Genomic DNA, 72089 nt, shown 5'->3' on the forward strand with positions numbered 1-72089 from the left:
CACATATTGCTTCAGTTGTCATCTAACCACCTTTTTATTTTGCTGATGGTTCATTTTAATTATGAAAACTAAATCAAATGTAATCAGCAGATTAAAAGATACTTCCGAGATAAATCAAAAGCACCAGCCTAGTCTAAATCTTTAAATCCTATAATATCATGTCATGTTGGGATCTTGCAGCAGCAAATGTTGCTATTTAACACTCAACAAAACAATTGCAGCGATTAATTAATCGGTGCCTTCTTAAAAGATTTAAAAACATTACCCTTGTGCGTTTCCATGCATAATTGAATTGGTTTGCTTAATGCTCGCTTGTATTTTTGGTTGTACGAATTATCTTAGACCAGTACTGAACAGTATATGTCTTAGTTACAGTAATTTACTTATCTTTAGATACACTCGTCGGACGATATGCTGTTGAGTCGAGATTTACTGAGCTGCTAAATCAATACCATCGCTAATAAACCAGATTAACAATGAACCATAATCACACAAAAAAAAGTTGATCCAAACGCCACGTGCATTTTACAAGACTTGAAAATAAAATCTAATTATGGCCCTGACACGGTAAAAAAAAAAAAAAAAAATTCAGCTGGCGCGATACAGTTCTAATTCATTTGACATTTATATGCAAATTAAAATGATTTCAATATATAATAATATAAGTAATATATGACTTTGCGTTGCACTGCCATCCATAAATGTAATTACCCCAGTACTCACATGGCTAGGAGATGTCACCTCAGATATATATTATAAGCTCGAAAGCAAGATCTTCTGATTTTAGCAATTGCTTCAGAACTTGGTCACTTTGCAACTTCAAACAGCACGGGAGGGTGTTTAGATTCCTCCAGGTTGTTATGTAGCCTATAAATAGGTAACTTTTTTGATGGAACCAGCTAACAAATGAGAAGAGAAAGCGTAATTTTGCGCAGGAGCCCCCCTTTCTTTTGCATGGATCAGACACCCTCCCTTACCATCAGAAATAAAGTTGCGATGTTTGTGTAAAGGAATCGTAATCTTAATTTTACAACTGAGAGAAACAAAAAAACAAACAAACACACACACACATCAACACAGTATCAGAGGGCACTGGGAAATAGACATCAGAAGCAAGAAAGAAGTGTGGTATCTGCTTGGGTTAACGGTAACAAGCACTGCAATTTACACAGCAATACATAGATTCTCCTTCCTAGCACCGTCCAGAGCGTTCTTCTGGTGAGAACTCTAAACTGCATATAGTGACAGAAACCGTGTGATCTCCTCAAGGTATCAACAGAGGACGACAGCGGTTTATGTTTGAAATGTCTAATAGACCGAAGCGTTAACCCAGTCAGTGTAGAGTGCAACCCGGCAGAACTGAAAGACACATTTGTAATTCAAAGTGGGTTTTATTATTGTTATTATTATTGATGTAATATATACAAGAATGTTCAAGCAAAAGTATACTTAAAAAAAAAAAAAAAAAAAAAAGTATACTTGGACCAAGTAGTATAAAAATAGCTTACTAAAAGTATACTATTTACAACTTTTTTTTTTTTTTTTTTTTTTGTAAGGGAAATCTCGGACTTTTTGCCTACCAGTAATTAATTAATATTGGTAAAATAGCATATGCTTAAAATGTGTGTTTTTGTCTTGGCCGGAACTTATGTAGAAATGAATGCGAATAATAGGGAACGCCAGTATTATTTATTTATTTATTTATGTATTTATTATATTTTAAAGATAAATTTAAGACTTCAGTTTCCAAATTACTTATTAAATTATTATAAGTGAAATACAACATACACAGTTAGAAAACCGATACTATGTGTATTTGTATACAAGTAGGTAACGTTTAAAAACAACAACAACAACAAACAAAAAAACATATTTCGTGGTTCTGTATTCGTACAGGGATTGACGGCATGTTTCTAAATGTTTCACTAAGAATCTACTGTATATGGGAAAGATTGCCTGATAACTTTGTACAGTACGCGTAGAATGTTGTTGAAATGCAAAGCTATTGACAGGTGCCTGTTATCCGAGTCACAGATATCTTTTGACAGGTGTTTGTTACTGGAAATATATTGTGACAGGTACCTGCTGTTTGGGTTACAAAGGTGTTGACTTGTCCCGGCTGGTACCTGTCACGCGAGTTGATGTTATTGACATATAGTGACTGTCAGGTAAATTGCTCTGGCCAAAGAATATGTAAATGCTGTAATGCATTTTAAAATTCATATAGATGCATTCTATGCATCACAAACCTGCAGGGAATATATAAGTGATAAATTGGATACGGTATAACAAACTAACACAACGAGATTCCTCTTTTAATTTTCAGAAATGTGTGTTTAAAAAAACAAACAAAAAAAAAGGCATATTAATAACTTCTTATGATTGCATACAAAAAGAGTCATTTAAATCCTATATAGAAAGACAAAGTCATGCATTTGTCTGTAAATGATTACTACTACGACAACTACGACTACTACTACTACTAATGACAATACATACATACATACATACGTACATACATAGATACATACATATTTAATGCAGTTCTAGGTCGACCCGGTAACGAGAATTAATTCAAGCAGATAGCCCAACTGAAACCAACGCCAGTGGTTGTATATTATAATTTGTGTATTAAAGTGAGTTCTGTCTGGAATTAGCTTGTTTATTTTGTTTTAAAATACACGTAGTGCTTACTTTGGAAACAGATTTTAAATGTTTCATTTTGTCTTCTGTTAATTCTGTCCTTCTGTTTTCTAAAAGTCGGTTTTATGAAAGGAAAGTGTGACATGGTTTGTTCTCTTTTAGAATTGCTTTCATGATGAATGATGACCAGAAGCGTTTTTTGAAGAATAATGGACGTCACTCAAAAGTTTAATCTCCGGCTAAAGAAAGCTCGTGTTTTCATTAGCACTATTTTGTTTAACAAAGTAACCTGAATTAAAATAAACTCCTACAGTAATCTATGGCAATCAACAGTATTAAAGCGGGACACACTGCCACAATAAGGCCATCTATCTGTCAGAGTCACATTGTGTCCAATTTCTGTAAAGCCCTGCATGTCAATTAGGGACATATTCAAAATCTGTTACACTTCCATTTCGACTGCATTGAAAGCATCTCGTTTTTTCCTTAAAGGATGATCCACCGCATCTGCAATCTTTGATGTTCTCAGAAGTTTCCTTTTGATTAATGTTCAGCAGGCTGTTTCTCTGTGTCATATTCATATCTAATCTCATGCCCCATAAACTAATAACAAAAGGCTCACATTATTTCACCTGCTAGACTGCAAGTGAAAACTGCTGTTTGTGACACATTCTTGATTTATTAAGTTTTAAAAAGTTCCTACATGTGGTTTTTCATTGAAATGTTTTATTTCGTGTTTGATGACTTTGTTTCTTGCATATCTTATCTGACAGAACCAGAACTCTTTAAAACGTGTTTGCCCGATATTTCTTATCAAGTTGTAATAGCATGCCCACCCAACTACCTTTTAGATGGTGTAAGTACTCAAAAACCATATTCCATCAATCCAACTATGTATTTGCAGACACTATCACAATAATTGCATACACTCTAAAAACGTCTTGCTATTATAAATCTACAGTAGTTAATGATTAAATTTTCACTGGAATCATTTGATCCACAGAGCAAACATTATAGTTTTTAAGAAATGTGTCCAAAAAGTCTTATTTTACGTTGAATGATTATACCTTTCTGGTATTAAATACTGTTGCAACTCCATAAACAGGAAACAGAATGAAAGAAAATACCTGCACAAATAAAAAGATTAATGGGGGACAGGTGGTCAGGTAAGGTTATCCAGAAATCAATAAGGTTTAGTGCTTATTTTTGAGAATTGCAAATGTCTTGAACTAAGTGACGTTTTTTGTTTGTTTGTTTGTTTGAATTACCTGTGTAAAAAAAAAAAAAAAAAGAAAAAAAATTACAAGGTTCTAAACTAAATTGAGAAAGGAAATCAAAAATAAGAAATATATTATACATTCTACAAAAAACCTCATTTAACTAAGAATTGTGTATTTTAATGATGAATATTCATTTATTAAGAGTTCTTTGTTATTGGCAAAATTTAAATGCACACATCTTCCCATATGAGACATTTCCAACCTGGCTCATACCTCACTGTAGGTTAACATTTAGTTAATAGGTTAGCAATGGATGGGTAAACCAGGTACATTAAGAGAGCTGCATGATGCTAAAAAAGACTGACCTTGAAAACAGAGGTGGTTTGCAATAACATTGCAGTAGCCTAATATTTTATTATACCAGCAAGCACAGTATGCATTGACAAGCTGAAATGAAGTGGCTAAAAGCTATTCTGTCTTCAGTGCTTGGATTAAATAATATATCAACTTAGTGGATAAATATGATAGGAAAAAGCAATGTGGGATGGTAATAACACTAACACTAATACTATTACTACTAATAATAATAATATAAAAAAATTATAACTTTTAGTTGTTACATTTTCAGAAAGAAACAGTACAGTGGCACAATAGATTTCTAAAAATGTTTACCATAAAAATGAATTTCCATATTTTTATACAGTATCTTATAATTGATATTTAACCATGTAAAAAATGCACTGATTGTCACCTCTTGCCTTCACTGAAGTATAATAGATCCTTAAAACTTGCACTATAAATAAACATGGCCAATTCATAGCTGTTTAGGAATGCCATCGAAAATAACTAAATCATTTTTGTTAAAATAAGTTTGAGTTTTGCCAAGCCTTATTTAAACTGTGTTTAATTATTAACCACCAAGTCACTCTTGTAAAATAGTTTTTTTTTTTTTGCCTGATACAATAAAAAATGTTTATTGCTTTTATCTTCTTTAATATTGGCAAACTTTTTTTTTCTTGAATTAGGTACATAAAGCTGTACTGTTTTTTACACAATTGAATCCCACTGTAGATCACAGACTTACTGTACTTTCTGCATTTTTATATACAGTAATTAAGTATTAGAAGTGAAACCTTAGATTAATAAAATTAACAACAACAAGAATCAATTTCATCTCATCTTTATATGTTCTCTTTCACAACCCGGTTCTCCGTTCATTTCTAGTTGCACCATTTTTGACGGTTCTCAACTTGATAGATTCCAATATGAAACACCCGAAAAATAAGTTAGTCATAGAAATGTATTAGGGATTGGCAAGTAATGATGAAATTATGTATAAACCAGAACAACACACATATAACCTAATGAAGGAAGATACAGTTTAACATAGTTCACTGTTGCAGAAAACAGCAGATTGAAGATAAGACAATGGCAGGGTTTCTATGCAGTTTAGAAACTCCATATCATGCACACTCCTCATGCTATAGGAAGTACGTAGTCAAAAGCTGCACAAATTGACCAAAAACAAAGGTTTGTTTGCATGGAAACAAGTTCAAAAGCTGTATCTTATGTTCACAAGACCAGCAGTGAAGAATTTTTCTACTATAACTAAAGGCCATACCCAGCAATCTGCTGGAAGTAGTCCTGGCAAGCTTCTTTGTCCAAATAGAAAAAATAAATAAACATACAGTACGAGGGGTTTAGAGACCTCTTCATTCAGTATTTTTTTTTCAGTGACACCATTTATTTAATTTTGAAATTATTGCCATTCGACAAAATTATTTAATAGCTTTAGAACGAATTTGTCTTATAAGCAACGTTATAAAAAAAAATACTGAAGCTATTTTTATTTTAATTCAATTCTCATTTAAACAATAACAACATCATTGCAAGTGTTCTCTGTGTGTCACAGCACTTCACTGGACTCTCTTGTTTTCACCTGTGTCCACCACACACCTGTTTCTGCTGCCTCTGATTAATGATTACTATGGATTCATTTTCCCTGCAGGTGTGAGCGGCAGTGTGTGCGTCAATCGTGCAAGAACATCGGGATGAAAAGTGTTTCTGTGTTGTTATATTATTTTATTAGTTAGTTGTGTATTTTAAATATATGTATTTCTGCTATGTCGTTCATTTCATTTCATGTAAGTAATCATTAACTTTGTTGTACGTAAGGAGCAGTTTGCTGTTGGGAGGCCATACAACAGGTAGAAGTTAACTGTAATGTAGTTATTCTAGTGAGCATCTTACCATGAAATCAAGGACCACTATTCCATGCATCCTTGAAGTAGAGCTGATTAGTGTCCGACTGTATCAACTGGACCTACTGTACTGCTTATACGAGTATAATTGTTAGAAACATGTGGCCTACCTTTGATGTAAAGCCTGCACACATGAATATTTAAAAACAAGACTAGCTCAAGGAGAGAATATGTACTTGTACAATTATGAACATATTGGCCATCTTCATTAGGAGACAGGTTTTCTATTATGGTCATTATTTTAATTCAAGTTATGTTTGGCTGGGTATAAATCAGTTTCTAGCTACAGGCCCCTTCCTGACCTGACCTCTTCTTATTCAGCAGAATGGATGGCATTACCAATTTTAGGTTCTCTAATTGAGTAATAATTTAACTCCTTCCTAAGGCAATTTGTCCTTGTATCTTCCATAATGTTTAGCTGAAATCTTTAACTTTCATATTAACAAATACATCAGGTCAAGAGTTCAAGGACTGCAAGCATCTATGTATGGGTTATGTTGACACTTGTACAGCGTAAACACACCTTGTACACAGAGCTTTGCTGTCCTATAACCCAATATTATACTACAACTTCTATGTTTCTTTGTCTGAAATAATCATTGTAGTCCACTGAAAGAGTTAACTGTTTGAGAGCAGGGCTCATCCATAAACAGTGGTTTTAAAACCGGTGTCATAAATTAGTATCATTCCAGCCTTGCTTTATTTGCCGTTTCATTATTGAGTAGTAATAGAACAGCTGACCTCCACAGAAAACAATGGCAGAGCAGTGCCCAGTTATTGTATAATAAACAGACTGCTATAGGAATCTCCAGGTTATTACTCTAACAAGGTACCATAAATACAGCTTTGAAGGGTATGATTCAAATATGAATGTTTTCATACAAATATTTAACTAATATGCATCAATTTATATTTTAAAAAGGGACTGTATGACTTAACATTACCACTGTATAATTATACTAGAAGCAGATGATGTAAATGCTTCAGTGAAAAAAATGCCAAACTTATATTTTGTACCACTTAAACGCTATAATCTATTATTAGCGTGTGGCAGAGCAGAGCTCTGCCCTATATAGATTGGCAGGGATGGGGTTAAATTCCCCTACCTGCCTGGGTTTATTGTGTTCAGGTGGCTGGGGTTGATTGGAGTAATTAACGATCAATCAGCACCCAGCCACCTGACATAAAAGGAGGCCTCAGCATCCTGTTAGGGAGAGGATTGAGCTGAGGAAGCAAGTGGATGCAAGTGGATGCAAGTGGATGCAAGTGGATGCAAGTGGATGCAAGTGGATGGTTGTGCTTGCTAATTTTTTTGGTTTGCTGTTTTGTGAATCGTCTGGTCCAGTGAAGGCATCACCCAGCCTGGAAATCTTTATTTTGTAAGTTTTGCTTTGTTATATGTGTTTGAATATCTTTGTTTTGGTCTTTGTGCCCTTTTATTTTGTGTTTATTTATAATAAAAGTATTTTTTTTTTTTAATTGCAGTTTGTCTCTGGGCCTCTACAGGTCATAGCAATTTATATGTTCATTCTAAATTACTGGGTTGGCCTCACTGACAATGATGGAGTTTGCATGTGTTATTTTTTTTAGCTCGAGACATTTTGCTTTATTACAGCAGCTTAGATTCACTCGGGTACCAGTTCTCTGTGCATGGAAACCACATTTTCACAAAATTTCACTAGTAATCTTCAAAAACAGCACAAGTACTTTACGCATAGCTAATTTACATATCAACCCCCCACCTTTCCCATTCATTTGCATGATATCAGGTGAAAAGTCCGGTTTACTCGAGTAAAATAAATTAAGTGAAAGGAAACCCAAAAAAGCATTTTACACAAGACATTTTTCTTGAGCAAATATCTCAAGCTAAAAAAAAACATGCATGGAAACTCCACCAATGGCTTGGTTTACATGTAGTCCCACCTTTTTGTCATTATTTTGGTAATACCTTTCAGTCAATTTGGATTTACGTGAAGTTGTCTTTCAGGGAGAGAAATTCTTCTTAAATTTAAAATACCTAATTAATATTAAAATGTGAGGGAATATTTAAACATTTCGGCCAAGTGTTACAACTTGGCCTTGTATGACAAATGATATGGTGCAGGTTTATTAAACTGGGTTTACAAGAAAGCTATAGGTTGTGTTGAAGAACTACAAATGCTGCCTGCCTCAGTTGGCCAGCAACAACATAAAATAAAAAAGCAAGGGAAACCAAATAAAAACCCAGAGTTATAAAAATACCCCAAAAATAACAACATTCCTTAAATGTGGTTTGTACTATCAAAGTATTATTTGCTAAACATTTTTTGACTGCTATATGATTATGTATATCCATATATGCATATATAAATTATACATGGTTTCCTACATAAGGGTAGCTTCAGCAAGTCAGATCCTTATAGTTGTCTACAAACAGGGCTAAAATCCAGCACTTTGGATAATGATATAAAAACTGTAACGGGCACAATTTAGTTTTTGCTATGTACAGTGGTCCATATGCGTAAAACTTACTATCTCTTATTGTGCCAGTAATAGTTTAACATGACAGTATTTCATCAGGTGATGCATAAACACTATTTACCGCTAAAATACATAACTCATCATAACTTTAGAATAACATGCTGTTAGAGTCCAATTTTCTCATTAGCATATACAGTGCCTTGCAAAAGTATTCAGACCCCTGACCAATTCTCTCATATTACTGAATTACAAATGCTACATTGAAATTTCGTTCTGTTCGATATTTTATTTTAAAACACTTAAACTCAAAATCAATTGTTGTAAGGTGACATTGGTTTTATGTTGGGGAAATATTTTTAAGAAATAAAAAAACTGAAATATCTTGCTTGCATAAGTATTCAACCCCCACATATTAATATTTGGTAGAGCCACCTTTCTCTGCAATAACAGCTTTAAGTCTTTTGGGGTAAGTATGTACCAGCTTTGCACAGTGTCAGAGTGATTTTGGCCCATTCTTCTTGGCAGATATGCTCCAGGTTGATTGAATGACGCTTGTGGACCGCAATTTTCAAATAGTGCCACAGATTCTCAATGGGATTGAGATCAGGACTTTGACTGGGCCACTGTAGGACATTCAACTTTTTGTTCTTGAGCCACTCCAATGTTGCTTTGGCCTTGTGCTTGGGATCATTGTCCTGCTGAAAGGTGAATTTCCTCCCAAGCTTCAGTTTTTTAGCGGAATGAAGCAGATTCTCTTGCAGCATTTTCTTGTATTTTGCGCCATCCATTCTTCCTTCAATTGTAACAAGATGCCCAGTCCCTGCAGATGAGAAGCATCCCCACAGCATGATGCTGCCACCACCATACTTCACTGTAGGGATGGTGTGTCTTGAGGCATGGGCAGTGTTAGGTTTGCGCCACACATAGCGCTTTGAGTTTTGGCCAAAAAACTCTATCTTGGTCTCATCTGACCACAAAACCTTTTCCCACATCGCAGCTGAGTCACTCATGCTTTCTGGCAAACTCCAGACGTGCTTTCTGATGGTACTTTTTGAGTAATGGCTTCTTTTTTGCCACCCTCAGTTTACAGGCCAGTGTTATGCAGAGCTCTTGATATGGTTGACTGGTGCACCATTACTCCACTCCCAGCCACTGAACTCTGTAGCTCCTTCAAAGGGATTGTTGGCCTCTCTGTGGCTTCTCTCACAAGTCTCCTTCTTGTTTGAGCGCTGAGTTTTGAGGGACAGCCTTTTCTTGGCAGTGTCTGGGTGGTGTGATGCAGCTTCCACTTCCTGATCCAACTGTGCTCACTGGGATATCCAAACACCTGGATATTATTTTGTACCCTTTCCCTAATCTATGCATTTGTATTACTTTATCTCTAACTTCTGTAGAATGCTCTTTGATCTTCGTTTTCCTTCAGATTCACAGCCTTACCAATGATCCTTCAACAGTGGGGTTTTTATCCAAAAAATGTTAAGGTAAGGTAATTGTGTCCTTGTTTGGGCAATTTCTTTCATCGGTGCAAACTGGGAGCTTCCACAGCACAGGGGTTGAATACTTATGCAAGCAAGCTATTTCAGTTTTTTATTTTTCTTAAATATTTCCCAACATTGGTTTTGTCACCTTAAAATAATTGATTCTGAGTTTCAGTGTTTTAAAAAAAAATTTGAACAGAACAAAATTTCAATGTACCATTTGTTATTCAGTAATATGAGAGACTTGGTCAGGGGTCTGAATACTTTTGCAAGGCACTGTGTGTGTGTGTGTGTGTGTGTGTGTGTGTGCAAGGGACTGTTACTACTTTTGAGGGTATTTCCTTTCATATTAACTTTAGTACTGTATTATTTTTACTGCTCTGTCTTTTATTATTCAGATGAACTTTTCATTTATAATAAATGTTCTCACTTAGAAAAGTCTATAAAGATACAACACTTCTATCTTGGTGTGTTAATTATTTCCCTTTCAATGGAAATGTTTAAGGGAATCCTGTACCTGAAGGAGAGAGTTGCCTTTTAAAGGAAAATAAATAAAAAAATAAAAAAAACTATTAAATTAATAAATGCAAAAATAGATGGGAGATCTTTGTATACCATCATTATTACTTTCTGCACACAAAGCCTATTTTCATTGTACTATGGCCTGTTATTTAGTTATATCAGATGTATTTCATCTGCTTTTTTGTGCTGTAAATGTGTTATGCACTCCAAACACCTTTTGAAAGCAATGCATATATTGTGTATAGACATCTAGGTGTATAACAATGCAATTGAATGTGCAATGCTATTTTCTGGGACACATTTGCAATGAAGCAGTTTGGAACATGATTATGGATGGCTAGAGGACAATTGTTCTAGAGCAGCTTGGCGTAAAGGTAAAGAAGCGAACTATAACGGGCAATAACTATATATTACCCATAACATCTCAGAGGTATTCTAACTAACCAACTGGAGAGTTTTAAAGGAATTCCTTAACTGACCCACATGGAAAGAAAGCACAGACTAATCAAACTAGACTGGCTAAGAAAAGAATATTAATGTACATGAAGAAAATGGTTCCCTAATGTCCAAATAGCCAATTTCTTTAACTATAAGTACGTGTTTTGAAAATAATAGCATACTTTACCAGCATGTAAAGTAGCTTGAGAAATACATTTTTCACATTATTGAAAAATGTTGAGCGCTGTTTAAGTGACAAACTGTTTAATCACTCATATTTGATTCAAATCAATAAGGGATTGTCAGAAATAAAAGAAACAGGAGGCAGGAGATGTATATCACAGCCCACAGTCCAAACTTTCTCATTACTTCTATTCTATTGTATGATAGCTTTACACTCCGGAGAGAGATGCCTACTTCATTACACTTCCCCAAAATGGTGCAGCAAATATCCCATGCTAAAATCATACCCCTCTTTATACCCCTGTATTTCTAATGCCTAGTGTCCCACCCTCTTAAATGCCATCAAGAGTCCAGACCCACAACAGCCAATCCTAACATGTGCATCACTTGTGACTGACACAAAAGTAACTAAAAAAAAAAAAGGAAACATTTTTAAGGGGCCTCTCCCACATTGGACAAAAAAAAGGCAATATTAACCACCAGCTGAACGTGTGAGCACTGCACCTCTTTCTGTTTTAAAGTTTGTGAAAAATTGTGTGTAAAATGCATGTGTGTCATTTTTAACTAGTTGTCTGCCTCCTCCCCATTGATGGCATTGCTAATGAGATGAATACTGTACCTCTTACTATCCTTAACCTGGGCTAACAAAATAAATATATATTGAAAAGATTCCCTGTAGTCTGATTGGCTGAGCTAGAGGGATCTAACCCATAGTATATGGTGTTAGAATGTTTGTAACTGCATCACAAAAGCAAAACAAACAATTTCACGCCATCAGTTTTACTTATGACACCCTATCATTTAAGTACATTCCAACTTTTGTAAAAACATGTAAACTGAAGAATGGTTAAGTCAAAACTTCCTGAAAAATAACATGAGCACCTTGGAGATGTCTACAAATGTTGTAAAAGTAAGTATTATAAAGTATAGGATGCCTAATGACTTTTTATGACCCTCTTAAACATGAATAGGGCCATGTATGAATAGGCACACTAATATATACGTCAGACCTAGAAGAAACACAGCACTGCAAGGTGATATGATGAATGAAAGAGAATCCACAGCAGACTGAGGTATGAATGAAAGGGATTCCACAGCAGACTGGGGTATGAATGAAAGGGAATCCACAGCAGACTGGGGTATGAATGAAAGTGATGATGCGCTGATTTATTAAATTAACAAAATAAAAGGTTTGAGCACAAAAACACTTTGTAAAATAAAACGGCACAGTAGCCAAAATAGACAAACAAAACAAACAGACACTAACAAGTAAGGCATGCACACTAAACACACCCTCTTCATACAAACACCCCTTTTACTCTGAGCGTGAAGTGATTGTGCCATCCTCGTGTCTAAATACATATATACATTTTATAACACTCGTGCTACATAACCCCGTATTATATCCTGTGCACCAATACATATACACCAACATTAAAATACCACACGCAATATATAAACATAAAATACACACAGGGGCGGGGCACACTGCCACAGGAACACAAATCCAGGAATATTCAAAACATTTGGCGGTTTTCAGTAGTTGTCAGAAAGGTTCTGCCTCATTCAAAAATCCTTATTTAAAAACAAAAAAATGATCATCTCGACATGTTCCGGGGCGAGTCTTGTGCACAAATGATTGACTGCAAGACGAGCAGCGGAAAAAACACGTTCTGAGGGCACAGATGATCCTGGGATGCACAAATACGTCTTCACAAGTTTTGAGAGACTGGGAAAGCGCTGTGTATTAGCCTTCCACCATTCCAATGGATAGCACTCTAACGAAGTGCAAGCCTCCTAAAAAAAAAAACTCTGTTGAATCTGGGGGGTAGTTTTCCCCATAAAGAATGGTCATGGTACTCCTTACACTCTCTGTCTGTTTGCACTGTAACTTTGATGCTGGCTCAGTCGTTTCAGTTGCTGTACAAAGTGCAGCCTCTCTATCAGAGAGCAATTGCAAAAGTTTAGATTTTGCAGCCATTTGCACATCCAGCAAAAGAAAACATAGGCGCTTTGTAGCGTGGATCCAACGTCGATGCTATGAGTGCAGGTTCGGTGACAATAGAAGAGTCATTCGGTGTCATTTGATTTTCAAGAGAGTGAAGAACTGCAGACTTGAAATCCACAATACTTCTACTTTTGTGAGATGCGTCACTTTTGAGATGAGGCTGGTGCAAATGGGAAACACACTTGATATTGAAACAGACCGTTCTGCAGATAAAACTGTTGTAACATATTTTAAAGCTGAGAGAACGGGTAGAATATCTTCAACAAGTTACCATTGATCATCGCGTATCAAGGGTTCGAGCATCTGCCAGTTTCATAAATATGCAATCCAGCAGCACTTCTGTTATTGCCCATCTTTGTTCACTAAGTCTTTCAAACATATTGTGAATTGGATTCCAGCAAGTTTTACAGTGTTGCTTTACCTGAAGCTGCATTTGTTTTTTCTCCAGTGCTTGAATGGCAACAGTGCTGTAGTGGAAGTGTGCAACTAGCTGTCTTGCTGCAGCAATAGCACAAACAACACTACCGTTAGAAAAGCCGTCATTTATGGAAAGCTGTAGTCTATGTGGAAAACAATTAACAGACTCCCATGCCACATACCTTGGCATATTGGCAAAACAATGTTGCTTGCATTATCATGAATGCATGGAACAGCATGGCCAACAAGACCCCATTCCTCAACTGCAGTATTCAGCCTTTCAGAAAGATTTTTTTTCCGATGTGTGTTGTTCAGGCATGTTTTCTATCTGTTTCTAAGTACAACAGACTGAAGCTCCCAGTTTTCAATGTAATGACACGTAATTTTGATGTAGCTTTCAGTGTTTAGTGCAGTCCAGCAGTCTGTGGTAAGTGACACTTTATCAGGGGCCTGCAGTTTGTCACAAAGCGTACTTGCACAATCTTCATTAGAGGTTCTCCATGTGTGCAGTTATAGGTTGCTTCAAAGGCACACAGTATTCTGGCTCCACAAAACCTATAATTTGATAAATCCTGCACCGTCAAACAAAACTTATTGGCAGCATGTCTTCAGTTGCCATGGTGCACAAAAGCTCACTTAATTTCTCAGCCCGGATTGTGCTGCATCTATATGAATTTTCAAACATGAAATTTGCTTCATGTCAACATTATTTCCAGTTGAAACACATGGGTGCTTAAGTGTCAAATGATTTATCATTGTTCCAGTGCTGCTTGAAGTTCCAGTTCAGCATTACATAATTTACAACACATGTTTCTTTTACTTTTTTTAATTGATTCCACATGCAACTCCTTTTTCGAATGACCCATGTTAGCTTGTAGTTTGATTCTCCTTCTCACAAACACTGATGCAATCAACTATAGTTATTTTCTCACTGTCAATACACAGCACACAAACTACACTGAACAAAAATATAAACGCAACATGTAAAGTGTTGGTCCCAGGTTTCATGAGCTGAAATAAAAGATCCCAGAAATTTTCCATACGCACAAAAAGCTTATTTCTCTCAAATTTTGTGCATAAATTTATTTACATCCCTGTTAGTGAGCATTTCTCCTTTGCCAAGATAATCCATCCACCTGACAGGTGTGGCATATCAAAAAGTTAATTAAACAGCATGATCATTACACAGGTGCACCTTGTGCTGGGGACAATAAAAGGGCACCCTAAAATGTGCAGTTTTGTCACACAACACAATGCCACAGATGTCTCAAGTTTTGAGGGAGCGTGCAATTGGCATGCTGACTGCAGGAATGTCCACCAGAACTGTGCCAGATTGTTCATTTTTCTACCATAAGCCGCCTCCAACGTTGTTTTAGAGAATTTGGCAGTACGTCCAACCGGCCTCACAACCGCGGACCACGAGTAACCACGCCAGCCCAGGACCTCCACATCCGGCTTTCTCACCTGTGGGATTGTCTAAGACCAGCCACCCAGACAGCTGATGAAACTGTGGGTTTGCACAACCGAAGAATTTCTGCACAAACTGTCAGAAACCATCTCAGGGAAGCTCATCTGCGTGCTCGTTGTCCTCACCAGGGTCTTGACCTGACTGCAGTCTGGCATCGTAACCGACTTCAGTGGGCTAATGCTCACCTTCAATGGCTGCTGGCACGCTGGAGAAGTGTGCTCTTCACGGATGAATCCTGGTTTCAACTGTACCGGGCAGATGACAGACAGCGTGTATGGCGTCGTGTGGGCGTGCGGTTTGCTGATGTCAACATTGTAAACAGAGTGCCCCATGGTGGCGGTAGGTTTACGGACAACAAACACAATTGCATTTTATCGATGGCAGTTTGAATGCACAGAGATACCGTGACAAGATCCTGAGGCCCATTCATCCACCGCCATCATCTCATGTTTCAGCATGATAATGCACAGCCCCACGTGGTAAGGATCTGTACACAATTCCTGGAAACTGAAAATGTCCCAGTTCTTCCATGGCCTGCATACTCACCAGACATGTCACCCATTGAGCATGTTTGGGATGCTCTGGATCGACGTGTACGACAGCGTGTTCCAGTTCCCACCAATATCCAGCAACTTCGCACAGCCATTGAAGAGGAGTGGGACAACATTCCACAGGCCACAATCAACAGCATGATCAACTCTATGTGAAGGAGATGTGTCATGCTGCATGAGGCAAATAGTGGTCACACCAGATACTGACTGGTTTTCTGATCCACGTCCCTACCCTTTTTAAGGTATCTGTGACCAACAGATGCATATCTGTATTCCCAGTCATGTGAAATCCATAGATTAGGGCCTAATTAATTTATTTCAATTGACTGATTTCCTTATATGAACTGTAACTCAGTAAAGTCTTTGAAATTGTTGCATGTTGCGTTTATATTTTTGTTCAGTGTAGTATTTGTCACATTTGTGACATGTAGTTATGTAGTTGTTTTTTTACTGTAGTTTAGATGAATTAAATATATACTAAATGTTTTTGAAAATGTTATAATTTAAATGATTAACCATTCAAATTATTACATCCCTAATGTCTAAAGCTCTTGTTTGTTTCAATATTCACCCTTCTTTGACCAAGATCAAGAAACTGATTGTGATGAGTCAAAGGGGTTTCGGTCTGCAATTCAGCCTCCCAACAGTAGAAGGCATCAAACCAACTCGGGACTTCCCTTACCAAGGTCTCTTGACCATGACAAAAGTCATCTTTGGTGAGGGGCGGAAGTACGAGTATGTAAATTCTAGCCACTGGAGTCAAGTGAAGTTAAGGATAACTGTCAGTCTGGGATTGGTGATCCACTGACTACCGGGGCGGGGTTTGCATACTAAAGGGAACGTGCTACTGTGTTCGGGGTTGGTCCTGAGGAATAGAGGCGGGGAAAAAAAAGGCTGGAGGGAAGTACGTGCGGGGTTGGACTGTGTTATTTACTTTTAATTACAGACGGAGGCCTTACTAACTTTGCTCTTTTCTGTTTTTATTCCTTTTTGTTTCATTTTGGATTGAGTAGATCACGAAGAGGACTAAGAGGTTTCCGTTCCTTTATTTTTGATTACTCCAGTACTCCCTCCCTCACATCCGTTTTTTTTTCTTTTCCGTGTAATATTAAATAATTTTTTTTTTTTTTTTACACTTAAATCCCTGTCTGGAAAATCAATTTTTACTCACACGCCTCACACTGATAGATGACATTTTAAAAGAATTTAGACCTGGAGCCCTACATAAGAGAGAAACTATGCCAGCTACAAGAAGAACTGGACGACGAGACTAAAATAATTCAAAGTTTTACTCAACCCCAATATCTTTTAGCGTGGGGCTAGTAACTTTGAATATAGGGAATATCCTGACTCCATCTAAAATGTGCAACGACATGGAACTGCTGTTTGAGTTAATAGCAGAGAAAGTAGGGCGTAAGACTCTGAAAACAATACCCCTGTAAATATAAAGGTGTACAACATCTTAAAAGTTTACAGCATTAATACTTGACTATGTTGATGATCAAGAATGGACTGTTATGCTCACAGAATCTATAAAAGGTAATAGACCCTTAAATTAAGTCCTAAAGTATCTGATAGCTCAAATGTTTGCTGAAATGCAAGAATTTACTGTAGGTGTATTCATATAATTGTTTTGTATGCTTATGTGTCGGATCTCTGTTTTATCACATTGACAGTGGTTCATGAGCCAATATAACATTGGTTTTTCAAGAGACTGTGTCGTCTTTAATGGATACCCATGAATGGCTGTGTAAGAAGTTTATACAATTTGTAACAGACCCTACAATTACATTTAAAACCTTAAACAAAATGGATCAAACATCTTTTTATGTGACTCTCCCTAGCAATGCATCATGGGATGTTTTCCTTAAAAACAGTATATCTATAAACCAATTAGTCTACCATAAAATGGGAAGTTGGCCAAGCCAAAATTCAGTACCCTCATACCCGAGTGTAGCAGGGCAGATTCCTGCCTGTAAATACAGTGTTGGGTTATGTGTTTGTGGTGCTTGGCAGGGATGTGGTTAATTTCTATCCCTGCTAAATAAATGTGTAAATGTGGGTTTTGTGGTTGTGTTTGCAAAGCCATGTGTTTAATTGATTACCTGTTTAATTGTTTTATTAATTGAATTAATGACACCTGCCTGTAATCAGCAGGTAGGTATTTAAACAGAATCGAGATGTTGTACAGTGCTGTCTGTGTAAAGCCGAGGTCTCAGTGTGAAGGCCAAAATCTTGTGTGAGATAAGAAAAAAAAGTACTGTGTGAACCTTAGTGTGCAATACAACTGGTGATCTGTGTGTGTAAAATGTTTTTATAACCGGTAAATGGCTTAGCCACCCAGTTTATAGTTTAGGGTTTTGAAGAAATTGTAAACTCGGTTGCTTTTCTGAAAGGAGAATCCGCCCATAACCAGTATGTCATCAGCAAGTGCATAAAAGCTCTGTGTACTATTCATTCTTGTCACTTCTTTTTGTTTCAGCTGCTCAGTCAAGCGCTGGGAGGTCGAAACCGGAGTTGACCGCTTAGACCCTGGAGGAAGGGAGGGCTGCCCCTAAAAAAATGACCGCTTAGAGCCTGCTAAAAAAAATTAAAAATATGTGAGTAGGGGGGTTTTCCTTACCTGAGTGCTGAGCAGTTCGTATTTAATAGTTCTGTGGGGTGTGTGGTCGGGTTGAGAGGAGGGCACTCTCCCTCGGTACAGTCATGTTCTGGGGGACAGGCTGTGTCTCAGCTACTGATTTTCATTAAATTCAATATTTGGGGGTTAGGTAGCAGAGTGCCAATGTCGAGAGCGTTAAATATTTTTCATTATTCATTCATGGTTTGTTGGCTTCGTCATTTCGGGGAGAGATGGCTACAGCCATGTCTTATCTGCGGCATTGGGATGCATGTATCTGTTCGTGTACTGTATTTCCAGCCGGCCTCTTGCAGGTAGGTTAATTATTTATTATTCTTCACTCATGGTTTGGCGGTCTCGTCCTCATCATTTGGGGGGAGGTGGCTCATAGCCACATCCTATCTGTGGCACTGGTATGCATGTATCTGTTCATGTATTTCCAGCCGGCCTCGCGCAGGTAGCCATCGAGCACCCGCGGACGAGACCTCCGGCCAAATATATTTTTCACTTGGGCCCTTAGTGACCCCACAGTCATCGGGCCCTGAGCAGCCTTCACAGTCATAAATCATCTGCAATTGCAATTGCTATCATCATCATTCATTCATTGCCATTCATTTAAGCAGATTCTCCGTGCTGAATTGTAAACTTGGTTGCTTTTCTGGAAGAAGAATCCGCCCATAACCAATACGTCATCAGCAAATGTATAAACCTCTGTGTACTATTGATTCTTGAAATAGTTAACCCCTTTGAGGCCCTATGTCGAACCAGGTCCGACATTACAATTTTCCCTTTCCAGCCCGATGTCAGAGCCTGTCTGACATCATCAAAAAGACGTCAAGCACAGGTCTCTAGTCATTTTTTTCTCAGGAAAAAGCAGAGAAAACCTTTCAATGGCTAAGTGAGACTGATAGGAGCTGAGAGAATCCAAAAAAAGGGCCATATCTGAGCAATACACATAGCCCCTGCACCACAGAGATAACATGGACACAAACAAAGAAGATGCTGCTTCCGCAATCAGCAGTCAAAGAATATCACAGACATTTGCAGAGCTTTTTGAGATGTTATAGTCATAAAATAATGACTTGGATCACATTATTGAGGAGTTTGGTGATAAAATGAGTGATCAGGAGAGGATTTATCAGTATACATGACTATGAAGAGGTATGTGAAATACAGTGAACAAGTGGTGGGGCTTGGCTGGAGATGCAATACTGAGTGTCCTTTGCTATGCAGTAACTTTTAAACCTGTTTTACTCTGAAAAAAAATATTTTAAACAGTGCATGGAAAATAAACAGCGTATGTGAAAATAAATTGGACCTGACACTCCTGACAAGCACTGAATAAATAGACCGCTAAAGGTTAAACCTCATTTAAAATCAGCCATTAAAAATATTGTAAGGGATGTAGTGGGAAATGTCCTAACGTGTCATAATAACCCTAACTTTGAAAACAGACAGGATCTGGTTTGTTGGTGATGTCAAGAAGTTTTAAGAGAAAACGTAGTAACCCCCCAGGAGCATGGTATCAAAAGAACAAAAAGGCTAGATGCTCAATATATAGATCATTTAGCATCAGAACATGGAGAAGGGCTACCAAACGAAAGACTTGCAAAAAATAACTCATAAAAAGAAAACTAGAAACATCTTTTGGATAATGACGCTGGTTCACCATTTGTTTATCGTCCATTACACCAAAACAAGTATTGATAAAAGCTGTCTCTGTGGAAATTCCTCCACTGTTGGTCCTTTCTGTTACAGCACGCCTAAGTCTAGTAAGCTGCCATTCTTTTACTGAAAGAAGCCAAATGTTCAAACTTTTAGGACCCCTGCACTTTGATATTTTTTTCAACAAAAACTTATGCTAAATGGGCTTAATATGAAAATTAAAATGATTTGGGGCACCAACAGATTTTGTTTAATGTCTGACACCGCAGATCAATACAAACTTAAAACTTTAAAAGCCTCTGTTTTTGTCAAAAATGTCAAAGTAGCCCTGTAGCAGGGTGATTGCCCTGCACATGAGGGAATTAGTGTTGGTGTAATTTATATGTGGAAATGGGTTTGTTTTGTGTGCTTTTTGGAGTTATGTTTGATTAAATGATTGTTTACAGGTGGGCGCTTGATTGAGACTTGCTGTCTGCTAGGTTTGGTTGAGAGGAAGGGCAGCGAGTGATTGGCTGTGCCAGTCCTCAATCATCAGGTGGGCGGGTCTCGACTGCGTGTCCGCCCGCATAAAAACATCCAGTGAGGATTCGTTCTGAGTGACTGCAACGCCATGCTACACAGAGGGGCGCTACACACTCTCAGGAGGAGAACGTCCGCTCTGCAGGAACTACAGCTTGTGAAGGCAATGCCCAGCCAAGGTCGTATGAAGAAGCAGGAGTCATCGTAAGAATACCGGCTCATAAGTAGGTTAGTTTAGGGGATACTGAACCCAAATAATATATAGCAAGGGCTACATAGTGTAGCAGGTTCCTGGAGCGGGATGCCTCGTTCAGCAAGGCTAGGGCTCGCCCTGTGTGGCACCTTTTATTTGTAGTTTTTGTACTGTTTTATTTTGCCTTTTGTACAGTCTACTATATGTGTCCTCTGTGCGTTACCATTGCTGGTTACGTCACATGACCCATTTACTTTCTGTTTTGTGTGTTAATAAATCCTGCATGCCTGAGCAGAATTTCAACTCCAACTCCAACTCCCATGTCTCTCTGTCAGCGTTTACCCACACACGTGACATGAGTACCCTGTCACCAGCCCCTAAGATAACAATAGGACACGCTCAAGTCCTGAAGACCGCCAATGCCAAATATCGTATTGAAAGAGTATCGTTGAAAATTACTAGCCGACAGTCATGCATTCTCATGAGATGTAAATACAAAAATATAAAACAATAACAATGGGCCTGCATTTTAAATAATAATACAAATACAAAATACAGGGACGGGTGTACCCTGTCACATATCTCTCCTCCTTGTGCATAGCACACATGGCCTAAACGGCCACCTCTTCCCTTAAAGTCCCAAAAGCCTCGGTCAGGGTCCAGAGGCAGAGGCAGAGGCAACTGTGGCAGCGACAATGCTTACCAATGCAATGTGCAAGGCACTCCAGCAGCAGAAAAACTGCTTCTGGTGGACACCACAAATCCCTGGGCAGTGACGTGCAGACACCCCTAGGCCATGGCAAAGAGGCACCCCCAGGCAATGGCAAACAGGCAATAAGTAGTCTCCCTCTGGTAGTGGAGGTGGGAGCTGCAGGTAGTCCTCCCATGGCGGCGGAGGTGAGAGCAGCAAGTGGTTTCCCTCTGGTAGTGGAGGTGGGAGCTGCAGATAGTCTCCCTCTGGTAGTGGCGGCTGGAGCAGCAGGTAGTCTCCCTCTGGTAGTGGCGGCTGGAGCAGCAGGTAGTCTCCCTCTGGCAGTGGCGGTGGGAGATACAGGTAGTCCCCCTCTGGCAGTGGAGGCGAGAGCAGCAGGCAGTCTCCCCCTGGTGGTGGAGACGAGACCAACGGGTAGTCTCCTTCTATCACTGGGGACAGGTGCAGATCTCCCTCGTTCGAGGGGAACTGATGTGGCTCTCCTTCAGTCACTTGGGACAGATGCAGCTCTCCTTCGATCTCTGGAGACAGAGTTGTGTTTCATTGTGTGGGTATGGAGAAAAGAGGAAAAACCACAGTAAAACTAACATACCCAGGATGAATACTACAACACTTCATAGTATCAAAAAAATGAACAGATCTTCGTTATTAAGTGAATATATAATCCCTTTTAACGGGCTAAAAAATAACAAAAATCACCTGAAATAAAGTAAGGGAATTGAATTAAGGTAAATACAAAATGGCTGACAACAAACGCAAAAGCCAGAACCTCTAGCTTTCCTTTCAGTTTATCTGCAAATGAGCTTCCTATATCCTACTACACAGGAGGTCAGGTAACCAGGTGTGGGATTGTGAGCTAGAATTACAAAAAGACATCAAGAATGGCTACACAGCCACCTTGTGTGTAGCAGATGTCACATGGTGCTATAAGAAGAAAACACAATGATGTCTGCAGGTGGTTGTCAGGAGCCCCTGTGTTTGCTGCTTATGGTACACCGTTTGTTTAGAGTTTGTGTATAAAAAAATTGAAATAGTTTTAGGAAAATACTCAAAGTCCAGCAGGATTCTCCATTTCCATCTTCTTTAAGATATATCCCCAACCAGTGTTCTCCAGGGTATTTTTGAGGATCAGTGTTTACAATAATCACTCCAGGCAGTTTTCTTCTCCCTTTAGGGAGATCACAAGCTAGTCCCGTAAAAAAATACCAGTAAAAGGGTTTCTGGTCAGTAGGGCTGTAAGTTGTTGGGTGTTCATTTTTAAAGTAAGTAAGATGATCAAATAATCAAAGAGAACAGATCTTTGTTGTGAAACCTCAATTACATTCTCGAAAACCAAATAAAGTATCATATTAACAGTGTCAAGTATTTTTATTTTTTACAATTGTGTTTATTCACAAAAAATACCAAGCTCTGTAAATCATAACTAAATTAAAGGGGAAAAGGTAGAAAGAAGAGACAAAGAGAAAAGAGACAGTAGTAGGGACTGAGATAGGCTTGTTGCACTTAGCACCCAGGCTGTGTGGAGAGATCAGGGGAGAGGGGAAATCTGAGCTCCTTAAAGTGGGATAGGAAAGGCTGCCAGGCAGAGTAAAATGTGTCACTGGATCCACGGATTTTGAATTTAATTTTCTCCAGCTGGAGCATCTGCATGAGATCCCTAATCCAGTGGACATACAGAGGAGGGGTTGCTTGGTTCCAACAGCATACAATTTGGTGTCTAGCTATTAAAGTTGCAAAGGCCAGAGTGTCAGACTGCATCCTAGACAGATCCTAGACAGTTCCTTCGGGTGCAACTCCAAAGAGTGCAAAAATTGATGAGGGATCAATGGGTGTGTCTAACACTTGAGAAAAAGTTTTAAAAATGGACGACCAGAAAGGCGTCAGCTCTTGTTTAATAAGTTCTAAAAGTGGGTTAATGTTAGCACTAAAAAGATTATTATATGAATAAGTCACAGTTATCCCAAGGTAGGTAAACTTATCTTGGGTGATTTTAAGAGGACTATTATTAATGTTGTAATGTCTAGCAGACAAGATAATTGGTTTTGTGTAAATTAATTTTATAGCCTGAGAATTTTCCAAATAATTCTAGGGTTGATAGTGCTTGTGGGAGAGAGGAAGCAGGATCAGAAATGTACAAAAGAAGGTCATCGCCATACAACAAGTGTGTCCACGCCTGCCTCTCTCTGATTACACTCTGTATGCCATGGTTGCTGTGAAGTTCAATAGACAGAGGTTAAATAGCGATGGCAAATAAAAGTGGAAAGAGAGGGCACCCCTTCCTGGTTTCCCGATGGAGAGGAAAATATTCTGAATGTGTGTTATTGGTACGTATTGAGGCAAGAAGAGATGCATACAGTTAATAATATTTGGACCAAAACCAAATTTCTGCAAGGTCATAAAAAGATAATCCCACTCAACATGATTGAAAGATTTCTCTGTGTCAAGAGAGAGATGGATCTCAGGCACAAGTGAGTCTGAGGGGGAATATACAATATTAAAAAGACTCCTAAGGCTAATGTACGACTGTCTACCCTGAACAAAGCATGTTTGGTCTGGAAAGCTTATAATAATATAGTCTTTATTTTTATATAGCACCTTTCATAGTGGATCACCATCACAAAGCACTTTACTGAGGTAGGCTGTGAATTGTGCATTATATGCAGAGTCACTTACAATAGGACATTGATTTAACATCTCATCCACAGGAGGGAGCAGAAGGAGGTTGAGTGACTTGCTCAGGGTCACACAGTGAGGCAGGCAGTGGTAGGGGTGGGGGTGGGATTTGAACCAGTGACCTTCTAGTTACAAGCCTTGGACTTCAACCACTGACCCACACTGCCTCCTGAGGCATTAGCAAGTGCTTTAACATCTGCATTAAAGAGGGAAATGGGATGATAAGAGCTAATGGTGGTCCTTATTTTTCTTTAGAAATAGGCACATTGAAGCTTTATACAGTAAAGGAGGTAAAACTGAATTAGAGAAAGTTTCAGCAAACATAGAGCTTAATAAGGGAGAATTTTGAAAACTGATTTTTTTTTTATAAAACTCTATGGGAAACCCGTCCTGGCCCAGTGATTAACCACTTTGCATCGCCCCTATTGCAGAAGAAATTTCATCATTGATGAGTGGTTCTTCCAAGCTAGCCTTAATTGTGGATCAACACTGGGGATGTTAATTTTTTTTTAAAAAAGCATTAATTAGAGTATCAACCTTGGGAGGATCAGAAGTATAAAAAGAAGAGTAATTTTTTTTAAACTGATTGTTGATCTTGTAAGAGGTTTGATTTCTTCTCAAATATAATTAATCTTCTTCAGAAAAAAAAACTAACATATGTGTTGCAATGTTGTGTTTCAATTGGTTTGATTATGGTTTGTACATAGGACCAAAACAGCTTATCAAGCAGAAACAATTTGTGCAAATTCAAAAGTGTTATCATCTGTCCCAAGGCCACAGCTGCACCCTGAGTTATGAGAAGGCTGTCACTCCCTACAAGGCCAGGGCAATACATAGGCAAAAATACTTCCAATCTGTTGATCGACAACAAGTGTGCCTGATTCAGTACGAATTTTGTGGACTCAGGGAGCTGATGGGCCAAAAGTTTACACGCTTTGTCATTAAGTTCATAGACATTGTAGTATGATTTAGTCAGGACCTGCTCAGTCTGTTTTGTAGAAAGGAACCTGAAAATATTGTAGCTATGGGGTAATTAACAATCCCTACCAAACTAGTATTGTCTTAATTTCTACCATCAGCCTTTGGAAGTTTGCATAAAAGAATGCTATTTAAATCAAGATAATCTTCACCATTGCCCACTCTATAATATTCTAGGGGTATTGTATTAGAAAGGGCCGACAGTGGAGGAATTTCCACATGGAGACTTTTGTCAGTACTTGTTTTGGTGTAAGGGATGGTAAACAAATCCAGTTCGGATTTCACACATTATTGGGACATGTGGTGAACCAGCGTCATGATTTAAGATGTTTCTAGTTTTCTTTTTGGTTTTTTTTTTTTGACGACTCTTTGTTTTATTAGTCCTTCTCCGTGATCTGATGCTAAATGATCTAGATGTTGAGCATCTAGCTTTTTTGTTCTTATGCTGGTGTGCTCCTGGGGGGTTGCTACGTTTTCTCCTAAGACCTCTTGACATCATCATCAAACCAGATCCTGCCTGACTGTTTTCATAATTAGAGTTACCTCAGGGTCTGAGTTATTGGTGATACTGGACGCGATAGGTCTTTGGTCTCATCGTCTAGCTCTTCTTGTAGTTGTCGTAGTTTCTCTCTTGTGTAAGGCTTCGGTCTTAATTCTTTTAAAATGCCATCCACCAGTTTCTTGATCTTGGTCAAAGAAGGGGATAGTGAAACAAGCAAGAGCTTTTAGCCACGGTAAATACATTTTTTCTAGTATTTTTTCAAAGCGGTTGTTGAAATAAGACAGCTATGTCTCTGCTGGCTAGGATGGTCCACACCACACCCCTCAATCTTTGTTCAGATCACAGTCTATGATCACTTCCACAAGAGAAACCAGGAGACCCTTGGCAATCTTTAGGATTCTGTCAAAAACTCAGTTGGTCACATCTGTCTCTAGCAATGAGTCAGGGATCATATTTTCAAAGGCTTTTGTGACGTATTTCATGGCATCAGTATCACAAGCCATCACGACATCAGCCGCCTCAGGAACGGCATCAGCAGCCTCAAGAACGGTGTTCTCTGAGAAGCATCTAAAGTTTTCAGAAGACATTGTGGCTAACTCTTTCAATCTAATGTTTACCTATTTTATTAGGTCTGGCCCTTTATGGGACAGTAGAACTTAACATTGATTAACATTGCATCAGAGTCCTTAATAAATACCCACGCTTACACAAACTATGTATATAAATTTACACAAAATCTCAGACTCACTGTTTGTTGCACATCAAATAAATTAAGTGTTGTGTGAAAAAAAGACCACTCATTTCAGAGCCACATTCAACAACAACTTGTCTTATTTGAAATCCAGCAATTTTTCAGTGGAAGTTTTCCACTGAAATGGATACAATTTCCTACAGTTACAACTTCAACTTAAAATTGAGCACAATGCTGGCATTCTGTGATTCTTTAAACATGTATTTTTTGTGACAACTGTAAGAGTTAAGCCACACTGGGTAAGGGCTTCTGCAATGAAATAATAATAATTCAACAGGAATTAACAAGTTCTGTATTTGGTCTTCAAAAATTTTTTGCATGCTGTATAAATGCAACAATTCTTGCTCACGACCAAAATTATACCCATCATTATTATTAAAAAAAACAACATTTAGAAGATAGAAGAGTGACAGGAGGAGCAGGCATTAAAAAACACACACAATATTCTATGTGGGATAAGGGCCTCATCCCTATAATGTAGCATTTTGCTTGCTATAAACGAACGATAGCATTTACTAATATCGTATATGATATATATATATATTATAATATATATATATAATAATATATATATATATATCTATATTTTTATAAATCGACGTTCGTCGTATATGGTCTGCAAGCAGCAGTCTGGTAACCAGAGTACAAGCGTCAGACCATGCTTTCGTATGACTGCATGGTAACCGGCCATGATTAGAAAATTGTATAACATGGTACATATTGTACCATGGACGCATTATGGGTTGCTAGATGTATTTCATATTAACTATGACACTGTCTGCACTGTAAATTAGTTATAAGCAAGTTTTGTATTGAGATATATATAATACGGATTGGAAAAAAATAACAACCGCAGATTGGTTAAACAGCATCACACAAGTGCGTATATATAGCATATAGTATGGCTTGCATACTGATAAGCCGCTTCACACTGAATAAATCACTATGCAGCACTGCATTCTAAATTCCATGACAAACTGCCATTTTATTTATTTATAGTTACAAAACCACAGCCAAAAATGAGTGGTATTTCACCAATTTTCTTTAATACATTTGGGGATGATACTCCACATAATTGGTACAACACCAACTTTCGGAGTGAAGACAGCTGACATCTGAAAAAAAAAAAAAAATAAATAAATAAAAAAAGTGCACCAGCAAGAGTAGATAACTCACCACATAACAGTAGATGAGGAACAGCTAAATGAAATAGAAGAAAACAAAGATTGAAAAAAACACACACAAAAAATTAATAAAATAAACTACAGCATGGGCTGATTAAAGTACTTAAAGAAAAAAAAATATGGACATTCATTTTATGGAAAAAAGTAAAAAAAAAAGTCAACATCATAAGATAATATTATGACAGTGCAAGAAGTTCAGCTGAGGACCAATATTCAGTCTCCAGTTTTATAATGCTGAGCTGGACTAAATACATATTTTAACATCTCTGCTGACAGTGAGTTTAAAACCAGTCATAATGTATTCCTGTCAGTCAGGAAAACTCTTAGAAAAGCAGGTAAAGACAAGGCCAAACACCACCCCCTGAATTACCAGCCTGCAGAGGTCTCTAGTCATTTTTTTCTCCAGAAAAAGCAGAGAAAACCTTTCAATGGCTGAATGAGACCAATAGGAGCCGAATGAAACCGAAAAAAGGGTTTATCTTGTAGCCCCATCCACTACAGAGATAACATGGACATAACAAAGGAGGTAGATGCTTCTGCATCCAGTGCTCAAAGAATGACAGACATTTACAGGGCTTTTATTTGATGTTATAGTAATGTTATACTTGGATCGCATTATTGAGGAGTTTCGTGATAAACCAAGTGATCAGGAGAGGCTTTATCAGTATGCATGTCTATAAAGAGGTATGTGAAAAATACAGCAAACAAGGGGTGGGGCTTGGCTCGAGATACAGTACTGAGTGTCCTTTTGCGATTCAATGCCTTTTAAACCTGTTTTACTCTGAAAAAAAAAAAAATTCAACTTCGCGTGTAAAATAAATGTCCTCCCCAGGACAACACTTTCTCTGCTCCCTGTTTAATATATATATATATATATATATATATATATATATATAATATGTACAAATTGACCATAGCTCAAATATAATTGGCTTGTGGCAGCCATGTTTTTTTATGTAACGACGTTTGAATATTTGACAAATTCAACATGGCCACCAAATTACGCTACAGATTTTTTTTCTTGAGAAACAAAATCTGAATGTAGGCCATGAGGGGAAAATGTGCAACAAGTTTCAGATCTCTGCTGTAAACACTTGAAAAACCAATATGGCTGCCACACTATGACTATGAACTTCATTTTCGCTGTGACACAACTTCCCATAGGTTTCTACCACCGTACCACTTTTTGTGACTTTTCATGCAACCGTGTTGATTTTAAAGACATTTTAAAATTTTGGCATAATAAAAAAAAAATAAAAAAAAATAATAATTCTAACAATTACAAAAGGGATCCAGCTGCTTCGTTGCTTGGATCCCTAAAAATGGAAACAGTAGGCTATAAACAGGGGCCACAGATTACTGTGCTGTGCATGTTATTTGTAATGTAGATGTGCACTCTACAGTAATAATATTGTGTGTGTCTGTAGTGGGCCCGATTTAAAAAAAAAAAAAAAAAAAACCAGTGAAAAGCTTTCACAGAAGTCACGTTTATACAGAATTCTGCATTTAGAGACAATTTAAAAAAATAAATAAATAACCAGTGTGTTTCTAAAACTTAGATGTACAAGATTAGCGAACCTCCTTTTTATCATCAGCTACCCAATTTGGTTTAAGAAAACTCGATATCCCATATGGCACTGTGCTGGTCACAAATGCATTATCTGCTGTTTACAGTTAAACAGCGACCATGAGCAAATTTAACAAAAAAAAGTTTAATGAAACTATAGGTAGTCAAATGCTAGTGATGGAAATAATGCAGTGTCACATAGTAGTACAACTGTTGATACAGTAGTATGCAAAATAAAAGCCTGTTCAGTACATGCGGCTGTAAAATAAGTGCATTATTAAATGTGAAAATAAAACGTTTATGGTAAGCTTGCCTTCTATTCTGTTTTGCATGTTAAACTTATTTCCAGGTATCTGTGGTTTTGTGTCTTGTGTAAAACACTTTTTTGGGTTTCCATTCGCTCAATTTATTTTAAATAAACCAGGCCTTTCACCCCGAAGTCATGCAAATAAATGGGAAAGGTGGGGGTTGATATGTAAATTAGCTATGCTTAAGTAATCATGCTGTTTTTGAAGATTACTAGTGAAATTGTGAAAATGTGATTTCCATGCACAGAGAACTGGTACACGAGTGAATCTAAACTGCTGTAATAAAATAAAATACCTTCTGCCTGGCTGGTTAATAATGTGTTTTACTGCTCTTGCCCAAATTGTTTTTCAAATGTCATTAGTGGGTTGTCATGTTGTTAGTAGTGAATACTGTTTCAACTAATTTATCTTACTACTCATTAATTAAAAATAAACTATAAAATCAAACTGACCAACAGGTATTCCAGATCACTATATATATATATATATAGGCAGTGTAGCAGGGGATCAGGTGATACTGCATGTACTACCCTGGCTTTGATTTACAAATCCTAACCTCGGGATGGCTGACCGCTGCTGAGGACCACGCTTGGGCAAATACGGGTAGTGGGCACTTGAAAGGGAGGTGGCAGATACTGCTGAAATGGACTGAAGTGCAGCATTAGTTAGTTCCCAAAATTGCCACTGCCAACTGTATCCTGCACAAACTCTTGTCAACATCAAAATGAGGTATTAAGGAATCAGTGGCTGTCTGTGACAGACGGGGAAGGTTACCATTGTTGCCAAGTCTCACGAGAAAAAAAAAAAGCGACTCTGCCATTCAAAACAATCAAACCCATGTTAGAGTATGGGTGTTCCAACCAACAACTGTCAAAAACAAGCCCAATTCCAACAAAAACAAGCAGACTTGGCAACTGAAGGTTGCCTCAGCCGCCAGTTTCAATTGGACATCAATCTGAGGAGTCTCGTGCTGTCAGAGATTCTCTCCTTTCTTTTAAGTTGTGTTGGATTTGCTGTTGTGTTAAATATTAATGATGCAAACAAATAAAACACAATCAATACGTTCATTTGCAATTTTATTTGGTCAGTTCTGAGAGGGCATCAACAACTTGTTGCATGTTGTTGCGCTGTTTTGGGCGATCGAGCTGGCTCATGACGTCCAGTTCACCAACTATATTTACTAAAGTGGAGGGCAGACATGCGTTGCCTATGGACATAGCTGTGATCAAAAAAAGACGGGAATTAATTCAGTTACAGACATTTAAGCGGCTCACTTCTAATTCTCCCAAATGTGCACGTGCATCAGCATTTCATGTGTAAATAGATCCGCATGGAAACGCCATGTATGTGACATTTATTTATTCCAATGACATTGTGTACTGTTCATTGTGAACAACATTACACAACTATGTGTAATTTCCAGTACAAAGATGACCATTCTGTGGCAACTTACATACACATTTAAGGTATGTCCATTTCTGCTAAACCAACAACAAAAAAACTACTGTAAACATTAATCTCTTCAGTTAAAAATCAAGAAAACAAACCTGATGATTGACACTATTTTATGTCCTTTCAATGATCTCATTACTGTGCCGCACATACAAATTAATTTTCCTGCATATTGGTTGAAAACAAAGGTTACTGTTGGAAATGTTTGTATACTTCAAAAAGTACAGAACAAATACATTGTCTCAGTTCAAATGTGTTCATATTCTAATTGTTCTGATTATCTTTTATAATTCACATGTCAATGGTTTTAGTCACAAAGAACAGTGCTCTTTCTTCACTTCTAAAGCAATGGTTCACAACCCTGGTCACGGGGACCCCTTGTGCCTGTTGGTTTTTGTTCCAACTGAGCTCTCAGTTACTTAAATGAAATCAATTAAACTAACAATTTGGTTAATCACATTTTTAAACTATTCTTCAGCTTATAAGAAGTTGGAGATTTCAAGTTATATTCAATTTCATATATTTTGTAGAACATTCATTTTAGAGTGCTTATGTGGAAGGATATGTAAAGACAAAGAAAAAAAAAATAACCAGTTAATCAATGGAACGTTTGTTTTTAACACTTTGTCTCGGGCCCCATTACCCAAACGGTCCATATTGCCTGGTACTTGCCCAGGTATTTGCTTATTCACTGAACAAAAATATAAAACGCAAATTGAAATAAGGCCCTAATCTGGATCACATGACTGGGAATACAGATATACATCTGTTGATCACAGATACCTTAAAAAAGGTAGGGGCATGGATCAGAAAACCAGTCTGTATCTGGTGTGACACATCTCCTTTGCATACAGTTGATCAGGCTGTTGATTGTGGCCTGTGGAATGTTGTCCCATTCCTCTTCTATTGCTGTGCGAAGTTGCTGGATATTGGCGGGAACTGGAACACGCTGTTGTACACGTCATCCAGAGCATCCCAAACATGCTCAACGGGTGACATGTCTGGTGAGTATGGAGGCCATGGAAGAACTGGGACATTTTCAGCTTCCAGGAATTGTGTACAGATCCTTGCAACATGGGGCCATGCGTCATCATGAGGTGATGGCGGCAGATGAATGGCACGACAATGGGCCTCAGGATCTCATCACGTTATCTCTGTGCAGTCAAATTGCCAATGATAAAATGCAATTGTGTTTGTTGTCCATAGCTTATGCCTGCCCATACCATAACCCCACCGCCACCATGGGGCACTCGTGGTTACACGTGGTCTACGGTTTTGAGGCCAGTTGGACGTACTGCCAAATTCTCTAAAACGACGTTGGAGGCGGCTTATGGTAGAGAAATGAACATTCAGTTTTCTGGCAACAGCTCTGGTGGACATTCCTGCAGTCAGCATGCCAATTGCACGCTCCCTCAAAATTTGAGACATCTGTGGCATTCTGTTGTGTGACAAAACTGCACATTTTAGAGTTCCCTTTTATTTTCCCCAGCACAAGGAGCACCTGTGTAATGATCATGCTGTTTAATTAGATTCTTGATATACCACACTTGTCAGGTGGATGGATTATCTTGGAAAAGGAGAAATGCTCACTAACAGGGATGTAAACAAATTTGTTCACAAAATTTGAGAGAAATAAGCTTTTTGTGCATATGGAAAATTTCTGGGATCTTTTATTTCAATTCGTGAAACATGGGACCAGCATTTAACATGTTGCGTTTATATTTTTGTTCAATATATATATATATATATATATATATATATATATATATATATATATATATATATATATATATATATATAATGTATTCAGTACTGTCGTCAAGCCGGTTAGAACTTACAATATGTCCTTTGAAGAGCAATAGACTGCCATACAAATATTAGCTGCTGCTAGAGCTAAGGGGGGAGAATCAAGTCAGAGAACTGTCCTTAATGTAATGCCCTGACAATGAATAGCATCTTTTTGTTTAAATTAAAGGTGCCTTAGTACAACTAAGGTTTGTCTTGCTTTGATGATGGTTAAAATGTCACTCTTGGAAGACTTCATCTTCCTTACAAGGTCCTTAATGTGACATCTCCCTTTGAAGTGTGCCACCTACTTTAAAATTAACAAACGTGGTAAGGTATTATACAAGGTTTATAAATTAAAGAAACCCTCCCTTTTCAAGTAATATTCTTTAAATCTCAGAATCTGACAGAGTCTCTATTTGCTCTGAAACTGTAATGGGCGTATTTTTTTTGGAAAATAATGGATACAAACTGACAAGCTATCGGGAGAATCTGAATGCATAATTGATGGGGGGCATAAATTAATATGATTATGCTTTAACTGGGTGCCATTGCTGCCACACTTACAAAAGTGCTATGGAATAAAACATGGCTCCACTCTTTGAGCTGATAGGCATCAATATGTAATGCATATCATACAAGTCTTCTCATGTAGACTGCTTATGACAGCCCTCAGTGTAATTTGAATTTCCCCTCTCTCTTACAAATATATTTTGACTATAGACAAGAGAAGTGGTCCAGAATTCTAACTCTGTCATCTTATGTGGTCAGAAAGATAGCCTCATTATTGAGTCTTTATTATTTTTATGAACTGGAAAGATAACATTTTTAATACAGGTAAGTTATCAAATACATTTTTGCACAAGTGTGTCTTTTAGATTAATAATAATACTAAGACTACTATGAATACTACAACTACTACTACTAATAATAATAATAATAATTTTAAAAAAGAGTGATTTTTGACAACCTATGTTCATGACAGAGAAATGTCTGCTTTACTCATTTTTTCAAACCATCAATATAGATTCTAGCTTTGTTGCAACATAAAATGATTTTTCATTCCAGAGGCAGTTATATGCGCGCTTCTTATTAAGATAAGACCGAGATGTGTGTGTGTATTGTAACAAAAATCCTTAACGATTTAAGAATGAGCCTTCAGTCGATTCAGAGCCAAACTCAATATTTATTAAACTAATGAATGGTCAAAGACAATCTGCCAGTTGTTAACTAACAATTAACAGGTCACTGTGGGTCATGACCTATGCTGCTAAAACAAAATATTTTTTGAAAGAAATCTCAGGATGGAATTATTCTGCCCTTATGGAACTCACATGTAAGTTTTCACACAAGGTTTTCAGACTTTCTTGTGTGACTTTTCACATGTGTTCATTCACATGTTTATTTTCACATGTTCCATGTGAATTTTCACAGGCATATGTGAAATGTTTTGTAAGATTATTTAATATTTGTATACAATGATTCTCCACAAATCAAGGTGAATATTTTTCCTGCTATTGTACCATATCAGTGGCTCTCAGAAGTATTCACCCCCCCTTGGTCTTTTCCACATTAAGGTGTTTCACATGATTTCAGGTTAAATACACATGTCTCTGGGAGGTTCCACAGTTGGTTAGTACATTTTCTAACAAAAACTACATCATGAAGACGAAGGAACATTCAAAGCAAATCCGGAATAAGGTTCTTCAAAAGCACCAATCAGGGGTAGGATATAATAACATTTCCAAGACATTGAATTTTTCCCCCGGAGCACAGTAAAGTCCATTAGTAAGAAATGGAGAGAATATGTCTAGAACAGGACATCCTCAAAACCTGATTATCCGGGTGAGAAAGGCACTAGCCAGGGAGACCACCAAAAGGCCTATGGCAACTTTACAGGATTTACAGTCTTCACTGAGAACACCATCCCTACCGTGAAGCATAGTAGTGGCAGCATCATGCGATGGGGATGCTTCTCTGCGTCAGGGCCTGGAAAGTTAGTGAAGATACAGGGCAAAATGGATGCAGCAAAGTACAGAGAAATCCTGGAGGAAAACCTGCTGAAGTCTGCAAGAGACCTGGGACACTAGAGAAGATTCATCTTCCAGCAGGACAATGACCCCAAACATACAGCCAAAGCCACACTGGAGTGGTTTAAAAACAAAAAAGTCAATGTCCTGGAGTGGCCCAGTCAAAGCCCGGACTTCAATCCAATTGAGAATATGTGGAAAGAGTTGAAAATTGCTGTTCACCAAAGGTCCCCATCCAACTTGACGGAGCTTGAGCAATTTTCAAAGAAGAATGGGCAAAAATTGCAGTGTCCTGATGTGCAAAGCTGGTAGAGACTTATCCAAATAGACTCATGGCTGTAATTGCTGCCAAAGGTGCCTCTACAAAATATTGACTCAAGGGGGTGAATACTTATGCAATCAATTATTTTCTGTTTTGTATTTGTAATTAATTTAGAACAATCTGTAGATTTTATTTTATACTTTGACATTATGGACTTTTTTGTGTTGATCAGTGGCAAAAACTGATAATTAAATCCATTTTGATTCCATATTGTAACGCAATAAAATGTGTGAAAGTCCAAGGGGGGTGAATACTTTTGAGAGCCACTGCATGTATTATTTTAGTCTGTTCTCATAGCCTTGTGTCTTTTTATGTGGTGAGGTGATGATTAATATACAAAATATTAATGGTGTTATTCCACACTACTGGCTGTAGATTTTTTTTCTTCTAAAAAATACTTACATTATTTAAAGATTAAAAAGTACATTTTCCAGTCGTGTCACATGATAAATGCCGAGCACGTAGCAATTGGTTACTAAGAAACCAGAGTTTGAGAACTCCGCTCCCAGAAATCAACTCCTCCACACTTTGGCTCCCCATCTACAATCAGTAGTGGCATTTCATATTAGATATTACATAATTACATAATTATTTATTATTTATTGTATGGGATTCATTAAAGAATTATCAGTCTTTAAGAACTCACTACACTGGAATGTCCAAGCCTTAGCCCTGTTCACACTTAGATTTTTATGCCAGTATCATTGTGAAACAGTATCTCAATTTCTGTTCATAGTGTTGTTATCAGTTCCAGTGTCACAAGAAATTGGTAGACCGTGAAAAAGCTAGATACTGTCTATACTGTGCAAATATCTGAAATTAAAAGGATGATTCACACCAGTTGGCATTTTCTAACCATAATATTGTAAAATATAGCATCGTTTTAAACTTAAAACATGTCAGAAACTTTATTAAAAGCTACATTTTATATGAAATGTTTTGCTAATGTACGTTAGACAAATCACTTTAACACTTTTTAATATAACATACCATTAAATTCATTAATATAATAGACTGTATTTTTTGTTTATAATTTAATCATAGTACAGTAGTTAGCTTTACCTTACCACCCTGTTTGCAAGGTAAAGTTACATTTCTAAATACCAGGAGCTGTATATTTTTCATGGTACAAATATTAATAAAATCAATAAATGCATTGTTTTGTATACAGTATGTGACTAATCATGCATTCATCATGCAATTTTTTTTATGTTCAGTTATATTTGTTAATGTGTTATCTTTTTATAAAGATTGAACAGGAATTTGTATGATGCCTACTAAATACATTTGAGTGGAAATTATCTCTATTTTTAAAAAAAAGTTAAATATGGTCTATATACTGTATGAATATTGAAACCATATTAATTATTTTCGTTAATATATGTATTGCACGTATTGTATGCCAATCAAATTACCTTATTGTTATTGTGGATTTAAAACACACATGCATGCAGAAGAAATAAATCATGTTTCATCTGCAGTGCTACTCACCCCTGCTGCATTATTATTTACTGAACCCTAATCACAATAGCTATTACTACAGCTAAACATTTATCATAGAGAAATGCATTGCAAATTTAACGCTGCATACTGAAGCAGTACAACATGGCAAATGCACAGGACGACAATTGGAAAATTGTAAGATCCCTGTGCAAATTTACTGTGGTAACTTAGTTTAAGGGAGCCTACATAAACACTTACCTTACTTGCTTGAGTATGAGTTCAGAAATTTAAACCCAAAACACAACCGTGAAGTTGAGGGGGTCAACTAATATAAGAGCAAACATATGAACAGATCTATAATTTATAATAAAAGCTTACATTTCCTGGGGCTGCATAAATGCTATGGAGGGGTATAATAATAATAATAATAATAATAATAATAATAATAATAATAATACCTTTTCTATAGCGTGACCCTACAGCATAGTCCTTCTGTGGGAAACAGCAGCATCTCCATTGTGGGCAAATTCATTGCCACAGCAAATGCTTCTAATTTCTCTCAAATCAAAACGCAAACATCTCACGATTGAGCTAAAACAATTCAGTAACTATACATGAAAAAAATAATCCTGGGTTTGTTTATCTTCAGGAGCCTTCAATGAAATATTTACTTCTGTATGAGCTAGGAAGGAAGTAGGGGTGGGGCTTGTATACTAGAATAATACAATTGTGGGCTATACAAAAAAAAAAAAAAAACATGAACTGAATTGTAATGCACGTCAAAATGACGCGAATGGCGGTTCTAGGTAGAAGTGCTTATAAAACTGTTATTTTTGCAAATCTTCCGCTCAAATGCCATCAGGATATCTAATACATATATTTACAGTATACATATATACACACCCCAATCTCGCCCTCACAATGTGGGGATTTTTTTTTTTTTGCTGAAAACACATAATTAAATATTGAAATACAGCCATTTGTTAAAGTAGGCGAAAAAAAACAACCCCCCCCCCCCCCCCCCCCCACCCCAAAAAAAAAAAAAAAACACATTTGAGCCAGTTTTTACAGTATAATTGTAAATCTCGAACAACTACTCGCTTCTAAATCTTTTGTAGTCATCTTTGTATTACTTTAGTATAAATACATGTTCATTTGAATTCATATGTTGTTTTTTTCTGACTTTATGTGAACAAAAAGACACGCATTTGCCCATTTTCCCATTGGAAATAGTGATATTTTGAAATATCACTGTCCTGGTCACAAAAACAAAGTTTGTGGGGAATAATAGCCATTTTCTATACTTTTGAGGCATAAGCAATTAGGAAATAACACTTACTACCCAGGAACAAAAAAAAAAAAAATTGTTACACAGTGTTATTATAATCCTAAACATTGAATACTTTCAGTGCAGCACACACAAAGCAAGAGCTCTTGAACTTCCACTAATCATCCACTAGTTTGTAATTATTTGCAATACTAAACATTTAATATTGCACATGTTTATTTTAAACACAAAGTTGACATTTTCTGCATTTTCTGTTACCATGGAAAAAAATGTAAGAAAATAGTGCTAATAAAAACAAACACTAATTGCTCGTGTCATATAAGTTTAATAAAAAAAAAAACTTAAAAAACTTAAAAAACTTAAAAAGGGTTTGTGTACAACTTAAAAAAAAAAAAAAAAAAACTCTGCATATAATACACAGTTCACAGCCTACCTCTGTAAAGCGCTTTGTGATAGTGGTCCACTATGAAACGCATTATATAAAAAATTAAGATATTATAAAAACTACACCGGAGGTCCGGTGTCAGAAAATAGGCAGATATTTAAAAATGTATTTTTACATCTCCCAAGACAGATTTTCCCCTGTATTTTGCTCAAAACTCTACTGTTAAGTGGCGCATCTGGGACGAGCCCTATGCATGGAAGTCAACGGGAGTTCCCGTGGGGTGGCACACAATTGGCAGAGTGCTGCCTAGTGGGGTTTACGTTGGCAAGGGTGCCCTCGGCTCACCGCGCACCAGTGACCCCTGTAATCTGCCTGCGGGCTTAGGAAGTTTGCATGCTCCAAGAACCAAACAGCAAAACTTCTCTCTTATCTGAGTTTAATTGCAATTTTTTTTTTTTTTTTAGACATCCAACTTTTGATGTCAGCAAGACACTGTAGTACTACTGAAATAGCAGTGGAGTCACCAGGTTTTATAACAGTGAAAGTATACACAAAGAAAATAATATTGAACTGCCCAATCAGAGAGATCGATGCAGTTACTGGGTGGAACATGAATGATTAGCTGATTCACGTTTGACAAGGTTTATGACAAGCAGTTGGAGAGCGTACTCAGCGGAGTGACTGAGAGTGTAAGTTAAGGACGTTATACATATTGAGATTTTAATAATTTGTAAAAACATAAATGAGTCATATGTCATTAAATATTTTATATAGCACACCTGTCAACTTTTGAAAATACAAAACCAGAAGTGCTGGGGTGGTGCAACCCGGGGCCGAGGCGGCAGGGGTGGGGGGTGCAGGTGTGTGGCTATACATGTGAACTTGCCTCATGCACTGAATGCATACCTGCCAAGGTGCTCCTCTGGGTCCTAAACCTGCTAGGTACAGACAGGAATTGCAGTAATCACACACCGGCCATGACTTTTGCAGACATTAAAGGTTTGCTGAAATAAGGGGGTTAACAGTAGAGTTTTGACCAAAATACAGGAGAAAATCTGTCCTGGGAGATGTCCGGGAGAAGGGTCCAAAATATGATCATGGTAAATACAGTATAATCGTAAATCTCGAAAAACTACTCACTTCTAAATCTTTTGTAGTAATTTTTGTATTACTTTAGTATAAATACATGTTAATTTGGATCCATATGTTGTTTTTTACTGACTTTATGTGAACGAAAAGACAGACATTTGCCCGTTTTCCCATTGGAAATAGTGATATTTTGAAATATCACTGTCCTGGTCACAAAAGCAAAGTTTGTGGGGAATAATAGCCATTTTCTATACTTTTGAGGCATAAGCAATTAGGAAATAACACTTACTACCCAGGAACAAAAAAAATAAATAAATTTGTTACACGGTGTAATTAACAATTAAACAATGACCAATTAAACAATTAACACATTAACAGACCGAACTCTAAACAAAACATGTGTTTGCACTTGTTTTTAGGCAGGGAGGAATTAGTTTCTCTCCCTGCTACCTCACAATAGCATATATATATATATATATATATATATATATATATATATATATATATATATATATATATATATAAATACTCCCAAAAGAATAAATATATTAAGGTAAGGAATATATAGTATATATACCATTATGAAAAATTAAAAAGTTCAAGTTCAATCCCAGCAAAATCTTTTATTTTTTTATCTTAGACTAAGCAGTAGTAAAATATAAAAAATACTGGCATTTTAAAATCACAGAAGCGTAAGTTAAAAATGTGTAACTTAGTTGTTGTTCAGCAAAGTTTCATATCGAAACGTGTGTACTTACTAATCATTTACCATTTGTTTAAAAATAAACATTTAGGTATATCCCTGAATGACTGGATTTGGTCTTGTGAGGGTATATTTCACATACTAACCCTTATCAGTGGGTATTTACCTTCTTAAAATGTGGTTGACAAAGAGGTGAATTGGTAGGTTAGTTTTCTAAGATGACGCTTATTCACCAGTCACAAACACGCATTGCAAGAGAATGGATTCAACCATACAACTCTTCTCTCATATGAGCAGTGAACATTATTGATCTGCACTACCTGTAATATTGTCATGAATCAACTGCTTCGACCAATTTAGTGTTTCAACCAATTAGCACTAAGCATTGCCATGTGAGGATGGGTGCTTATTGTTTCAACCTATTGCCCTAAAATAAAGAGCGTTTACTTTCCGAAAGTCTCATAGCAGCTGCTTTTTGCTGTGATAACTGAGCTTAGCAATGTCTGATGACAAAATGTGAAAAACATTCTCTGTAGCACACACCACTATATTTAAAGCAAAGCCGAGCAAGGAATATTTGAACTGTTAACATACATATGACAATATATCTATCAATAAACAATCCATATGTACAAAATGTTCCAATCTTATTGTTTATATTTGTTTAGCACTTCCCTTTAATAAGCTGCATGTTGGAGTTATAGGTTCTGGACAGCACTGAGCAGATATGCCACTGGAACTGGCTCTGCCATGTGGTGCTACTTGTGTTTGTACTTAATAAATGCTCAGTTAGAAACTACTCTACATTTTATGCTGAAACACCTGCTCAATTGTGTAGGTTTACCTTTACAAAAATTCTCATCATTGGCCATAGTTATGGTATTATTAAATTTGTTCAAGTTCTGTGCACAGAAGTCATTACTCATATGGGTACTCAGATTGTATTAGGGAGCTAGGAGGGGCTGCATTTATGTCACTCAGAAAGTGACCAGGTTATACCTTACTTTTAAGACAATTGTTTTAATCTTTTTGAAGTACAAATGTCTATTATTTACCACTGAAAGTGGTCGGGGATAAAACTGGAAGCCTTTAAAAATAGTATTGGTAATAGTCTTTATTCCAGTGTATCACCAGTTCTCAGAAAATCCACTATCATTGTTACGAATATTAATTTATACTTGTTATTCGGCACACCCCAACTTTATTCAGTTGTTTTTTTATTGTTTCATATTGCAAAAACCACTGAATATCTTGACTAGCATTGCAATAAAACATTCTAAAATGTATACTTATGGAAAAATGCTGCAAGTGGAAAAGTACTGCATTATGGAGCTGTTGGGTATTACTGGGATTAATGAGTATACATCTATTGGCCAGGCAGTGGCAATCCACATTTTGGTAAAGGGGGTGGAACTGAAAGCAAATATTTAGCTAGATCGTGGCTTATGCAACACTCATGCCTTTTTCCCAACCGGATGGCATGCGATGTGAATTTTGAGATTAGCAGAATTATATAGAGAGTTAATTACTGATCATGCATTGCTGCATAAAATGTTGTGCTTCATCACATTGCAATGAACACATAATAAAGCAAGTTGGGTGCGGTAAAAGGGCCTTTCTAACATATTGTTTTAAATATTTTAAGTGTGTTGACTGCAGTTGTTCCACCCTCAGACATCCTTCTGTTTTAGAAATCATTTCAGGGTATTGTGTGATGCGAGTGACCCTTCCAGATCAAAAGGTGCCTGAATCTGTGCCGGATTAGATGGGATTTGTAATGGATTTAAGAAGCACTTTTTTCATTCCAGTTAACAATATTTCTTATTTATATTTATGAGGATATTTTTTTTTTCCTTTTCTTTGTTTATTTCCTTCAATGTTCTGTCTTTTTTTTTCTTATTTATTTACTTTTTTTTTTTTTTTTTATAAACTTAGTGTGCCCAATTATTTTAACCCTGATTTTCTGAATTTGGAATGTCCGATAATGTTTTCTCCTCCGCATCAATTCCTCACACAGCTCAGAAGATCCGAAGCATATATCTAGCTTGGGATTTATTTTTGTTATTCAATTTCAGTGTGATAACATGATTACCAGTTTTGAATATGTCTTTCCTATCCAGTGGTGTGCTGCTGAAATTCAGGATGGAGCTGTGCTTAGGTAGTTCAAACAATACTGCCACCAATATGTGTATTATAGTCTGTAGCCCCTTCATTAACACCAGTAACGGTAGGAAACAAAGAGGAAACAGACTGAGCTCAAGGTTCTGTCTAAAAAGACAGTTGTGAAGAGGCCATAATCAGGGTTTGAAATTAATCCCTTCGAAAACCCCAGGTTTCTCTGTTATTGACAGGACCCTGGGTGACACATAGTCCCTATACACTTAAACTGAGACTTGAGCTGATTTAGAGTCAATTGGATTAAAATATTGTAATCATTTACACCTGTTCACTCTGACAACTCTGAATCTGTATGTGTGTACAAAGCCTCTGAACAAAAGTGCTGTCACCTGAGATGTCATATCTCCATATATAGGACCTCACTACTGTTACACTCACTACAAAAAGTTAATACAACATGCAATGCGATTTCCTGAGTTTACAAATTATTAAAATCGCCTGTTTTTGTTACATTTGTGGCAATAACTCTTTGACTATAATGGTTACAGGTACATGCCATACATTAAATAAATGTGCTCACACTAGACTTTTCTTTAATTCTGTAATTAAGATGTATTTATTACATGTTTTTCAGCATTGCTATTGAAGAATGTAGGATACATTTCAAGTTAACATAGAGGGTAATACAGTATGAAACAAATATCATATGAAATAAACTGTAGTATATTATAAGACAAGTGTACTTTTCGTGCCTCTTATAAGCTTTTACCAAGATGAATGTCTGCCTAGAACAGACAATATAAAATATAAAAAAGTAGCAAGTACTGGCACTGCTCACTCTGGTCTGTCATGTCTGTGGCTTCAGTGTATGTGTATGCATCCTGTTCTCAAATAAACAGACACAGATAAATATGTCTCATTGTCTCTGCAATATGTTTGTCTAAATTGCTCCAAATTCTAGTTTTAGTACTGTACTACAAAATATCTTCTGGACATTTAGCTAATGCTTTCAGTTTTATATTCCACTTGAAATGTAATGTTTACAATAACAGAAAAAAGCGTACCATCATGAGTAATGGCAGATAGAATATGTAAAGGTTATAGAGGCACAGATGAGTGTACCATCACATGAACAATGTCATCTATTATATATAATGTGTGTGTGTGTATGTGTGTGTGTATAGTATATATATATATATATATATATATATATATATATATATATATATATATATATATATATATATATATATATATATAATATACAGTAAACCTTTTCTATTATCCAAACTAATTGGGACCAGGGCCAGACTGGAAAATCGAAAGATTTTGAAATTGAAAAATCGGATAATCCGAAGACTATCTTTTAAATAACTTTTCTTAAAGCAAACAACTTTCCCCTGGTTATTTTAAAACATCGACTATTGTGACACTTTTTAAAAGGGCTGAGCAATCCCAGACAAGTAGTACAAAATTGCCCCTTTTCTAAACATTCACAGCATAAGCAAAATATTGCCTTTAGAAACAGTACCAGATTTTATTACAGTATAAAATGACAGTATGGTATAGTAGTGCTCACGTTTATAATGGCTGGAAAAAATCTGACACGTTGTTTTGTTTAAGATGAGAGGCTCGCTACGTTTTACTTGCACATGAAGTGCTGTGCAATCCTTTTGCCTACATACAAATATACATTTTAAACACTTGTGTTACACAGACCCGTTTATATCCCATGTACCAATGACTTTACACTAACATTAACACACAACATACAACAGAAAATATACACAGGGATGGGGAACTTTGCCACATATAACCCCCGTTGTGCAAAGCACACATGGACTCTATGGCCACCTCCCCCCTTAAAAGCCCAAAAGTCTCGCTCAGAGTCCTGGGCCAAGAACAGGGACTTTAAGGGGTTGATGGGTGGCAATGTTGCCAGTAGCCAGGCTGCTACTGGCCATGCTGTCAGCAGACGTGCTGACAGTGGGGCAAATCTATCTTCCTGCTGTACCACTGGCAGTGGAAATGCTGCCAATGGTACGGCTGTGAGAGTTGGTGGTCTCCAGACCTCCCCCAAGATCTCCGGCAGCGAAACTGCTGCGGGGGAAGGTGGTCTCCTGACCTCTCCCCCCTTCATAGCTGGCAGCTCCCTTTGGGGGGACTCTAGTCCCCATAACTCCTGCAGCGAAATTGCTGTGGGGAAAGGTGGTCTCCTGACCTCTCCCCCCTTTTTCATAGCCGGCAGCTCCATCTGGTGGAGCTACTGCAAAACTGACCCATGCGGCCAAGCAGAGCTGATTGCGACCCTTGGCGAAGCAGTTCCAGCGACCCTAGGCGATGCGAAGCGGCTGGGAACCCCAGGCAATGCGGAGCAACAGGCAACCCCAGGCGATAAAGAGCAACAGGCAACCCCAGGCAATGCAGAGCAACAAGCAACCCCAGACGATGAGGAGCAACAGGCATCTCCAGGCGATGTGGAGCAACAGGCGCAACCCCAGGCGATGCGGAGCAACAGGCAACCCCAGGCGATGCAGAGCAACAAGCAACCCCAGACGATAAGGAGCAACAGGCATCTCCAGGCGATGTGGAGCAACAGGCACAACCCCAGGCGATGCGGAGCAACAGGCAACCCTAGGTGATGTAGAGCAACAGGCAACCCCAGGCGATGCCAGGCAGGCATCCTTGGGCAAAGCGAGGCAGGCATCCTTGGGCGAAGCGAGACAGGCATCCTTGGGCGAAGCGAGGCAGTCATCCATGGGCGAAGATGTGTGGGGAGATAGGACAAGCTGGGGTGCTGGTTTTAGCCCACTTCTCGGCCACCACGGCCGGGCGGTTCTTCCCAGTGCTTCCCTCAGCAGCCTATGAACGGGCTGCTGAGGACTGCCAGCATCTAGTCCTGGTCCTTCTGGTGAAGAGAGAGGCAGCTCCTCCTCCTCTCCCCCTGATGGTGATGGAGGCAGAGGCAGCTCCAGCTCCTCTCCTCGTGATGGTGGGGGAAATGATACCAGCAGGCATTCATCCTCTACTGGTGGACGGGGACCCAGCAGGCATTCACCCTCTGCTGGTGGATGGGGACCTAGCAGGCATTCACCCTCTGCTGGTGGACGGGCACCCAGCATTTTAGAAAGTTCTAGAAATGCGTTCGAGTTCATCTTTGCCCTTGCCCTATAATAACCCCATATCTTATATAACTTGTTTTTGTCACGTTTATATAACTTGTTTTGGTTAGAATGTTCTAGGGAAAGGAATAGTTTATTCAGAGGGCCGAGCCTCGAGGGAGTGATCTGGCCAATTACTCTCTCGCATGCAAAAGCCTAACTTGGTAAGTTATAAAGGACGGGGTTCTCCTCTGCTCTGATGAGAGTCAGCCGTGAGGATTAGCGCGCAGTCCTGCTCGGTAATTTCTTGGAGACAGCTGCTTTCTCTTACCAGGGTCGAAGGGCTCTCCCGATCCGCTTGGAAGGGTAAGAATTAGTTCAGTTGCGTCTCATGGATTGTATTGATCTGTGATTAATATAATCTTTGTATGTAACCTTGTTGGGTTATGTCCCGTTAGGGATATCGTTATTCGCAGTATAGCATCTGTGTATGTAACTGCGTGTGTGTGTGTGAAATAATAAAGGACCTTTTAAAATTACTCTGTGAAGTAATTGCCTTATTTACTTCCACATCAACTTCCTTTTAAATTTAAAGTAATTGAATTTCACACAACATTATTGGCGTTGTCGGCAGGATCATAAAAGGAAGTTTGGACGTAAATAATCACAATGTTTGAACGCAAGAATAAGGAGCTTGAGCCTGAGGTGCTGCCTGAATGGGATGAAACCATTTATAGTGATGGGGCACAAGAATTAAGAAAGGGCGGAGGGCTGCCAGAATCTTCGTTTAAACTATTGAAACAAGCAAAACCTGAACAATTAACGACATGTCTAAAGAAAGTACCAGTTGGTAATAAAGATCCAATACGAGCATTGCAACGTAGATTATGGATTGTGTATACGGCTTACCGCATTAAGGATGAGGAGTTGGAACAAGTAAAAAAAAGGCAAGAACGGCAAATAGTAGAATTGTCTGATGCAATGGGACGTGCATCCCTTGCACAGGCACAGTGTGATGTTTTGCGAGGAAAATTACAGCAAACGACAGGAATGGCAGAGAGGGCTGCGGTGTATATTGCTAAAGTTAATGCTAAAAAAAAGAAAACGCCGAGTAAGAAAAAGATCCGTGCGTTCCTGGCTAGTGCAAATGTAGCAGGGTGGGATCCGGAACGATGGGATGGTGACATTTGGAGCTCGGACACGGATGACCGGGACTATATTTGGGACCCGGATAATCCTGACCCAGATCCAAATGATGAACCAGACCTTGAATCCAAACCACCCCCTTTGCAAGCTAAACCTATTGTTAGACGCAGACAAGTTGCTGGTCCACAAGGCAACATAATAACTGCTCAATTGTCTACTGAGGATTACACACAACAAGAGCGTCTTGATATCAGAGAACGATATCGTCAAAAGCAAGGTGAACCAATTGATAAATGGTTGTTACGGTTATACGATACAGGAGCAGGAAATGTACGTGTAGATGTCGGTGATTACTCTGAGTTTTTGGACTTGAGCACAGATCTCATTATTAGACAGTGGTGCAGAGGTTTTCATAACCGAATGGATGGAAATAATGGTGATACTAATCTCCTTACTTTAATGGCAGAAGGAGCAAATGAAAAATATCCTACATTGCAAAGTTGGCCTGAAATGAGGGGTTCATGGGGAACTTTGAGTGAATGCATACAGCGCTTACGGGAGTTAACTATGAGAGAAGCTGTGTATACCGGACACGCGCATGAAGTAGATGAGTTCCCTTTGACTGCTGGTGCACGCGCTGCTGTAATACGAGACGCGCCGCCACCATATAAGGGAGCCATACTGGCTTTATTAATATCAGAAGTGGGCACAGAGGTAGGGAGAGTGGTAGTTAAAATTAGAGAACTGGGTGACTTAGGAGACTGGAGCACACAGGAAGAAAAGAAAGAGAATACACAGTGGACATTCCGTGGTAACTACTAAGGGAACCAGGGGAACGGGGGAGGTGGTAAAAAAAAAAAAAAAAAAAAAAAAAAAAAAAAAAAAATCCCTCGAAAAGACTTGTGGTCTAAATTAACACGTCAGAGGTACCAATTGTCCTAAACAAAGGAGACAAGATAGCACAATTACTGATAAAACCATATAATATGAATGATGTCACAGAATAAACCCTTAACTAACACAGCTAGAGGAATAGGAGGGTTTGGGTCCACGGACATTAATGGAGCTAAAGTGTGGGTACAACAGGCGGAAGGACCGCCACAATCGGCAGATGTGATTGCAGTAGGAAAAGATAATACGGTAGCAATAATGAAACCTGGTGAAGAGGGCTGGGAACATGTCCCAGCTACTAAATGTTATATAAGAGAAAACTAATGAGTTGTGAGTGTGTATGTTTGTTTGCAGATTCACCATGAAGCACTGGGTATGGTGAACGAAGGCGATATTGGCAGTGGTGGGGATGCTGCAGGCCTGGTCTCCAGGACATCAATTAACAAAGCTGGATCGGGTCACGCTGAGCTGGAATAACTACACCAAAACCCGAACCCAAGATAACTTCACCTGCAATGGTAATACAAAGTGTTCATTCGCCGACGTCACTGGGACACTGTGGTGCTGTAAAAATTGCAATGTCGACAATCGACCGGCATGTGTGGTGACGGCAGGTACCTGTGTGAATGTATCAAGTCACATTTCCCTCTGTGTGGCAAATCGTACCTCACTTACATGCTTACAAAACATTACTGATCAAATATGTCCTAATAAGACGATATGGATAATGAACGCTACCAAGATAACTAATCGCACCACATATTTGTATGACATCTGGGTTATGCCTGATCGACAAAGGAATGCTCATGTAATACCCCTCATACATACATGTACTCGTATGGCACATCCTCTAGTCTCAACTCATGTGCACTTTACGATTAAGTTTCCTCCACTTCCTGAATGTACCTGGCGTACTAAACGTGCCTGGTATGATACCCTACTGGGGGGAACAGGGACTGGACTAGGACTCATGAACACAATTGACGGACAAGTAACGGCACATAAATTGCAAAATGTGGGCTATAATACTCGGATGGCCCTGGATAAAATTGTACAGTGGATGCCCGACGGTGCGCTCATGCATGTGTATCAAGCGTACTGGGACCGAGTAGCATCCGAGCTGGTCATAGACATAACTAACGTAACTCTACAACAGTGGCAGAACATTACCAAGTGGATGAACTGGACAGAATGTACATTACAAATGTTATATGCATCTCATCAACGTACCAAAGTACAATCATTGATTCTACGACAAAGTAATCATGAATATAAAAAAATTTGGAATATTTCAGAGTTATGGGTGAATGTGGTAAAAGAGTCTACTATGTGTAACAAAACTATGTGTATAGGGAGATATGTTACGCATAATGTAACGAGAGTGACGCCTGTATGTAAGTACTATGTGCATCCTATAATTGCTGGGGGAGCTCACTGGTATCTTCAGGTTACAGGCATGTGGTTGGATACACATACTAATCAGACATATGATTTACTAGATTGTGACAAGACAGACCAAGGCATGGTTTGCTTATTAAGGACAGGATATACTAACCCGTGTTTTACAGACGGACAGGGGTTGTGTGAATGGAGACGTGAGCCGTTGAGGGAAATTTTGCACGAAGTTGGCCCTCATAAATTATGTGTAAGTACGGTGCATGCCCATCCACAACTTACTTATGTGCCTTATTCTGGGTGTTTATCAGACATATATCTTTGGCATTGGGGAAATGATACTTATTTGTTAACCAATCATTCTCAGCAAGAGCTTCTCACCAGGATCCAGTGGGAAGTTCTGCATTCAGGAATTCACATTTCCCTGCAAAAACATCAAGTATTGCTGAATCGATCGTCTGAATTAGTTGACTTAGCAAAACAACATCAACACAATGCTACTGTATTAAAAATTAGAACGATAATGGCACAAAATACCATCTTAGGGTTAGGGAAAGTTATTGAACGTAATGCACAAGATGCATGGTGGTCCATATTTGAGGGATGGTCACCAAAGGCTAAAGGAACATTAAATATATTAATCCATCCCATCTTAATATTATTGGGAATTGTATTTCTTCTGTGTGTATGGCAAATATGTTTATGTATCTATCTTCGTAGAATTACACAGCGAACAATGTATTTGGCAGTGCATAGATGAATCTCGACCGAAGGACCGAATGTAATAAAAAAAAAGTGTGTTTTAGAAAGTTCTAGAAATGCGTTCGAGTTCATCTTTGCCCTTGCCCTATAATAACCCCATATCTTATATAACTTGTTTTTGTCACGTTTATATAACTTGTTTTGGTTAGAATGTTCTAGGGAAAGGAATAGTTTATTCAGAGGGCCGAGCCTCGAGGGAGTGATCTGGCCAATTACTCTCTCGCATGCAAAAGCCTAACTTGGTAAGTTATAAAGGACGGGGTTCTCCTCTGCTCTGATGAGAGTCAGCCGTGAGGATTAGCGCGCAGTCCTGCTCGGTAATTTCTTGGAGACAGCTGCTTTCTCTTACCAGGGTCGAAGGGCTCTCCCGATCCGCTTGGAAGGGTAAGAATTAGTTCAGTTGCGTCTCATGGATTGTATTGATCTGTGATTAATATAATCTTTGTATGTAACCTTGTTGGGTTATGTCCCGTTAGGGATATCGTTATTCGCAGTATAGCATCTGTGTATGTAACTGCGTGTGTGTGTGTGTGTGTGTGTGAAATAATAAAGGACCTTTTAAAATTACTCTGTGAAGTAATTGTAGCTTATTTACTTCCAATATCAACAGTCCTTTTAAATTTCAAAGTAAGCTGCATAAATTTACAGTTAACAGAACTGTTTGTCCCGCCTCAGCTAACTTATGAATGGACTGCTGCAGAGAAAATACAGGTCTTTGATTGGTTGATCGTATCACAGGTCTGGCTTTAGGTGATTGGCTGTCCGAAGTGCAGCTGCTCACCTCTACACCCGTAATACGCAGCAATCTATGGAATAGATTAATAAAGCAACAGGCCACAAGATGGGTGTATGACGTATTTATACAATTAATTTACAGATGTGTGACAACAGACAGCAAAGACAAGCAGGACCCCTCTTCATCCTTCTCTCAATCTTCATTTCTATACTTTGATGGCACACATTGGATGCCTGTCCATCATATCAATACAATACTCAGTGATAAAACACATAACTGATCTGCCCAGCCGGTGTGTGAGGATGGGAGGGGGGCATTATTGGAACTAGCTGTGCGTAGTTATTGGAACTAGCGCATTGCAATTATCGCACAGATATTGGTATATTCAGACGAATTAGGGCTTTCGCCCAATTCAAATTTGATTGCGCTATGTGCATATTGAATGTCCACCTACAATACATTTGCATCTTATGTTTCTAATTACCAATGCATTACCATATGCTAATAGGACCGTATTAAAGGAACAGAAGGAAGGCAGTGTGCTGGACAGAGGTGAGTGCATGTTTCCACACTCGTCTGTTGGGCATGGGAATACGCTATAAACGTCACTATGATATGAACATGTCATATATGTTTTGGAAACAAAAAAAAGAGGCTTATTGCTTGTATGTTTTTGCCGCAAATTGACTATGGTGATGCAGTATATGTTTGAATCACCATCAACTTTAGGTAAACTGGACTCGCTATATCATGCAGCATTGAGGTACAATACAAATACAAGATTTAATACTCATCATTGTATATTATGCGATTTGGTAGGCTGGACTTATTTGGCTTTACGCAGGTTGAAGCACCGGTATATTCTGGTATATAAGGCTATTCAATGTAAATTATATGAATATACTTATTTAAATGAATACCTTATATTTTCCCATAGTAAGCATAGCCTCAGATCTCATTCTTTTTAGCATTTTCAAATCCCAAATGTGCGTATTGAGGCTGGTAAAGAATCCTTTGCTTATTATGCCCCATGGTCCTGGAATGAGTTCTAGTCCAAACTAAAGCTGCAGACCCAGATGTCTTTACTGCAATTTAAGAGTAAACTGCATGATTTCGTGACTGAGAGTTGTAATTGTTTTAGATAGTTGAATACTTTTGTGTATTTTGATTATTGTTTTAAATGTGATTTGCCTGTGTCTTAATTGTATTTTATTGTGTACTTGTTCTTGTTGTCCGATTGACTTGCTGCTGCCTGCTTGGCTATGTCTCACTCATAAAAGAGGTTTTAATCTCAATTTGACTACAAGGATAATAAATAATTATATATATATATATATATATATAATCTCCCGGTATTGACTGTTGATCTACTAAAAAACTATAAATAAATAAATAATTAAATAGAAAGATATGACATACCCCCAGTTTGGGGTAATACACTTACTAATATATTTGTGTACAGTTTTTGCAAAGGCTTTGTTGGGCACAAAAGTCGTTGCCTTATATATTATAGATTATAAAATGACGACCCGTGTGTCTTGAAAAAAAAACAGGGTATAGGGTGTCTGGAAGGACTAGTATTCCGATAGTTTCCTAATACTAAGTGGGTATTTGGTATCACATTTTCGGAATACTGGTATCCAGAATAAGGACGGATTCATTCAGAATACCCTGTTTACATGGCATGGAATAGCTATTAAAATGTCCCACTATTCCAAATACAACTGGAATCCTGATAGAATAGAACAACTGGAACAGGTGCCCGGATAGCAATATGGGTGCAGTCAATTGCACCTACCACGCGCGGCAGGTGCGCAATCTCATAAAAACCCTGCATTATCTCCTCACTGTTTGCTGTGGTACTGGAGTATTTAATACGTTCCTCAGCACGTCGCAGCAACGTGGTTATGAAGCGATCGAGGTGGCGGGACACTGCTGTACCAGCATACACATACAGACAGACACTACCAATTGCTCAGACAAGGCATGACTGCGCAGGTTTATTCTGGCCAGGTCATCATGCAGCATGTGGCATAGATGAGTCGAGACGATAACTGGACACAATTTGTTCATTGTTGAGCTCCTCATATGTGTGCCAAGGCCGGTACACTCTTTCAGCATATCTTCGGGGTTGCTGATGCTGATGCTCGGTACACTCTTTCAGCATATGTCGGGGTTACTGATACTGGGTGTGCCTTGCATCATTCACATCCACATGTCGACGGAGATGCTGCATGCTACCCACGTTTCCCATTGTTGCCTGTTTGTAGTCAGTGCTGGAATGGTAGTGTGCGCGGAGTTAACGCAGTCCTTTTACAATCCTTATTCTGTGCGTTGCAAACCTGATTTTGTGCTTGGCGCATACCTTCGAATATACCAGGATCACGCATATTGTCGGCCACTCCCCCCATATTGTGCGATCTTTACATTTTATTTCTGCACAGCACAGAATGTATTGTGATGCGCAAAAGGATGTTTCGAATATGGCAACTTGGCACAATTTCGGCACAACGGCCATTTGCGACGCGCATACCTCTCTGCTTGGTGTGGAAACCTTTCAAAGATCTGGCCCCTTGACTTCAGTCATGGCATGGTCTGCCCTTCAGTTACACCAAGGTAACAGTAACATTTACTTGCGCCTTGGAATCAGGCTTTACAGTACAGCTGAGGTATTATATGCCCCGCATAATCATGGCGCCTCCAGGTAATACCAGGCACGCACAAGCATGGTGCCGCCCAGGCAACACATGGAATTAGTAAACACCATTAACAAAGAAACAGTAATTATGTTCTTTGAATATTTCTTTTAGTTTTTACTTTTATAGATAATTTAGATTCCTCAATAACAAACCATGTGTTTCTCTGCGAATGTGCACCCTCACATGTAAGCACGCACGAATCATTCAGCACCACTTTAAACAAACTTTTTGTTTCTGTTCTTCCCCTCCCATGTGACAGACTCGCGAGTGGATAGAGGCCCAGAGACAGACTGCAGTTCCAAAATAATACCTTTATTAACAAATAAACACAAAATAAAAGGGCACAAGGCCAAAACAAAGCTCATTTAAACATACAGTACAAAGTAGTAAAGCAGCAGTTCTTGTTGCATTCTTAATAATAAACAGTCCTGTTATATTCACTGTCTCAGTTAAACACGGTTGCAAGTTAAAAGTTAATTTTTTTATAAGGAATGGGACGTGGACTGTCACAAGGTGATATAAAATGTATAATTGTATTTAGGCACAGCGATTTCACAATCACTCCATGTGCAGATCAAAATGGGTATTAGGATGGAAGCAAGGGGAGCACAATTAATTCACGTGCAGATGTATAGTGATTCCAATTCAATGATTGATTGGCAATCGAGTTTCAGGTGGGGGCGGTTGGTGAAGAGTCCGGGGGGGAGGTCGAGGAGCCAGCTCAGGGGTCTGGCTTGGCTGCCTCTGCTCGAGATCGACCTGACCCCGAGTTGGAAGCCATGGGAGCTGATTTCTTAGCTCGCTCCTGTGACTTCTGACTCGAGCAAGGGCGTGACGACGTGCTGGGCAGGCTCTTTGACCAAGCAACGGTGGTTAATGGTCGGGTGGTCGAGCCCAGACGCGCCGCCACTTACCCCCACTTCGAAATTAATCAAGACCTGCTGTACCGTGTTGATAAATTATCCCAGACCGGTGAAGTGCGTCATCAGTTGTTCATTCCTCAGCCCTTTAAGGAGGATTTGTTGAAGCTGGCTCATGCTATTCCCCTGTCTGGTCATTTGGGAAGGGATAAAACTAAAGTAAGGCTTGTGTCACAGTTCTTCTGGCTGGGGCTGGATGGCGATGTGAAGCGGTTTTGTGAGCGCTGTGGGGAATGTCAAAAGGCCAGCCTTAGAGCTGTTCCACGAGCCCCACTGGTGCCTTTGCCCTTAGTGGAAGCTCCGTTTGAGCGTATTGGGATGGACATAGTTGGGCCACTGGAGAGGAGCGCGGCAGGATACACCCACCTACTTGTCATTCTGGATTACGCGTAGCGTAATCCAGAGGCTATTCCCCTCCGATCTATGTCCGATAAGTCTGTTGCCAACAAGCTTGATAAGGTTTTCGCCCAGGTGGGGATTCCCATGGAGATAATAACCGATCAAGGCACCAATTTTATGTCCCGGCTAATCCGTGGAACATGTAAGCTTTTGGGAATTAAGACCATTAGGACCTAGGTATCTCATCCTCAGACCGACGGTTTGGTGGAACGCTTTAATAAGACCCTTAAGAGCATGTTGTGCAGGTTTATTGGTAGTGATGTGCGTTACTGGGACCAGCTGATTCCTCCCCTTCTCTTTGCGATCAGAAAGGAAAGACCCCGGGGCGTGCTCGATCTGGTCAAAGAGATGTGGGAGGAGCAGCAGGACAATTCGACCAATACCATCCGGTATGTGTTGGACCTGCGCAAGCGTCTTGAGTCTGTTGGGAAATTGGCGCATGACAATTTTCAGCAGGCACAGCACAGACAGGAGACACAATATAACCGAGGAGCCCGGTTGCGTACATTTCAGCCGGGGGATAAGGTACTTCTGTTATTACTCAGTTCTGAGTCAAAACTCTTGGCTAAGTGGCAAGGACCCTTTGAGGTTACACGCCAGGTTGGGAAGGTGGACTATGAGTTCTGCCAGCCGTAGCGATGGAGAGAGAAACACATTTACCATATCAATCTCTTAAAGCCTTGGTTGCAGCCAGAGGTGTTGTTAGTGGCGCATGCAGATGACGTCACGGACCTGGGACCTGATCTTTCTATATTGGCAAGAAAAGGATCGGTACAGATTGCTGAGAATCTGACACCAAAGCAGAAATGTCAGGCTCACAGTCTGGTGGCGGAGTTTCCTGACGTGTTCTCTTCTGTCCCGGGGCAGACTCGAGTAGCCCATCATCACATTGATATTGAGCCGGGGGCGCTAGTTCGCCAGAGGCCGTATCGTATACCTGAGCGTAAAAGACAGGTAATAAAAGCGGAAATTGACGAAATGCTGAGACTGGGGGTAATAGAAGCGTCCCAAAGTAACTGGAACAGTCCGATCATTTTAGTTGATAAGCCAGATGGGTCAACTCGATTTTGCATTGATTTCAGACGAATCAACGAGAAATTGAAATTTGACGCTTATCCGATGCCCCGGGTAGATGACTTACTGGAGCGTCTAGGCACAGCTCATTTTATGACGACGCTGGATTTAACAAAGGGGTACTGGCAGATACCCCTGACTCTGGAATCTAGAGAGAGGACGGTGTTTATGACTCCCTTCGGGTTGTACCAATTTAGGACCATGCCCTTTGGGTTGCACGGAGCACCCGCCACTTTCCAGCGGATGATGGATCGCATCTTGCGGCCCCATTAGCAGTACGCCGCTGCTTACATAGATGATGTGGTTATCCACAGTGAGGACTGGCCGAGTCATCTGTGTAAGGTAGTGGCAGTGCTGCAATCCTTGCAGGAGGCAGGGCTCACTGCTAACCCAAAGAAGTGTGCCATTGGGAAGAGTGAGCTGGAGTATTTGGGGTATCGAGCAGGGGGCGGCCAGATCAGACCGCTAGTTGCTAAGGTGAAAGCCTTGGCTGACTGGCCGGTTCCTACAACCAAAACCCAGGTGCGCTCTTTCTTGGGACTAGTGGGCTATTATAGAAAGTTCATCCCAAGCTTCGCTACTCTCGCTGCTCCCTTGACAGACCTCACTCAGAAGTCTGCCCCAAATATGGTTCAGTGTACGGAGTCGTGCCAGAGGGCCTTTTTCGCCTTGAAATGGAGGCTGTGTAGTAAGCCTGTGCTATGCAGCCCGGATTTTGGTAAGAGGTTCACCCTGCAGACGAATGCGTCAGAGACAGGTCTCGGGGGAGTGTTGTCGCTGGAGGTTCGAGGAAGCAAGCACCCAGTCCTGTATATCAGCAGGAAGCTCCTTCCCTGCAAGAAAAATTATAGCACCATCGAGAAGGAGTGTCTCGTAGTAAAATGGGCAGTCGAGTCACTCCGGTACTACCTCCTGGGGGACACTTCACCCTGGTTACAGATCATTCCCCCTTAGCATGGCTTCACCGGATGAAAGTTACCAACGCCAGAATCACACGGTGGTACTTGGCCTTGCAGCCCTATGCCTTCAGGGTAGTCCACCGAGCAGGAAAATTGCATCAAAACGCAGACTTTTTCTCTTGGGAAGGCATGGGGGTGTAAGATTTTCGAATGAATCGGTGGTGTCATTCTGAGTGGAAGGATATGTAACAGGGAGAGATCTTTGCTGACTCTGCTGGCGTGTTCACAGGCTGCAGGAAGAGGGAGGCAGTCGTCCAACAACCACCTGTGAGTCATGGCAGTGACATGGGGAGGTGGGAAAGTGGGTGTGTGGACTTTTCCCCTCTCTGAATGGCTGAGAGGCCCGTCTTGGGAGATTGTTGGTCCTATAAAATGATGCTCTGCTGTTTCCTCAGGTCTGCCTTTGTAGACGCGCTGTGTGTGCGGAAGCGCTGGTCAAGGACTGCGAGACCAGCTGGGAACAACGAACAAGCCAGAGAGTGACAGTGGGGAACCCTTGGGCAGACCCCGAACTATTGTTTAGAGTAGGCAGGGAGCCGCCAGAGTAGGATGGTGATTCGGGTTGTGCGGGTAGCGGCGACCGGGATAACGCTGCCGAGTGCAGCACCTTTTATTTTGTAGTTTTATTACTGTTTTATTTTCCCTTGTTCTTTTTGCCTTCTGTTCTCTATATTATTTTTAGCACCTACGAGTGCGCCTGCAGTTCATTCAACTTACCAGCTTTGGTATTTCCGTGGTGCTGTTTATCATTGTTGATAGGCAGCCCATGGACAACAGTGCCCTCTGCGGGTAAAACAGTGAAATTGCTGAAAATAAAACTGGGCACCTGGGCGGTGTTCCAAGTACAACTGTTCTGTCTCGTGTGTCAGTGACTTACCCACCACCCTTCCAAGACTCTTACAACAAAACAACCCCATGCAATTGGCCTCTTTTAATAGACACACTTTTTTGTGAAATGAGATGCAGAATTGCATTATAAATTATAATTATTATAAATTTTGTGAAGAATGAGCAATATATTAAATCCTTGCTCTCAATTGTAAAAATAAATATCTCCATGTATGTTTCATGTTCATGATTTATTTATTTTACTGTTAATGAAGATTGTATTAGAAATGTTTCATTAATAGATGATAATTAAAGAAGTTTTTATGTACAAAACATCAGGGATTTTGAGACCTTTTGAAATGAACCTTACGTCTTGTCCATTAAAACCTGTTTAAACTGACATAAAGGGCTACATGTTATGTTATGTCACTTATGTTGCCCTGCTACAGTATGTATGAACACACATTAAGAGACACTTCATTTTTACCTTACAATTATGCATCACAGATTAAAAAAACTATGTAGTTACAAACAATCAATGCAGTTTTACTATTTTGCTAGAATTACTGAGTTTGCACTCTGCATTAATGTGTCTAATAAAATGTGGTAAAATGCAACAGTCGTGTATGGAACACCTCCACAGAAGTGGTGTAGTTTATAATGAAAACAGGTCTCCCAAAAAGCAAGGAAACGAATTGCAAAAAAACAACATTAATGCAGCAGTTAGGGTTGAACTTATCATTTTAATAGCAAAGAAATGTGGCGTTAAGGTTTTTAACCCTAACTCGCCATTCCCACCGCCTCACAAGCATCTAAAGGAATCAGACAGCCAAGGCAACTGCAGACTGCCGTCATCAGGCAAGACATAGAACATGCAACCCTTTCCAGGTGACACAAGAGACATCTATCATCATGGCTCACCGGTGCTGTAACAATGGATTTACATGTACACTTCAACACATGCACACCTACTTGAGACTGCAAAACCATATCAACTTTACAAAAACAGAACTGTGTTTGCAGCCCACAACTGTTATGCTGCCAAGTGTACTTTGAGGGTTGTCAACCGTAGGCCCCAGTGGGAGGGACCAGATACAGGATGCACTCCATTGGACAGGACAGGGGTTCTAGCCCTGTGCCCAGACAACAAATAGAAAATCTCTTCAATTTGAAGGTGTAGCACTGCTGGGTTGACTGCTTCTGAGAGGTCATGCAGATAATATTCTTTTTCCCCTTTAGTTCTGTCCGGAAGGTCTTTAAGCTTGTTCCTCCTACCCACCCCGGTGGTATCCTCCTCAGCGCAGGCCTGTGACATCAGATCTTACACATAGGAAGCAAGAATCCGTGTGCCATATGCCAGGGAAGGTCGGTGGTTTGTTTGATGTGCATCACTCCTAGAACTATGGTTACATGCGAGTAACTTTCATTTCTCAGGACGTGGATAAGGTACACTACCCACACTTATGGCAGACTCCAAGCAGTGCCTCCTATTTTCTGTTCTGAATGCCCCTTTGTCTAATCTCCATTTGTGACCCCTGGTCCTTTTTTCACGTGAAAAAAAGTCCCTTGGGTCCAAATTGTCAATACCTTTTAGAATTTTGAATGCTTGAATCAGATCGCTGCATAGTCTTCTCTGTTCAAGACTGAATTCAAGATTCAATTCTTCTAGCCTGTCTCCATATGACACGACTTTTAAACCCAGAATAATTCTGGTCGCTCTTCTTTGCACTCTTTCTAGAGCAGCAATATCCTGTGTAGCGAGGTGACCAGAATTGAACACAGTATTCTAGATGAGGTCTTACTAATGCATTGTAAAGTTTTAATATTACTCCCCTTGTTTTAAATTCAACACTTTTCACTATATATCCAAACATCGTTGGCCTTTTTTAATAGCTTCCCCACATTGTCTAGATGAAGACATATCTGAGTCAATATAAACTCCTAGGTCTTTTTCATAGATTCCTTCTTCAATTTCAGTATCTCCCATATGGTATTTATAATGCACATTTTTATTGCCTGCATGCTGTACCTTACACTGTTCTCTATGAAATGTAATTTGCCATGTGTCTGCCATTTGTCATCTACAAATTTAACACGTTTTCTTACTATACCAGAATTGAAGTCATTAATGTAGATTAGGAATAGCAGAGGACCTAATACCGATCCCTGTGGTACACCACTGGTTACCGTGCTCCATTTTGAGGTTTCTCCTCTAATCATGCTTTCTTTCTTTTGCATGTTAACCACTCCCTAATCCATGTGGATGTATTTCCTTGAATCCCTACTGCACTCATTTTGAGAATTAATGTTTTATGTAGGACTTTGTCAAAAGCTTTTTGGAAATCTAAATAAACCATGTCATATGCTTTACAACTATTCATTGTCGATGTTGCATCCTCAAAACAATCTAGCAGGTTAGTTGGACACGATCTCCCTCTCCTAAAACCATGCTGACTGTCTCCCAGGATACTGTTACCATACAGGTAATTTTCCATTTTGGATCTTATAGTTTCCGTAAGTTTACATATAATAGTCAGGCTTATTGGTCTGTAGTTACCCGGTTTTTGTTTTGTTTCCCTTTTTGTGGATCGGTATTAAGCCACAAAATCACGTGGCTGTTCCTAATTAGCACAAATTATCTAATTTGGGAACAGCCACATTCTCACATGTACTTTATTTACAGGCGGGGCTCTGCCCTGCCACAGTGAGTATGTTGAAGTCTACATGTATATCCATTGCTACAGCACCGGTGAGCCATGATGATGGATGACTCTGGTGTAATCTGGAACGAGTTGCATTTTCTATGTCTTACCTGATGACAGCAGTCTGCTGTTGCTTGTGTTGTCTGGTTCCTTTGGCTGCTTGAGTGAGGATGGGAATGGTGAATTAGGGTTAAAATTCCTAACATTTCCTTGCTTTTGTGGCAATGAGTTCAACCCTTACTGCTGCATTAATGTCAGTTTTTTTTCAATTAATATACATGGCTATATTTGCATCCTGAGTCATTGGAAAACCCCCCATAAAACCACAGTAGTCACATCAAAAAGTGATATTTCCTGTAGAGGAAAATATACTTGACCCATTTGACTCCTCGATACCATCAACTTGAAACACAAAATGTCTCATTTTCAATCACTTGACAACACCCACGGTACAGAAATGTTCATTAATGATCAACAAAATGAGAATACGTTAAAAAAAAGGAACTGAAAATTAAAACAAGGTAAAGGCAATCATCCAAATAAAGCTGAAGCACTAGTTGATAACAACACAGAACGTATGTACAGCACTGAAACACTATGTCTAAAAAAACTCAACTGTACTGCTGAACCTCATCTTCTTTAATATTAGCATCACAAGGTTATCCATGTATTACTAAAAAAAAAAGTAATAGATGGGCCTCTTCAGTGAGTTACAGGAAAACAATTCCATCTTGGGTTTCTGTGACCGTTTATAAATTATTCGACCTTTGGTCTCGTAGTTTATGATATCACAAAAACCCTAGATGGAATTATTTTCCTGTAATTCACTAAAGCCCATCTATTAATTTACTTTGATAAATAAAAAAGACAGACAAAATAAAAAAGATGTGGTGTTATTCTACTGTTTTAAATCATTTTCGGAAAACAGTTGTAGCAAAATGTCGATGGGACTGTTTATTGAACAGGGCAGTTTTGAGGATACCAATTTGATAAGAAATGTTTCCTGTTTTTCTGCTAACTGTTCACAGCAGTTGAAATGCGATGCACTTGTTGGGTCTGTTGCCCCTGAGGACCAGCCAGCCAGACTTACTCAAGCTTCACTTGAACACAGAAATGAAAATCAATAAACAATTTGAACTTCTCAGAAAATATTTTTTCTCCTCTAATGAATATACAAGCTTGGTTACAACTTCATTTAAAGGTTGAATTTACTGTGCAACTCAACACGACAAACACACAGACACACATACATTAGAGATGACATGTCTCAAGGGAAGACGTAAAACACAGATTTTTAAGAATTGTTAGGTCTTTATTGCATATTCATAGAGCAATACCCTATAATAATGTTTTATTTAAAATTAAAATTATACGTGTAATTAACGTTAACAGCAATAGCTTGAAGTAAGAGAGGATCTGCACCCAATTACTTTATTATAATTTTATTTTAAAGTTTTTGTCAACCACTGTATTAAGTTAAAATAGAATGAAACAACAATTTTAACACGTCAAGCTTTTTTCCTAAGTTACTACTGCTTTACATAAATCCTTTAAAAAATGTCCAGTGTGTGCACAACCACAATTTCCTTTTTCATTGCCAAGACTCAATGAAGAAGAAAGAAGCATAGCTCTTTTTTTATTTTGCATAAAACAGTCAAACAGCAATTCAGCAAGTGCTCCCCAAAACACTCCACAATGAACCACTACTAGCACGCAGGCAACTCTTTTATATTACCAACCCTGCAACAATCTAATAACCAGAAAGAGTCCTGACCAACCAGCACAACCCCCCTACCCTCCCTACCCCCCTACCCCCCTACCACCAGGATGGGAGGGATAACCCCCACCCCCCCCCCCTCCCCCACACAGCTTCGTGGTCCACAAAGGCCCTACAGGTGTGTCCAGTTACCAAATCCTTTGTAGTATACAAGTGAGAGACTGCTCTCCCATGAACATCAGCCAAGCTGTTATTTCTCAATAACAGAACAGAAATTAAAATTGTTTTATTTTACTTAAAACCATGTATTGTTTTGTTTTAATTTAATTAGAGTGCTGGTGTTTGTGATATTGTAATACACCGTGTGGTTTCATACAGTATCTCAAGCATAGCTGCATTTGACAAACCACCTTGAGAAGCCAAAAGGTGACCAGGGAGCTTCTCACCACACTGACAGTGATACAAGAGATATTTCTGATCCTTAAGGAAGGAAGCCCTTCTATCTCACCTGCATGCAAATTAAATATTCTTGAAATTATGACCCACAGGAAAGCTGAATCAAATTTATCAGTTCAGCTTTTGAAATGGGATGGTTTAAATTCAACCAGATCATTTTTAATGGCCTGGTTCAGAAGCACAATGCCTTTGCCTTCCACCAAACATTTCTGCTGAGCTGCATACCAATGACTACATGTGTGGACATCATCCTCAATTGTCATCTTCCTGACACCATGAGGAACTTTTTTCATCCTATATGAAGTGAAGACTACTAAACTATGTGGCAACTACAACTTTCTTTAAATGTTGATTGCAAAAACTTAACCAAGGAACAACCAAACACATTGGCTAAAATCTTAAAAGATCGGAATGCCTGTCTAATTGCAAGAATGAGGAAAACATCTGCATTACAGCAATAGTAAGACTGAACCTAATTTATGTTATAGAGTAATATTTTTTGTTGAAATACAAATTGTGTGGGTGAATTTTAGATACATTTTTTGTATATAAATCCATGTCATTAAATGGTAGTATAATGAACTTTGGATGATTCATACATTCTTTCCAGTTTTTATATAAATGCATCTTATATCTAATATTATATTTCAAATTGCTTAAACTAAGAAGTTATGATTTGTGACAATTACTGTATTACTATATTCAATCAATGCTTTATCCATATTAGGTCGAACTTATGTGATTTATGAAATATTTAAAAACAGATTTTCAAAAAAAAAGCATGGCTTTGGAGTCACAGACAACTCTTAAATAAACAATTTAGCACATCTCCACTCTAGCAGGCACCTGCCGTTTCTTCCTGAGCAACATATGAAGAATCCGAACCTTCCTCACCAACTACTCCAAGCAACTCCTCGTCCAGGTCCTGGTACTCACCTGCCTAGACTACTGCAACTTCCTCCTGACTGGCCTCCCTGCGTCCGCCACCTGTCCGCTCCAGCTCATCAAGAACTCCGCTGCTCATCTGGTGTTCTCTCTGCCTCGCTTCTCTCACGCTACTCCACTGCTACGCTCACTCCACTGGCTCCCGATCACTGCTCGTATCCAGTTCAAGACACTTGTACTCACCTATCGATGCCTTGACCAGACTGCACCCAACTACCTCCAGACCCTCACCTCTCCCTACGACCCCACCTGTCCTCTCCACTCCGCCTACACTAGAAGACTTGCTGTACCTCCTCTTCACTCCCCTGCCTCCAGAGCGCGCTCCTTCTCCACCCTTGCCCAGGAGCGGTAGAACAACCTTCCTACAGATGTCAGGACTGCCCAGTCCCTGACCACCTTCGAATGCCACCTCAAGACACAACTCTTCAGACAACACCTGTAAAACTCAACTCTTCCCTTCTGGACAATATAGCACTCTGCCTTTAATACACTTGCACTTCTCTGCTCCCTATTTTACTGTATTTTGTATCTTGCTCTTAATTATAATTCTTGATATAGATTTTTTTTGTATACAATTGTAAGTCACCCTGGGTAAGGGTGTCCACTAATAAATAAATAAATAAATAGTAATCTACTTTTAGTTTACAGTTTTGGTCTTCTGTAGTCTCAAGGTCTACAGAACTAACTGAAAAACTGTTTATTTTACCTTTCTTGTTTTAGTCTATTTTTAATGTTCTTCTTTTCCAATTCATACTTGGATTTGACATGCCACCTCAGCAGCTTAGAACAGTGTAATACTGATAATGATATTGGTGTGGTGTGTTTTTCTGTAATACCAAATAATGCTCAAATAATGCCCCTGAACTTCATCAACTCAAGAGTTTTGTGTTAACCCCTAACAAGCCAAAGGAATACCATTGTTGTTTAATTGATGACCCTATCACCTCTGCTGTTTCTTAATAATTACTCATGTATCTAATGTGTGCGCTGTAAGGGTTAACATTGATACTCATTGACAGGACAGTATAGTCCAACAAGTCTATCCCTCATTCACTTGCTCTGATAAAACCTATTACCTACTTTTGAAGCCTTTTATGAACTGCATCATTGTTCCATTCCTCACAGAGAACTGAGGTCAGTCAAAAAGGTACTCTTTCCCAAGATACTGTATTTCAAGCACTAGGGCAATACAACTGAGTGATTAGCAATGATAGGCCTGCTTTTGCACTGCTTGTAAATCTTGGTATGTAGAAGCACTTATATTTCTCCCCTGAAGGTACATGTTTTACAGGTGGGTACTGGTTGGCTTGAGGTTTTCACCACTGGCGCTCCAGGTAAAACTGTTTTATAACTGGTTTTATAAAATAGTTCTAATCAAAACACCTTTCTGACTCATCCAGGAGAAAAAGAGAACTTGAGTATTCTTGTTCTCTACAAAGTTGTATTTAATGTTAGTAGGAAGCTCAGAGGTATACATTTAAGAAAAGAGACACCTCTATGATGAATTACTAATATTGTACACTCATACACAGTAACTTTTTAGATGTCCTGGTATTACAGTGTAGTCAATTAGGTATTATTTTAATTTATCACTATTAGGATGTTTCAGAATTATAAGGCATCTTTTCTGAGTGTTAATTGAAAATTGACTCAAATTCTTCTGTTTGTTATATATCTCAACTTAACACATTTTTTAAGGAATGATTTCTTTTTCTTTAAAGGTAACCGAAGGGGTGTCCTGTATTCTGGAGATGCGTCAATGGCCACACTAGGCCTAAAATTTAAACTACATTGGCACATTCAGAGGGTCCTCATGATTGCACAGTAATGAAAGGTATGGTTAATAACAGCTGCTCTTTTCCAATATACAATTTATTACAAGTGTAATATTTGTATTGTTGTTCAGCGAGGTAGCATTGAGACATGCAAGTGCAAAGGTAAGAAGGTGAAAGAGGTATACAATCGGGAGCTGGCTGGATTATAGCCAAATGCAAGCCAAAACATCAATAGGAGGCTAGGAGTGTTTGATAAAGCTTTGGTGACAATTTATTTGGTGCAAATTCAAGGCAGTTATTGTGCCCACCATTTAGAGTGTGACAGACAGACACAATCAGCAAACAAAGGGCTTGTAGGAGCTCCTAAATTAACTGTCCGAGTTATTTATACAAAGCTTTTTAAACACCAATGCTTTGTTTTCTTTCTCAACTTACAGTATCATTGTGCTAAATGTTAATAAGTTCTCCCTACTGAACAGTACTGTTGCACAAAACTAACTGTATTAAAATACAAACAGACTTACAGTATATTACATTGTCATTGCATCTCTTTCCCGCTGTGACACTACTGAACAAGTTACTGAAAACAAACATCTTTAAATGGGAAAAGAGGAGCAGGGTCTTTGTAATTCCCCCACTGCAACGTCTTTCAATGATGGACACTTCTTAAATGGATTTAGCTTTTTTTGAAAGAAAATAAAAGTCAAGAGAGAAATTTGATGTGGCCCTTTGACCCTGAGTAAGCACATGTATCTTCAGCTGTCACACAACACACTGGCACTTGCTTACTTTTCAGCAAAGACTATTGATTTTGCTTATTGGCTGCAGGCTAGTCCATAAAGAACAAATTACAAAGTCAAAGGTCTGGAGTTAGTGATTGCTTGCATGATAATAGGAGACGTGTGGTGCTATTCCCACAGTAATGCAGTGATGGGTATCTTGCATTGAAAATGCTAATCACATTTTTGTGTAATGTTTAAATGTACACATTTTGTAAAAATGTTTACAATGTACACATTATATATATATATATATATATTATATATATCTATATATATGATGGTAACATAGTATATGTAACACACACACACACATGTAGTATATATAACAGTAAATATATATATATATATATATATATATATATTATATATATATATATATATATTGCTGGATACATAACAGCTCGAGTGACTGTCAAAGAGGGAAAACTGCTCAAGTAAATTATTAAAGTGTTTTCTGAAGTTTTAGATTGCATTTGGCTAAAATCAGATAAACTCTTGATTTTATATGAATATTTTTAACATATCAATAACTGTGGGATTATTTACACAATTTTGAGGACCCTCTATATGTGCATTTACTGGTTTGTTTTGCTCTGAGCATGACTGAGCTACACTTTAAGCTCTACAGTGTCAAACACTTTTATTGTTTGAGCTACCAAGGAAACAGCAATTAAGCGTTTGCCAAACAATTTTTTGAATTTGCAAAGACAAGTTCGGGTACTTGGTGGGATGCTGTCCCCTCCAAGATCAAGAGGAGGAGCTGCCTGCCCAAAAGCAAAAGGGAAAAAGCTACCAGTCCCAGAGGCAACCAAGGGAGGAGCTGCTGGCCCGAACGCCATAGAGGGGGGAGCCACCGTCCTGAGTGCCAAAGAAGGAGGGGCTGCTGCTGGCTCCAGGGCCAAAGGGGTAGGAGCTGCTGCTGTTTCCAGAGCCAGAGTGGGAGGAGTCGCCATCCTGACAGCTAGAGGGAGAGTAAAATGATCTGCCCATTGTGACTCTTGGTCTCCCAGTTCGTGGCCTGTCATTGACAGTGTGTGTCCGGTTATACCATCTCGCCAGTTTTGAAATTACTGGCTGAGCACCTAAGACAGTGAGCCACAGTACACTGCCCTAGTCCAGCCTCCAACATGCTGATTGCTCAAAGGCGCTGCTGTCTTGACAGGCGTGGCATATTTTTTTTAATGTTATTTTCTTTAATGCTTTTATTCAAGCTTGCAATTCAACAGCTGAAATCACTCCATATCCAGTGTCCAATCAACTGTGTCACTAATTAGGTGATTAAGTGCATATGCTTCAGTCATAGTCACTCAAGCGTGACATGGCCAAGGATGAATGATCAAGTTATTAAAAAAAACAAACATTTAATCAATGTCCATCATTTATATACCTTATTTATTTTTTAAATAAATGTGTTATAATAGTGCTAAGTTTCTTTTGATGCTTGGTATATATATATATATATATATATATATATATATATATATATATATATATATATATATATAATATATATTAACTCAATATATATATATAGCTGCCCAACGTTTCGATATGTTGTACATATCTTTCTCAAGGGAGCCTGTGTTTGAATCAAAACATTGGAGGTATTTATAGGTGTTTGACGGCATGACAACTACTTGTTATTGTTTATATTCAAATCCATGATTTATTCTTACATGATGTAATGGTATTCTATATGTGACATCACTTTTACGTATATCTTTAAATCTATATTACCTCTAATTAACATTATTTTATATAAACTTATATTTATATTATCATGCAATGCTGGCTCTGAGGATCAGCCTTGATATGGTCTCCCCAGCGCATCAGCATGCACAACTTTTGAATTAATTTTGTTTATTTAATTATTTTTTAACTTTTATAAATTTATTGGAATTAATTAGTTCATTCTTTTCTGCTGAGTCCTGTTGGCATAATTGTGTTTAGTCTATTTATCCATTTACTTTCTTTTATTCTTCTATATGTCGAATTGTCTAATTTTAGCTGTTCTAATACTACAAACTTTACATCATTTATGTCATGTCCTTGACTGGTGAAGTGCTGTACTATTGGTTCATTTATTTTTTTTCTATTTCTAATTAATGAAAGATGGTTCTGAATTATTTTATATAAAGTTGTTTCAGTCTCTCCAACATATTTTATTTCATCACATTTTTCACAGGCTATTCCATAAACAACATTGCTATTTTTACAGTAGATATTAGTTTTTAGTGGATATGTGGTGTTCTTATGTTTAATTATATTTTACTTTTGTCCATGTATTTACAAACTTTACATGTATTAGTGCAAGTATTTGTAGAACCCATTCTGTCAATTATTCTTTTAAGTTTACTGTGAACTAGAATATAACCTGAATTAGCTTCTCTTTTGAATGCTACAACTGGGGCCTTAAGAAACACATTTTTCAATTTTTCTGAATTATGTAGAATCCACAAGTGTTTCCAAACTATCTTAGAAATATTGGGCAAAAGTTTAGATTACGTCATTACTAATGGGGCTCTTTTGACCTTTTTATCTCTATTTTTATAATCTAGTAGATCATCTCTTTTTAGTTTGTCCACTTTTCTCAACTCTGTCTCTATAATTCTTTTTTTGTATCCTATTTTTTAAGGTTTGTTTTTAGTACATTTCTTTATTTTACATAATCACTTTCTTTAGAACATATTAAGGTCCACCTTAATATTACTGTGTATTTCATTTGCCATTTTATGAGACTGGAAAAGAGATTCTTCTCCATGTGTCCAAACCCCAAAAATATCATTTACAAACCAAATGTATTCTAAAGGTTCTCTATCTGATTTTCTAAGTAATTATTCTTCCCATTTCCCCATGTATGTACTGGCAAAATGCATTCCTAATTTAGATCCTATTGCTGTACCATCGTTTTGTTTGTAATTTTTATCAACAAATGTAAAATAATTGTTTTCTAAAATTACGTTGATCATGTTCATCACCTCTGCTGTTGGTATTGCTTTATCTAGTCTATTATCTAGTGCTTTTTGACTTTTTTAGGGCTTCTAAAGTTTCTGGCCACAAAAGGTTCTAGTTTTTATTTTCTTATATAAGGACAATCTACCAGTATTCCCACAATCCTGGCAGTCTCTCCTCATAACCTTAGATGCCATGTGCTTACACATCCTTTCCCTCAGCTTAGACCTACCAGGTTGAGCAACCTTCCTATTCCAATAGTGTATTCTTGACAAATCATCTACATTTGCGTTCTTTAAACCACTCCTATGTTGAATATTATATTTATACTAATGTAGGGCGAAGAAGCACCTGGTCACTTTCATGATTTTTTCTTCATCCATTTCAGTTGAGAATAATCTGTGACCAAGGTAAATTCTCAACCCAACAAGTAGTATTTCAATGACTCTATTCCCCACTTTACCACTAGACACTCCTTCTCAACTATTGCATATTGGGATTCTCTAGGTATTCTCAATTTTCAACTGAGGCACATCACAGGGTGTTCTCCATCATCAAATATTTGGGAAAGTACTGCCCCAATTCCGACTTCTGAAGCATCTGTCTGCACCACAATACACTTACTGAAGTCAGGTACTTTCAATACAGGGTCATTACACAATATCTCTATGAGTTTCACAAATGCCTGTGACAGAAAGATAATGAGTTCTGGTGATAAATCTCCCTCCCGGCCTGTGAGGGCACTAAAGAACGGAAGGAGAAGTATCTGGAAGGGCTGGCCTGACAGTTCGTTTCCGGGACGGGGAAGTTGGTCAGCCTGGAAAGAAACGAGACTCTGTTGTAAGACCGTATTGACCTGAAAGGTAAACGAGGGGCAGCTGCAAGTAATAAGGCAGCTGCAACCGTTTACCTAGATGTCATGTGGGATTACATATAGGGGCCAGGGTAACGCTGATCTTTTCCTTCGTTTGGGTAAACTGTTGGAAAGATAAGGATTGAGAGAGGAGCTCTCAGTGTTAAAAGAAAATACGTGTTGCGTGTTATTGTGTCTGTCCTGTTTATTGTCTGTGTTTTCACTTCTAGACAGTTAAAGCACACCTCCGGAGCTGTCGCCAAGGGTCAGCACTTTCCGGAGCACCACTGCACACCACACTACCTGTGTTTGCACTGACCATCAGCACGACTGCACTCACCCAGGACTGGTGACCGTGTGTTTGTTTTTGTTCGGGACTGTGCCCTGTTTTCGTTATCCCTGCGCTTTACACATTGTTGTGTATTGCCAGGGATTTATTATTTTACGGTCACCAGACCTGGATTATAAATAAAACACTTTTTCACTGGATTACTGTTGTCTGCCTGTCACTCCTGCACTGCATCACTGCAACACCTGTTCCCCTTCACCAACCACTTTGCCACAATGCCACATTAGCTTCCTCTGACCACCTCACTCTTAGATTCTGATTTTTTTTGTCAAATCCGTTAAAGGAGCTGCTATGGCTGAAAAATCTTGCACAAATCAGAAATAGTAGCTAGCCCCAGAAATCCTCTAACCTATTTTTTATAACAGGGAACCATCCATGATTTTAAAGCCTCCACCTTACTTATCTGAGGTCTAATCATACCCCCACCTACTACCTATCCCAAATACTTGGCCTCCATCAAACCTACATAACATTTTTTTGGGTTGCCAGTCAGACCTGCCTCTCAAACAGCTGGCTAACCCTGGGTAAATGTTCCTCCCATTCCTCGGAAAAAAATTACAATATCGTCAATGTATGCAGATGCATACTCTCTGTGGGGTCTCAACACTTTGTCCATAAGCCTATGGAATGCCGATGGCACCCCGTGTAATCCAAATGGCATTACTCTATATTAACATAATTCTAGTGGGGTTAAAAAGGCTGTCTTCTCCTTGGAAGTTGTCAAGGGAATTTGCCAGCACCCTTTTTCAGATCTAAGGGGTCAAGTATTTGGCCTTCCCTAGCCTCTATTAACTCATCTACCCAAGGCATTGGGTACGAGGTTTAACTGGAGGAAATCATTGCAGACCCTCCAGCTCCCATCTGGTTCGGCTACCATCACTATAGGACTGGAACTATAGTGACCCCTAGTTGTAATATCTTTTCTATTTCTTGATTAACGTCTACCTTCTGGTTGTTAAATCTTTCCCCTAGTCCATCGGGTTGTGGGTGGAAATCCGATTTTGTAATGGGTTTGATTTGCAGAGTATTGCACCACTCGTACATTACTTTATTCACAAAGGGGGTTCCCTGATCCCTAAGTATCTCCTTGGGGATGCCTAGACTAGTGAGACCTGGAATTATTGCTTAATTATAGTTTTAGATACTATATTTCAAAGAGGTATTGCTTCGGGTACTGGTTAGTGTAATCTAAAATGACAAATATGTATTTATGTCCCAGGGCTGATCGGCAAAGGGGGGCAACTAAATCCATAGCAATCCGTTTGAATAGAAGGTCAATAATGGGCATAGACTGTAATGGTGCTCTTACATGGGGGAGTGGACTGGCTCTTTGACACCTGGGGCAGGATTTTCAAAAATGTTCTGCATTTTTTCGTCTACCTATCCAATAAAATTGTTGAGTGGTTTGACTTAAGGTTTTATTGGTCACTAAATGACACATAAATAACTTTAATGCCTAGTGTATAAACGCAGGGGAACCAACAATTATTCTATGGGGTTTCCATTAATAATGCTGCCTCAATACAATAAATCATTTTTTAACAAAAATTGCTCTTGAGGGTTAATCACTGTGCCCTCTACTGGCACTCCATCAATGGACACTACCCTCGTGTGAATATTCACCAACATCACATATTGCTCCTGCTCCCTAGTGAACTGTTCACTAAGGGGAAAAAAATATTCTGCCACGTTTCCTCTATATTCTTGGGGTCGCTGCTGTACTATATCCCTTTCATTACATTGAACACTGACGCCCTTTAGGGCCTGTGGCAGAGCAAAGCTCTGCCCTTTTTAAATTGGCAGGGATGGGGTTAATTTCCCCTACCTGCCTGGGTTTATTATGTTCAGGTGGCTGGGGTTGATTAGTTGATTAAGTTAATTAATGATCAATCAGCGCCCAGCCACCTGACATATAAGGAGGCCTCTGCTTCTCATTTAGGAAGAGGGAGCTGAGGAAGCAGGTTGGTGGTTTGTTTGTATGTTTGAAAGTTTGAATCCAGTGAAGGCATTGCCCAGCCTGGAAATTGTTATTTTTGTTATTTTTGTTTTCTTTTCCTATAATCCCCAAAAAATAATAATAATTCTCCCAAATTATTATTTGCCACAGGGCCCTTTTCACAGGGTTCCCTACTAAGACTGTTTCTACGGGCTTTCCTCGTGCTCATTCTAGGCACCTTTGCTGACGCGACTTTTTTTGGCCATGGAATTTTCTCAAGTTTCAGCACTTCCTGGTTGGCGAAGGGGAGTACGGCGGCCAGACACTTGGAAAGGCTCAAATGGGCCTCTTGTTTGGAATAGGGTTCCCCTTTAACCCTTTGAGTAGTACGAATGTACTGGTACGTTCTGCAACTTTAAACTTGAATTACTGAGCCCACAAAACCCCTGATCACATGATATTGCAACACAAGGTTAACACATTTTATTGGTCCCTTGCACCCTCTGCCAGATAATGACTGAATTACATATAATTATCCCAGTCACAAAAATGTCAACAGTTTTTGTAAACCAGCGAAAATAGCTCAGTGAGAAAGAAGTATTACTAATAATATTGAATTCAGATTCAGATTTAAATTCAAATACATACAATTCTTCCACTAAATCAGATGTCAACGAATGTGTCAGAGAAGACATAAGCGAAGAATATTTACCATCAACATCAAGTGACAGCGGAGAGGCGGCACCAAACTTTGTGCGTTACTCCATGCTTCAAGG

General features: G+C 38.7%; 1 protein-coding gene across 1 annotated transcript in view; it reads right to left on the minus strand.

Annotated features, from left to right (window-relative positions):
- Positions 1-836, minus strand: part of esrrga (estrogen-related receptor gamma a) — a 241352-nt gene extending 240516 nt beyond the window's left edge. Inside the window, exon 1 of the mRNA XM_041252714.1 lies at positions 724-836. Coding sequence (XP_041108648.1) covers positions 724-725 — 2 coding nt within the window. The 5' untranslated portion in view covers positions 726-836. The remainder of the gene's footprint in view (positions 1-723) is intronic.
- Between the last annotated feature and the right edge of the window lie 71253 nt (positions 837-72089).

The sequence above is a fragment of the Polyodon spathula genome, chromosome 6 (genome assembly GCF_017654505.1).
Source record: "Polyodon spathula isolate WHYD16114869_AA chromosome 6, ASM1765450v1, whole genome shotgun sequence".
Classification (NCBI taxonomy): domain Eukaryota; kingdom Metazoa; phylum Chordata; class Actinopteri; order Acipenseriformes; family Polyodontidae; genus Polyodon; species Polyodon spathula.